Source organism: Phascolarctos cinereus, unplaced genomic scaffold (genome assembly GCF_003287225.1).
Source record: "Phascolarctos cinereus isolate Bilbo 61053 unplaced genomic scaffold, phaCin_HiC Scaffold_1;HRSCAF=81, whole genome shotgun sequence".
In the NCBI taxonomy this organism is placed as follows: domain Eukaryota; kingdom Metazoa; phylum Chordata; class Mammalia; order Diprotodontia; family Phascolarctidae; genus Phascolarctos; species Phascolarctos cinereus.
In genome coordinates, this window is record NW_027555514.1 from 188,875,565 (window position 1) to 188,947,653 (window position 72,089).

General features: G+C 39.8%; 2 protein-coding genes across 2 annotated transcripts; one reads left to right on the forward strand and one right to left on the reverse strand.

Annotated features, from left to right (window-relative positions):
* Positions 1-1,591: 1,591 nt before the first annotated feature.
* GSG1 (germ cell associated 1) lies at positions 1,592-14,049 on the forward strand. Its single transcript, XM_021001651.2, has 5 exons — positions 1,592-1,913; positions 3,178-3,225; positions 6,114-6,266; positions 11,027-11,138; positions 13,661-14,049. Exons 1-5 carry the CDS (start codon positions 1,592-1,594, stop codon positions 14,037-14,039), a joined length of 1,014 nt encoding a protein of 337 aa, XP_020857310.1. The 3' UTR covers positions 14,040-14,049.
* Positions 14,050-14,737: 688 nt separating this feature from the next.
* FAM234B (family with sequence similarity 234 member B) lies at positions 14,738-54,291 on the reverse strand. Its single transcript, XM_078155754.1, has 13 exons — positions 54,004-54,291; positions 44,724-45,148; positions 41,924-42,023; positions 40,612-40,800; positions 39,205-39,335; positions 33,084-33,231; positions 32,652-32,793; positions 31,556-31,699; positions 31,304-31,385; positions 21,162-21,317; positions 20,653-20,770; positions 18,678-18,895; positions 14,738-17,433 (listed from the first exon to the last, which is right to left on the reverse strand). Exons 1-13 carry the CDS (start codon positions 54,038-54,040, stop codon positions 17,428-17,430), a joined length of 1,896 nt encoding a protein of 631 aa, XP_078011880.1. The 5' UTR covers positions 54,041-54,291; the 3' UTR covers positions 14,738-17,427.
* Between the last annotated feature and the right edge of the window lie 17,798 nt (positions 54,292-72,089).

The window sequence follows — 72,089 nt, forward strand, 5'->3', positions numbered from 1 at the left end:
AACTGCCTTAACCTAAATAAATAAATAGATAGAATTTTAAAAAATAATAAAGGGGCAGCTAGGTGGCACAGCGAATAGAGCACCAGCTCTGAATTCAGGAGGATCTGAGTTCAAATACAGCTTCAGACACATTTCAAGCTGCTTCAGCTAACTACAAACTTTGCTATGTACTCCAGTTGCTGAACCTCTGGTGGCTCTTTTTTGGTTTGGTTTGGTTTGGTTTTTTGCTAGGCAATGGGATTAAGTGACTTGCCCAAGGTCATACAGGTAGTACGTGTCAAGTGTCTGGTCTGAGGTCAGATTTGAACCCAATTAATTCGCCACCAAATGACTAGTCTACAGGTGATGAACCTCTCCATACTCAGCTAGCATAAAGAACTCACTTCCACACCACAATTAGCATTGGAGTAAGACTTTGTGGAGAATAACACATACACAGATAAATAAATTTTAAATTCCAGGAGATGATAAATTATAGCTGGGAGATAGGTGATGACCACTTTTCTTTTCGCTATTTCCATGACAGCATTTCAGTCAGTTAATAAACGTTTATTAAGCACATACTATGTACCAGTACTGTGCCAAGCATATCCCAGGTGACCTCTCCATTCCAACAGCTTCATGTCCCTAAGAATGGTTTCAGGCTGTGCAAAGTAATTACAGGACAGAAAGGAGCTTGGAGAACTGGGAGAATTAGGAAAAGATTCCTGGAGAAGGTAGCATCTCAGGTGAGTTTCTAGAGGTTCCAAGAAGTGGAAGAAGGGAAGGAGAGCATTCCAGACATAGACAGTCCATGCAGAGACAGGGATATAAGAGATGGAAAAACATACACAAGAAATAGTAAGGAGGTCAATTTGACTAGAATATAGTATGTGAAAAAAATAATGAGTAATCAGCCTGGAAATAGAGATTAAATTTGTGAAGGGCCTTATCAATTGTGAAGGGCTTTTTCACAATAGTCATATTGTGAATGGCTTTAACCATCAAATAGAGAAGTTCATATCTTATCCTAGAGGAAATAAAAAGCCAACCAGGTTTCTTGTGCAGGAAAGTGATATAGTCATACCTATGCTTTAAGAATATCAAATGTGGCTGCGTAGAAAATGGTACAAGAGAGAATAGACTCGATGCAGGGAGACCAATTAAGAAGTTCTTGCATTGTCCAGATGAAATAGGACAGTTAGCTCTGTGAGTGGAGATAAAAGGTCAGATGTGAAAGATATTTAGAGGCAGAATTAATAAGACTTGGCAATAGATTGGATGTAGAGAATAAATGAACAAAAGGGGTTAAGGATAACTTCAACTCTAAGTTGGAAATTTATTGCCAGGAGAAATGGTGGTACCCTCAATAGAAATATAGAAGTTAGGAGAAGAGGTGACTGACTTGGGAGGGAAAATGACAAGTTCCTCTTTGGATATATTGAGTATAATAGAACTTTCATAAAAGCACTGAGAAAAGATTTTATCATGGGCTTAGTTTCCAGTAAAGGCAGAAATGTGATTTGAATTCAAGGAATAGAAGAGGAAAGTAGCCAGATCCAAAAAAAAAGGAGTTCCTTCTCCCTCCCTTGCAAATGCTTGTCTGTTGCAGATGGATTTCTTGAAGCTCCTGGCCCTCCACCATCACACTATTGTAGCAGTCATCCTCAACATGATGGCCCTCTGCCTTTCTACCACATCCTTCCTTAGCAGCTACTGGTGTGTGGGCACACAGAAAGTGCCCAAGCCCTTGTGTGGGAAGAGTATGGCCTCCAAGTGCATTGGCATGCTAGTGCCCTTGGATGGGGGTAGTGGCAATACATCAAGCCAAGAGGTGGTAAACTACAGCTGGGAGACAGGAGATGACCGCTTCTCCTTTCGCTATTTCCATGCTGGCATGTGGCTGTCTTGTGAGGAAAACATGGAAAGCCCAGGTAACATCTCCATCCCAGAAACCTTATGTTACTTTTCAAATGAGTTCAATACCCAGGAAAGGTTTTAGGTATACAACTAAGGATGAAAGCATTGGAGTAATACAGTAACAAGGGACTCCTCTGCCACACCAAACATACACATACATTGTAACCAATACCTCTTTGTATCTCTTCTACTCCACAGAGATCTCTCAGGGAACCATAGAAAGTTAGAACAGGATGCACCTTTGAAAATCTTAGTCTTTTATTTTGCAGATGAGAAAACCAAGGCCCAAAGAGTGGAGCAGTAACACACAACTTGAGCCAGGGCTAGAACCAGGCTATCCCAACAACTAAGCCAGGATTCTATCCACTACCTCCTAAAAGATCAAAAACCAGTATTCTCCATTGATTTCTCATTCCTGAGATCTTCAGTAGAGAGAATAAATGGAAAAAAATCATTACCTTTAAGAATTTCCGTTACTACTCACATTTTATGATAATTTCTGCACAGAAATCATTTGTGCTGCAGAGGGGTTGCTTGATCTTTTTTATGGCAAGGATCCCTTTGGCAGTCTGGTGAAACTTATGGGCCCCTTTTCAGGATAATTTTTTAAATGCACAAAATAAAATACATAGGATTAAAAAGGAAATTAATTATATTAAAATAGTTTTCATATGTGTACATATGTGCATAGACAGATAAATAGGTGAGAGAGAGAGAGAGAGAGAGAGAAAATGAACAAGTTTATTGATCCCAAGTTAAAAAGTCTTGCTTTCTTAGAATACAAGTAGTAAGAAGAAAGAGAGGGCAGCACTCTATAGTAAAAAGAACCATACAATGGGAAATAAGCAACCTGGTTTCTGTCCCTGTCTCCTTCCTTCAGCTTTGTGATTTAGACAGTTGATTTCTCTGGGTCTCAGTTTCTCCATCTATAAAATAAAGAACTTGGGGTAGTTCACCTTTAAAATCCTTTCCAATTCTTAACATGTGTCACTGAAAATGGTGGGGAAGCAGGCTCAATTCCAAATATGCTCCACTGGTTGCCCACCCTACCCTCAGGCCCATTTCCAAGCATACTCCATAGAGTAGGCTCCAATCCAACCTCCACTACATTAATAATAATGATAGTGATGCTAACGAACTAATTTTGTCCTCCTTATCTTTGAGGCAGCACCTTTAGAAATAAAGCAGCTTAGGTACACAAATGAAGGAGGTGTGGTTTCCTTGACCTGCCCATAATGTCATCTACCCGTTTCTATGTGTATTTATTGTCTGTTTCAGGAGAGAAGTGCCGCAGTTTCATTGAACTCACACCACCAATAGAAAGAGGTATGAATATGTCTTGATATTTCTCTGGAAGATGGGCCATAAAGGAGCCTGCCTTTCAGCGGGCAGAATATATCGTTGCCTGCTGGTACAATGTGAGAGGCAGGAAAAGAAACTCTTGTCCAAAACACGTCCTGTCTCCTCCATTTTCCCCCTTACTAGAGTATCTAAAATTCCTTAAAGCATTGAACCCAGATGAAACTAATTTCTTTAATGTGTATAACAGTGGGAGGAGTAAGATATTAAAGGATCAACACTTTCCTTTTAATTGATTCGTTAAATATTAGGAATACTGTCATCTCTCAAGGCCTTGATAGAATGAGTCAATGCAGGTGGGAAAGGTGAAAGGGATAGACTCTGGGTACTGGACCACGTTGGATACAGCATCCTTCAGTAGCAGTAAGAGAAGATGAGTGCTGGAAGAGGACAGAGAGCTATGTTAAGGGGGTTGAAAAGGGAGGTCTCTTGATGACAAACTCAGTCTCTTTCAGACTGTTCCTGAGGGTTGGACTTAAATGGGTGACTTTCTGAGCTTCCAGAGGTAACCCAACCACAAGGATCTCAGCCTCCTCTTTGTTCTTGAGAACAATTGAAGGAGAAGATATGCCGAGCAGCTGCCTTGGTTTCTCAAAAGTTGTTGTTGTTGTTGTTGTTGTTTACTTTTGGCCACCCAGATCAAAATAGAGTTGGGCAACTGGCTTCCTTTAAGTCCCAACTAAAGTCTTGTTTTCTACAGGACATCTCTTAATTCCTGTGCCTTCACTCTCTTAATTAATTATTTCCTATTTATCCTGTATATAGTTTGCTTTGTATATATTTGTTAGAATGTTGTCTGCTCCATTCAATTGTAAGCTCCTTGAGGGCAGGAACTGTCCTTTGCCTCTTTTTGTATCCCCAGCACTTAGCACAGTGCCTGGTATATAGTAGGTGCTTAATATTTATTGAATTAAATTGAACTTCCCAATTCCCAGAAGCTTCATACTTTAGAGCTGGAAAAGACCTTAGAAATTATCTAACTCAACCCTCTCAATTTGCAAGTGAGGAATTCTACAGCCCAGCTGGTGAAGTAATTTGGCTAAGGCCAATCAGTTAATCAAAAACAGTTCACACAAGAGCTTCAGCCCAACTTTATTTCTGCTGCCACATTTGAGTCATGCCAACAGCTACCTTTAGGAACTTTGAAACCCCAAATCTCTCCCTGAGACTGGCTGACTCAGTGAGTAATTAGACAGCCAAGTTTTGGACAATTCAGGACCCAAAAAGGATATTTGGAAGCCTGAATGATACAAATGTTGACTGTCAGCTTGGATCACATAACCCTGATGAATAGCTGATAACTGACTTCCCTCTCTGCAGACACAACTCATGACTCTCTGCTGTGAACTGCGTGAGGCCTAAGGATAGAATGACTCACAGAGTCACACAACTCTGTCTACTTGCACCTATTGGCTGAGGTTGAAGGCAGGGTATCTTTCAAGGAGGCTCAAAGGCCTTTTCTTTATAACACTGGCCATTGACCATGCAGGAAGCCATTCTTTTTTACCTTATAACTAGTGGTGTGCCACTGTCTGGCAAGGTCTAAAGGTCTAAGATAGAAAGTTAAAGCAAAAAGGAAAAACTTGCTTCCTTGCTCTGACTTTGTAATTGAAGAGTATGGTCTCTCTTTCCAGGCCATGTCTTCCTATTGCTTCAGAGGCAGAGGTCCTCCTCAGTCATTATCCCCTTCTACTTGGCCTACTCAAGGAAAAAACAAAAGCAGAAAGTAACTGTGGCTCACATGTACCCATCCCGTTCAGCAGATTACCATAGCTACCTAGACACCATGGTCTTAGCCTAAGGGGCAGAAAATAAACTCAACTTTGGTAAAATAATTAATAATCAAAATTTTGAAATTCTCTGTCCTAACTCATCTTAGAGCACATTAGCTTTGATCAAAATTCTAGCTATCTGAGAAAGGTTCAGACCTCTGTCTCACTCTCTGTGTAGCAAATCTCAGCCATTCCCTAGCCTGCTCTATTGTAGCTACTACTTTTACTTTTCTTCTTTCAAATGAATATGTACTTCTTTACATTTATGTGTATTATTTATATGTAAACCAAATTACTAATCTTAAAGCACTTGAAATTAAATGTTAGTCATTGTTGTTGGTAGGGCAGTTAGGCGGCATAGAGTGTGGGGCCTGGAGTGAGGAAGACTTGAGTTCAAATCTAGCCTCAGACACTTATTAGCTGTGTGACCCTGGGCAAGTCACTTAACTCTGCCTCAGTTTCCTCATCTGTAACATGAGGTGAAGAAGGAAATGGCAAACCACTCCAGCATCTTTGCCCAGTAAACCCCATGTGGAGTCACAAAGAGTTGGGCATGACTAAAACTGAACAAGTTGTTGTTGTTATTATGATTATTACTGTTAATTCACCAAGCTGCATACTCTCCCCACCATCCTCAATGGTTCTATTATTGTAACCATTTATTAAAGATGCAAACAAAGTGGGAAAGGGAGGAGGGTGTGGGAGGTGACATTTTCTCTGAGGCTGGTAATGGGAAAAGTTCCATCTATAAATTATTAGATGAGAATAGAATGACTTTCTAGGAACCTCCCTTGCATTCAATGACTAAATTCAATTAATCATCAACATTTATGAAATACCCATTGCGTGCAGAGTAGGCAAAGCTATTCTGTAAGGGAATCTCAAGGAAAAGGAAGTTGCACATATCAGATGAGATCAGACTTTCCTGATTTCCTTGGCTTCATATCACCTCTGCTATTCTGCTCACTAACCTTTGTTCATAGCAAATCTTGTATGTACATCCTATTTTTTCCCAGTTGGTGTTTTAGGTTACTGTTTTGTTCTGACATAACGAGGGTGCCTTCTTTCTCTGTTTTCTGGCAGGAATACTTTGGTTATCCCTGGGGTCAGAGATTGTCTACGTCAGTCTGTTATCCATCAGCCTCCTCCTACTGCTACTGGAATTGTTATTCCCTGGAAACCCTGGCTGTGGACTTAAGCTTAATGCCTTTGCTGCTATGTCCTCAGTCTTGTCAGGTGAGTGTCTCCCTTCAGGGCATAGAATCACAAACCCTTCAGAGCTGGAGGGAACCTCAAGGGTTACTCAGTCCCACCCACGCATGTACAAGAATCTCCTCTACAACATTATCAAGTGGCCATCTGGCCTTTGCTTGAAGGTCTCTATTGGAAATTCACTGGTCACTCACTCATTCCCCCAATAAACATTTATTAAGTGTCTACTACCTGTAAAGCATTGTGTTAGATGCTGGGGACACAAAGACAAAAACAAAACAATGCCCACCTTAAAGAACCTCATATTATATGATGGGAAATGAGTACACAGGTAAATCAATTCCAAACATATACAAAAATTGCCCAATATACAAATATAAGTGCCTCAAATTTCTAGGTTCTCAACTCACTTGAAATAGTTATGATCTCAGTGGTTAATTCAAAAGGGTCATTTTCTCTTTGGCTTACTATGACTGAACCTGAAGTTTACTCTGGGAAATCTTCAAATATAGTTTGTCTCTAGATTTTCACAGAAGTGAGTCAAAGGGATCCCCTGATCCTTTACAAGCACCCAAGTAATGAATGTATATTGTGCATAGGATGGCTTTAATACCATCCCACAGAAAACACAGAAAGGACACACCAGAGTCCCATAAACAGATGAAGAAAACATATAAAACAGTCTCCTGAGAAGGAACTGAACTCAAAGTTGCCACTGAGGCAACATTCCAACATCCTGGTGAATCCTTAGGAGTTACAATCCCTCCTAGTCTCTTAGTGCCCTTTATGGCTTGGACTCCCCAGAAGACAAGTATGTTTAACAGCTACTGGACAGGTAACCTCTTCCTTCATATCTACACCACCCAAATAACTTACTACAGTATCTCAGGATGGCAAGATAGATACCTTGTTCCCCTGTGGCACAGCTTTAACCTTGCTGCCCATTCAGTTGCAGGGACCATGTGGTTAATCTTTCTCCAAGAGATTAGGAATTCTTCTTTCTCCTGAAATCAATCCTCTTAACTCTTGAACTTGGGGTTAGTCTTATGGCACTGCCCAAGAAATATATCTTTTTTGTTAGATTCCAAGACAACAGTGCTTAGGAAATTCCCTTCCCCTACACACGAGGATGGAGGTCAGGAACAATGTCCATGATATCCCCTCTTAGGTGAGTAGGCAAGCACATATCCGTTTCTGCTATGTGTTTCTGGAGGGACTTTATCACTGCTCTAGTTAATTCTATCAATTGGGTTAGGAAAGTCTATTATCAGGCCTTAGTAAGGGAGAGAAAAAGACAGAAAGTAACCAGGAGGTACAGGATCTCCCATCACGTCACTTACACAAGTACATAGAGCCTGCCATGTTCTTTTGCCACAAATAACTACCTTCTAAAATAAGACACCACCCCCTTTTCTCTGTTCCCTTTCCTCCTTCTCTCCTTCCCTCCCTCCTATTAAGCTTCTGATTCTTTGAAACTTCCACTCTTTGCTCCTGCCCTCTGGGACCAAACAGAACCTAATTCCTTTTCTTCACAGTCCTTCAAATATTTGAAGACAGCTATCCTGTTTTCCATAAATCTTCTTGTCTTCTGGCTAAATATTGCCATAGTCCTTTAAGTGATCTTTATATGGTATTATATGGATTAATATCTCGAGATCCATTGCCACACTGACTGCTCTCCTCTTGATATTCTCCAACTTACCATTGTCCTTTCTAAAACATGGTCCTCAGAATTAAACACAGGGCAGAGTAATGAGGGATCAACATCTCCCCCAGTCCTGAAAATTATACTTCTGAATGCAATCCAAGGTTTTGTTAGCTTTTTGCCTGCCATATCACATTGCTATGAGAGATGGGTTGGTGTGGCTAGAGGACCAGTCTTGGCATCAGGAAAAGCTAGATTTAAGTCCAGCACGCAAAACCTATGTGACCATGGGTACACCACCTAACTTCTCAGTACCTCCACTCTATAAATTACAGAAGAGTAGCCCGTCTGTATCAGTGGAGTTTCCTTCACTGATGAAATCACAGGCCCTGAATTAGCTTTCCCTCCTCACCAAAAAAAGTCATCTTTTCCTTCTATTAAGGTTATAGTCCACAAGATCCCCAAATATTTTTAGATGAACTGATGTTTAGCCATGTTCTAATCTTATAGTTATAAAGCTGATTTTTAAAAACTCCAATGCAAAATTTTACATTTATTTCATCTTATTGCATTTGCTCAAATAGGTACACTTCTATCTATCAAGACCTCTTTAGATCATGGCTTGGTCATCCAATCTGATAGCTTTTTGATGCCTACAAATCTGAAAAACCACACTATCTTTGTATTTAGCCAAGTCATTAATAGAAATATTAAGCAGCATAATCAGATCTGTGTAGCTCCTCTAAAGACCTCCTCCCAAGAGGACAACTACTTTGGGGTGTTGTCATTCAACAAGTTCCAAAACTACCCAACTGTATTGCTGTTTTGTACATCTCTCACCATTTTTTCCACAAGTATAACATCCATAAGGTCTTGCCAAATGTTTTATTAAAATCCAAGTGAACTATTTTCCTAGCATTTTTCCAATCTGCCTGTCTAGCAATCCCATCAAAAATGGGAATTGTGTTAGTCTGGCATGACCTGACATTTTAAAAATCTTTGTTAATATCTTTTGTTTTTCCATTGATTTCCAAATACATCCCTTCCCCCCTTCATTATCCAGAGAGCCATCTGCTGTAACAAAGAATAAAGCTAAAGAAAAAAAGCAGTTAACCAAAAATGACCAACCTATCTAACAACACACATAATATTCCCCATTATCCAGAGAGCCATCTGCTGTAACAAAGAATAAAGCTAAAGAAAAAAAGCAGTTAACACAAAATGACCAACCTATCTAACAACACACGTAATATTCCACATCCATAGTCACCCTCCTCTGAAAAGAAGGAAGGGAAGTGTTTCTTCTCCTCTCTTCTTTGAGGCTAAGAGTGGTCAGTATAATTATACAACATACCATTTTTATTTTTGTTGTTCTTTCCATTTACATTATACTTATTGTACATATTGTTTTCCTAATATTACTTCACTTTTCATCAGTTCATAAAATTATTTCTTTGATTCTTTGAATACAAAGGTATTCTTCATATTCACTTTGTCTTATGACACAGTAAGAGTGCCATGCATGTATCACAATTATTTTAGCTATTCTCTTTCTCCCCTCCCCCCTCAATACACATAGACTGTTTCCAGTTCTTTACTGCAACAAAAAGTACTGTTGCCCTCCTTGGGTTATATGCCTAGCAGAGGCATCTCAGTGTTAAGGGATATGAACATTTTAGTGACTTTCTTAGCATAATTCCAAATTGCTTTCCAAGATGATGGTTCCACCAACAATGTATTAGCGTGCATATCATTCTACAATCCTTCCAATATTGACCGTTCCCATCTTCTGTCATTTTTCCTAGTTTTTAAGGTGCGTGGTAAAACAAACCTCAGAGTTGTTTTGGCCCTTGTTAGAAGTGATTCAGAGCAATATTTCAAAAACTTGTTAATAGTTTGCAATTCATTTGATAACTATTTATTAACATCCTTTGAATATTTATCCACTTGGAAATGACTGCTGGTGCAAACCTATTAGTAATGAATCCTAGTTTGTGATCAATATGTCAGAATGCATTAGTTGAGAGGTGAAAATGAATTACAGGTACTATCCCACACGTTATTTTAAAATAATTTTATTTATTTCAATTAACAAACAGATCTTTCCCCTTCCCCCACTACTAAAAAAGAAAAAGAAAACCTTTTTAACAAATATGCATAGACAAGAGAAACAAATTCTCAAACTGGCCACATCCAAAAAACATGTCTCATTCTGCACCCTGTGTTCATCACCTCTCTGAGGGTGGGTAGCACGTTTCATCATCAGTCTTCTGGAATTACAGTTGGTAACCGCATTGAATAAAGTTAAGTATTTCAAAGCTAGTTTTATAGTGTTATTATTATATAAATTGTTTTCCTAATTTTTCTCACTTCATTCTTCATCAGCTCATGTAAGTCCCTATATGTCTTTTTTAAAATCATATATGTGAAAGAAGTTAATTTATATTTTCTGAAACCTCTTTTCTTTTCATAAGGATTTATTTGCCACAGGGTCCTCTGAACTTAAAGTTGTTCTAGTGCTTTTAAAATAGCATTTGATGCTTCCACAACTTTTCAGGGATGTACTAAATATATTGAAAGATATACGCATATAGGTCCAGGGGAAAAAAAAATTATCCAAGAAGGAAGAGAAAGTAGGTAGAAAAACCCAGGGGAGGGAGAAAGGGAAAAACAAGGAAATAGGACTGTTGGACTAAAGATATAGCAATGAAAAAAGACACTTTAAAAGGCTTTCGACCCAAACAGTTTATAACCATTGACTATGAGCTCATTGAGAATAGACTCTGTTTTGCCTTTCTTTGTATCGCTAATGTTTAGTACAGTGCCTGGCCTATAGCATGCACTTAATAAATGTTTATTAACTTTCTGACTAATCAATGTAGAGCTCTTGACCCTTCCACCACTTTTCAGAATAGTTTTTAATTTTATGGGATGCAGTTGTTCCATCATTTGTCCTGACAAATGCCATGGAACTCCTGCATCGCTACACCTGCCCCACCCCATCCCCCAAGGATCTGTAGTTTCCTAAGTTATGATCCTTGAAACTGAGCATTTCCTTCAAAGTAGGAAGACTTGCTACCAAAAATTTAGGGAATAATAAGACATAGTAATAGACTCTGCTTTCTTATTCCCTCTGTAGGCCTTTTGGGGATGGTGGCACACATGATGTACACGCAAGTTTTCCAGGCAACTGCCAACTTGGGACCAGAAGACTGGAGGCCACATACTTGGGATTATGGCTGGGCCTTCTAGTATGTTCACCAAAAGGTTCTTGTCTCACACACACACACACACACACACACACACACACACACATACACACACACACAAAACACACACACCCTTAGTCATGTCCTCTTTAGTTTTTCTCTAGTCCAAATCTGCTAGATCACCTCCAAAAAACTTGTTGTAAGATGTTCTTCTACTATCCCTTGGCCTTCACCTTATCCCTCATCCACTGTCACTGTCAAATTTAGAGAACTGGAGCCAAAACTAAATCCCAAAAAGGATTGTAGCCAAATGAAAGGGCCTATTAGGTGACATCCAATTCACCAGTCCCCCAGCAAGTACAGATGTGCTCCCCCCAGTTTTTTTTTCCCCAAGTCCTGTGCCCAGTTCAGTGGTCCTACTAATAATGGCATGATCCTCCATACCTTCATAGAGCTACATCAACTGTATCACCATTCAAATGCCTTTCCATTTTGTGTCCAAGTTGTCCATGAGAAATGAGAGCTGTGACTAAGATAATGAGACTGATGTTTTTGTGTGGTTTACAGAAATCAGTCTTACTTATTTGAAAAAATACATCTACTTCTAGGTGTTCAGGGAAAGAGTGGATAACATCTTGTTGGTAAGAGGTGCCATAACGCAATGGAAAGGATGCTTGATTTGGAGTCAAAAGATATGGTTTCAAAGCCCAGCTTATGGCCTCTGTGACTCTTTGACAACTCGCCTCACCTCTCTGGGCCTCACTGTAAAATGAAAGGAGTTAAACTTGATAACTTCCTATCTAACTCTAAATCCACGGTTCTTTGGTATCTGGGCACAAAAGAGTGGAGTTTCATTCCTAGGTCGATGAAGGGCCCACTCTTCCACATATGGGAAGTCATATACTTCCTACAAAATCCTACAATTTACCCCACAAACCTCCTCATAATCATGGCGTCAATTTAAAAGAGATAAATGTTATTTATCTTAGATTTCCCCGGAAAATAAAATGAGGGAAGGGAAAACCAGAATCTTCTCTTCCTTCAAAATGATTTCACTTTTTTAATGAGATGTCTGAACATTTTCTACTCATCTAATTGCTAACCATTATCTAAAACAGTGGTCATTACCTTTTTTTCATGTCATGAACCCCTTTGAGAAGTCTGGCAAAGCCTCAAAACCCCTTCTCAGCATAATTTTTGTTGCATATATTCATAATTTAAAAAATGCTAGATTTCAGTTAAAGGTTAGTGAAAAGAAAAATGCAATTTTTTTCCCATCCAAGTTCACACACTCCCTGAAATCTATACACAGATCTCCACAAGGTCAATGGACACTAGGTCAAGAACCCCTTCTCTAAAGTATTGTCATTTATTAAATGTTCATAGAGTTCCAAGTATATTTCAGTTATACTATAAAAACATGATACTGGATCTCAAGGAATTACCATTCTAAGAAGATAATCATAAGTCTATAGAGTAAGAGTATTTTGGGTGGTTTTTTGTTTTTTCTATATTTGTTAAATAGCTATTATCTGACACCTGACCTGCTCCTGACACTTGCTACTTTATATAGTAGATTCAAGGGTTCATGGTCTTGGAATTTCTCCCTTGAGAAATCTTCACCAGCTACTATACAGTTATGGTCGCTGTTAGCAAACTCTCGTGGGTGCCCATAGCATTCCCTTACAATCCACAGCATTGGGGCATTTCCTAGCTTTGGTCACTAGCCCCCTAAGCAAATTAAGCAAAATAAGGCTGAGTTTGCTCTTGGACAGCAAGAGCAAACCTAGCTTCATTCTGATTGTGAAAGGCAGAGCGCATAAACCATCTTTTGATCCTGCCCCAAACTCACAAAATTTTCTGTCCTTGGGCTGTTTAGAACTCTGGAGAGCTTAGGGGGAAAAGGGAGGTATAGTTCTGAATGAATATACCTTTCATTGGAAGACTTGTCTCCCAAAGTTATGATTCTTAAGTTGTATGGATTTCAGACAGAGGAAGACATAGGAGATAGGGTTCTTCGGGTACAATGCCAGAAGATAGGTACTGGGGACCTAGGTGAAGAAACAGAAAGTTCCTGGCACTCAGAATATGGGAAGATACTAGACTTTTTCGTGTGTACTTAAAACAGTTACCAAAAGACATGAGGGAAGTGGATAAAGCTGTGATAACTCTAAACATTTGGCCATAGAAACCACATTATACTATGTCTGTGTTTAACATAATGGACAATTTTACTGTATTGGCCAACACAGTCAAGTTATAAAACAACAGCTAAATCTTCATACAGCTAGCTTGGCTAATTTTATTGCTCCATGAAGCTCTATGAACCCCCAAAATATCCATAATCTGATTTCCAAAATACTGACATAGACTATACATCTCCTTTTCCCCACCAGTCTTTGGAAAGGGAAGTTTTCTCTACCCTAATTCCCTAAAATATGCCCTCCTGTTATCACATGCAAGAAAAGAGGAAGCCCTCTTATCCTTATAGATTCAGCTTCAAATCACATGGGAGAAGAAAGTCAGGCTCTCATTGTCTAATTCTTCTGTTTCTTCATACGTAGCATGGCCTGGGTCTCTTTCACCTGTTGCATGATGTCAGGCGTCACAACCCTCAACACCTACACCAAGATGGTACTGGAATTTAAATGCAGCCATTACAAATCCTTCAAAGAGAACCTGAGCCACTCACCATCGCTACACTACCAATGCCTTCTCCTGCAGCAACAGCAGCAGCGGCGGCAGCAGCAGCAGCAGCCACTAACTCCAACCCACTCCAGGGATCAACTGAGCAGTTACTACCAGGACGAAAAACAGTCTGACCACTCGGTCTCTGGAGGGGTTGACTTTTGCTCAGAGCTACAAGAGAAGGTGCTTTCACAAGAGTCTAGGATGGAACTAAGTGAAGCGCTCGAATCATTAGTGGAGGATGAGCAATGTTAGGACTGCAATGGGAGGGGCAGGAGAGAATAGGGAGTAAGAGGAGTGAAGAGGACAAGTCCTGCCTTCCATAGCCACTGAGATTATGTGCACAACTCCAGACTTCCATTTTTTTTTTAGCATTGCTTTTGGGAACTAAGAGCAAGGCTGTCTTTCAGCACAAGTCCCCAAAGCCTCCCAAATTCTATTCCCATCTCACCATTCCCTACTATGTAACAAGGGTCTCTTTTCTACTTCATTTAGCCCATCTGGGATTGGGAGAATTATAAGTTGTCAATGTGATTGTGGTTAGCATCTGAATTTTTAGCACCCCTCTTACAGTTAAGTATGCCAGAGTCATCCTAGCTAGCATGAGATGAAAACAGAAGACGTCATTAAGTGATTTGGTGTCACCTATGACATCCCAGTTTCCTTTGTATTCTCCATGGTGTTTAGCATTGTACCTTTCCCTCATTAGGTGCTCAATAAAACAAGATTCTGGTTCAAGACTATCGGAAGGAGTCAAGGGATAGACTTTCATTCTTGTCCCATCTCTAAATCTTATTATTTTCCTTCTCCTTGCTCCTTCCAATGACTTTCCTCTTACTTATTTGTCCATAAAATAATTTCATGAATCACTTGATTGCTCTTTATCTTATATATAAGTGACCATAAACCATCATCCATAGCTAAGAAAAATGAATAGTGTCACACACAAATAATCCTGTACATGGTGTTTATTTGTTCTATCTTGTATTTCAAATGCTTTTCTGACAATCCATACAGTGGTGTTTCTTTTACACAGAAGATGTAGACAACAGTTCACATTTATGGGAATTGATGTAACAATACCACAGGATAATAAAATTAAAGAAGGATCCCTCATAGATTGATTAAAGAGGGAAGCAAAGACAGGACAGAGTACAGATGGGTCAGTTTCATTTGCAGAAGATGCAGAAGGTATTATTACTGCTTCTAGAAGTTGTTTGAGCTATAACAGGGACACAATGTGAGGAACAGAGAAAAGAAAGGAATGCTTACAGTACAGACTAATGCTCATTCATCCAGTTAATGGTTCCCTGAGAGAAGAGGGAGGTTTAAATACATTTGAACATGGGTTAGTACCCAAACTGTCCAGATGTCAACCTTCCATCACAACTCATTATCTATTAAGTGGTTTAGGGGAAAGAGTCCTATCAAGTATAGCCAAAACTGAACTCCTAAGGTGGTAGGCAAGCACATCACCTTGAATTCACACAAAACATTCTTTCCAGCTCTTACATTTTATATTTCTGTGACTTAATCAAAAAAGAAGCCTGGCTCTCTGCTAAAAATGATCTCCACAACACACATGTTATGAACAAATGTACCACATATTTCTGCCTAAATATGGGTAACCAGTCTGAAAGTCTGGGTATACTGGAGAAATATGAAATGCTCAGATCTCAGTGGTATATGGCAGGGAACACCCCAGGCCATGGGGACCACTGTAGAGCATGACATCAGTTTGGCCCAGATTAGACTTTGGAACCCCCTCCAACAATTGGGTCTATTTAAAGCAGAGAAGGATCCTCAATCAAAACATGGCCTAGCACACCACATCCTTCCAAACTGATCCAAATTCCAGATGACCTGGCACCATCTTTTCCTACTGGGATATTCCTAGATCCAACTTGATTTTTTTTTATTCCTTCATCTGTGCCAAACTGGGATTCAGACAGTAGCTATGCTAGAACTGACTGTCTTCACAGGTATGGGTCAGGTACCTAGACCAGCTGCATTTCAAGCAGCACCTGCTGAACGTTGACAGTGATTAACCCTTTAATATTATGTCATATGACTTTCATTGGGAAAATGGCAACAGATGCCCTTTCAAATTTAGCAATATTATCAGTGAAATCTCTAAAACTAGCATTAAATAAGTTAAGGGAGAACTACTGAAAGTTTCAGTGAAGACACATCACAAAGCAGCTCAAGGGAGAGAACAATCCTCCTACCAGCTCCTGACTGTGATTTCCTATGACATATCATCAACTGAGAGGCTTAGCCCAATAAATAATCACTATTAGAAGATAGCTTACAAGAATCTATTCCTATTAAGAAAAGAATAGAGGAAGGGGACTAAAAACTGGAGGCTACACCAATGAACTTACTATTTACAAAGTTACAGTATTTACACAAGAACACCATGAAATATATACAAGCTGTTCCATGGCTCTATAAGGAATAGGGTCAGTGAGACAGATTAACTACATATCAAGGCTCAGGGTTTTAAAGGAAGGGCTCAGGAATAGCTTTTCCTCCATAAGAATTCTGTACAATGAAGCAAAAACATTCTTCAACAATAGAAAATGCAAGAACCAGTTTTAGGAAGAGGGCTCCATGAGAGAAGTGTACCAATCGTTATGAAGAGTCAGTTTAAAGTGAGAAAAAGAATATGAACCTCAACTCTTCCTGAATTTCAGTGTTTTTGTGAGCAGTAAGAATGTTCTGCTTAATCCTGACATCACAGCAGAAACAGTGGATCATCCCTGACACACTGAAAACCAAAATAATATGGGGCTTGAGATAATTCATTTGAACTTATTTCTCTTACTATACTTGTGATAGTAATGTAGCTCTTCCCATAGCCTCTGGGCATCTGGATGGGAGGTTAGAAACAAAGGATGGAAGGGATAAGAATAGCCAGTCTTCTCACATTGTTTTAAATCAGTGCCAATGATTGACAAATAAGATAGTTCAAGATTGACCTGGATGAGAAGGAAGTGAAAAGTCAAAAAATGGTGACCCTAAGATAAGAGGTAGGAAATTTGGAGGAGTAGAGATGACCAAATGGCCCAGATATGTTTCACATGTGCAAGGAAATGGGTCTGAAATATATCTAGTAAACACTCCACACTTCAAAACTCATAAAGTAACACAAAGCAAAAAAACATTTCCTGGACTTAAGTACTTCTTTGACACTTCTCAGCATTTGCTTATAAATTACACATTCTCTCTCTCTCTCTCTCTCTCTCTCTCTCTCTCTCTCTCTCTCTCTCACACACACACACACACACACACACACACACACACACACACACACACACACACACACACACACACACACACACACACACACACACACACCCTTTTTAAACAACCCACAGAAAGCTTGTGGATGGTCTCAATACGAAAGTCAAGAAGGGAAGTTAAACATACCATTACCAGACAGGTGGGACTGTTATGAAGTAGTAACAGCCTGCTTTCCAAAGTGCTTTGTGTTAATTATACAGAGGTGGCAAGACAGTGTGGGGAAAGAAGCTTCCTTTTGCTTTCTCCATATACCTGATTTTACAGACTTGACTGAGAAGATTCTAGGTTAAAGAGAGGGTTCACATTAGTTCCATCTGAAATCCGAGGTACCTTCAGACTAGACCTGGGGGAAAACATGAACATATGTTTTATTTGGGTTTTATTTTAAGATGGAAACTTTCAGAGTTATTAAAGTAATAATAACAATAGCTCACATTTTTATAGACCTTTAAGGTTTCCAAAGTATTTTACATGCATTATCTCATTTGGTCCTTGACAACACTGTTATAAGGTAGAAACTATTATTATCCTCATTTTACAGATGAGGAAACTGAGGCTCAGAGAGATAAATGATTTGTCCAAGATCACACAGCTGGTGTGTGAAGAAGTATCTGAACATAAGTCTTCCTGACTCTAAGCCCAATACTCTACCTATCCACTAGACCTCTAAATAGCAATCCTTTCTTCCCAGGTATTCAACATTTACAATTTTCTTCCTTTTACATACTCTTCTATTGGACTTTCTTTTTTCCCTACTAATCTGCTACTGAGCCTTTTCAGGGGTCACAGAATCTTCTAGGAAACCAGTCTGACCACAAAGAACTTCACTCTAAGCATCTAGATATTCAATGATAATAATATCAAGAATTTCCCTAGCACAGTAAATTTTGCAAAGTGCTAGCTAGAGTCCGGCAAAAGGACACTAGGCCTTAGGTGTAGCCTTTTGACCAAGTCCAAGTTTTACAGTATTTTTATTAAGGGGCTTTGTTCTGTAAAGTTTGGATTCAGTCAAAGGGTTGCATTTGAGGACCTTGAGGGCCATATGTGGCCTCAAGGCCACAGGTTTCCCACCCCTGTGCTAGACATCATTGGTAAAGCTCATCTCATCCTCACAACAATTCTATAAGGCAAGTATTATAGGCATCATTATCCCCATATAATAGATAAGAAAATGGAGTTTCAGAGAGGTAAAGTGATGGCCCATAGTCACACAGTTGGTAAGCAATAGGGGGAGAATCTGAACCCAGTGCTCTCCTGACTCCAAATCCAGCACTTTTGCTACTACCTCAATAAAGTTCTCTTCCAACATTCTTTTTCTCTTATAAAAGAGCTGTCCTAAAGCAAAATGGATTGCTTCAGGGCATAATGAGTTCCTCATCACTGGATATCCTCAAGGCGGGGCGCTAGATGATTACTTGTTGGGGAAGGTTCCTATTCAGGTATAGTTTGGGCGAGATAACTTCCCAGGTCCTTTCCAAGGTCCTCTGAGATTCTATGATTTTATGGTTCCGATGATGAAGTCTGGAGTTGAAACTATACCAAACTCCAAAATTTATCAAACACTTCTTTAACAAGGGATCCACTTACCTTCTGAGAAGAAACAAACTTTAGCCTAGAAAGGAATCTTCTAAGTTCTCCCCGGCCAATTTTTGGGGTTGTCTCCTTTAGCACAACAACCTGGCTCTCCATCAGGGCCCACCTCAAGTTCACCTTACTGACAACTAGAGGTCTCGGATGGTTTTCAGACCCAGGCCCTGTTTTCCTGGTAACATAGAAAGCATCTTTCCAGACATCATTAATTCCAACTGTGGAAAAACAAAGGAAATAACAGTTAACATAAGGAAATATGCTCCTTCTTTTATAAGGAGAGTCATCTTGTATAGCAATTGTTAATGTAGAAAGCAGAATGCAAGTTTTCGAGGGGCCTTATAAAGTACAATATGGGAGTTAGTGAGGTAACTACAGTTTAGTAGGAAAAGATCACTGGATAGAAAGTAAGAAGTCCTGGTTTAAATCCTGAGTTGACCACTTATTAGTTGCATCATCTTGGGAAAGTCTCTACCTCTCTGAGACTCAATTTCCTCATAGGTAAAATGGAAATAATAAAACCTTCACTACCAACCTCATAGGGTTGTTGTGAGAATCAAATGAGACAATGTGTATTAAGTTTGTTGTAAACCTTGAGGTGATATATAAACATGTGCTATTACTGTTTTATTATCATTATTATTATTATTATTATTATTATTATTATTATTATTATGATTATTATTTGTGCCAACAATTAGAAGAAGGAACTGGTAGAGAAATGAACCAAGAAATAGATTGTTGTAATGTTGTATTGTAATGTTGGGTTGGCAACCTAACACTTATCTAGTTATTATTTAATTTGCCTCACCTTTAAAACAAGTATTGTAATATAAATGTGATTTTTAAATATCATTATTACTACTTTTAGTACTTTTAATATGCTTGATGGTGATATGTTGAAAATTAGTTCATTTATACTATATAAAAGAATTTTACCAACATGAGGCACTTAAAAAATATTGAGAGACAACATAAAACAATAGACATGTCCTCTATGAACAACATATTGCCTCCTCCTTAGTGGAATGAAGCATTTGCCTATGTCAGAAGATCTGAAGAGTAGTAACAGACGTCAGGACATTCCAACAGAGCCACAGTCACTAGCATTGGCTTCAACCTCAGAGGAAACACTTAAATCTGTAAATGGAAAGTCTGATTTCCAGATGGCAGGAAGGTATAGACAAGGATAGGGAAGGGAACTTGGACAATCTGGTTACATCCCAGGTAGGAAGATTCCTCAGAGCTAATGCCATGAAAAAGTACAGGATGAGGAAGAATCACAATCCAACAGATGACAGTGGCTAGCTTTCCAGGACTTTAGTGAACTGAATTCCCACTCATCCTGAGATGATGAAGACTAGAACAATTTGCCCAACATCCAGTTAACATATCTTTTTCCTCTATAAATCCCTTCTTCTTTAAAAAATTCTCTGAGTCACTTATCCCGTGATGTTTATCCTGAAGAATCCTCAATTTATTTGTCCTGACTTCTGTGAATACAGATACTTTAACTGAGAATTTAAGATTAAAGGCATATGCTAAAGAGGTCAACACTGCAAGCATTTTTTGCACCTCTCTATGCTGCTGTTCACAACAGGAGTCAAGCAAATAATTGCGTGAGGTTCAATGTTGTTAGTGGAAAAAAAATAACAAAACTCAAAGGGATATGTCCTAAGGATGATGGTTCAATGGAATAGTTTTTATATGTAACCAGACAATGTATTTTTATACATTGTTTTGTTATATGTAGTGAGTTATAAATCCAGGATTCAGGCCCAGTCCTTTGACTCTAAATCCTGTCCTCTCTCTGCTAATCCATTACTCTCTTACATGAATCTTCCACTACCTATCCTTCTCCAAACTTTCTGCTGATCTCCAGTCTCACATATCTGATTGCTGCTTCTCAGAAGAACTATTCTCTGAACAGTTCTCAAACCCTGTGTATGCAGACTCCCACCATGAGAAAACTCACTTGCTGAAGCATTCACATTGCCTGTGTCATTAGCCAGATCCAGGAGGATTGTGGGGAAGGTTGGATGTAAAAGGTAAAGATGGTAGAGCACAGATGGCTCAGTTCCTGAGTTGAGATCCTAAAGGGAAAAGAAAAAAATAGAAATATTAACTGTCCCATTTAATGCTCATCTAATGCAGAGGGCAGAGGAGAAATCCGGCAAGATATAATTCCTTTCACGGTTAAAAGCTTGATTTCTTCCTTTGAGAAGGGTCTCAGATTATGAGAGAAACCCCTACATGTCCAGAAGAAACAAAAGGCTCCACTTTCTCAACATATGAAAATCTTCTGACTGACCACTAACTTCCCATTATTGCTTTTTATAGCTGAAAAGTATTCTCTTCTCACCAAAAAAAAAAAAAAGCAAGGCCAAGCAATTTCTTAAGTCAATAGTCAGTTCTGAAGAGTAGCTAGCTGCCTTTTGACAGAGGAAAAAGGAATAAAATAACCTCTTTCACAGATTTACTCACTGAATTGGATGGTGCTGCTGACTGGTTTTCAGCCCAAAAGAGAAAAACTGATTTTTGGTCTGATGTCATCACTGAAGTGGCAGCTGATTCTTTCATGTGACATGAGAGACTGGAATTCCAAATGACAGTACCTGAATTACCATCTATCACCATCACCTGAAAAGCAGGAAACACAGAGTAAGTATCTTAGGTACTTAGAAAAATATGAGGAATCAGAAAAAGGAAGAGTGACATTGAAAAATATACAACATGGCAACAAGTGTCGATACTTAGATGGCATGAACTAAGAGGAACATTAACAAAGCAAGAGCTTTTTGAAGCCTGCCTCTGACCTTGGCAGATACCAGGAAGAGAAATGTCTTTCTGCAACTCACAAGAAATGCAAAAGAAACTCCTATTTAGCAGCCCTGCAGGCCTGGAACAGTGCAAGTTCCAGGTGCCACAAATGGGTCAATCAATCAATAAGCATTAAGTGCCTGCCTCCTAAGTTCCAGGAATGTGTTAAGAACTGGGAATACAAAAAGGGTCAAACAAGAGTCCCTGCCCTTAGGGAGCTTACAGTTTAATAGGGGAGACAATATGCAAACAAATATATGCAAAGCAAGACATGTGCAAAATAAACAGGAAATAATTAAAAAAGGGAAAGCACTGGAATTAAGAGGGGGTAGCAAAGGCCTCTTGTAGAATGCAGGATTTTAGTTGGGACTTAAAGGAAGCCGGGGAGGTCAGTAATCAGAGCACCCCAGGCATGGGGGACAGCCGGAGAGAATGCCCATCCACCAGACTGGATGTCTTGCTCATGAAACAATGAGGAGCCAGTGTGACTGGACTGAAGAGTACGAACTGGGGAGTAAGGTGTAAGAAGACTAAAAAAGGTAGGAGTGGGCTAGGTTATAAAGGGCTTTGAATGCCAAACAGAACATTTTGTATTTGCTTTTGGAGGTAAAAGGAAGCCACTGGAGTTTATTGAATAGGAAGGTGACACGATCAGACTTTAGGAAAATCACATTGACATAACAAAACAGGAAAATGATAAATGTTGGAGAGGATGTGGGAAAATTGGAACACTAATGCATTGTTGGTGGAATTGTTAAATGATCCAATCATTTTGGAGAGCAATTTTGGAACTATGCCCAAAGAGCTATAAAAATATGTATACCCTTTGACCCGGCAATAGCACTTCTAGGGCTATGTCCTAAAGAGATCATACAAATGGGAAAAGGACTCACTTGTACAAAAATATTCATAGCAGCTCTTTTTGTCATGGCAAAGAATTGGAAATTGAGAGGATGCCCATCAACTGGAGAATGACTGAGCAAGTTGTGGTAAATGAATATAATGGAATACTATTGTGCTATAAGAAATGATGAACAGGCTGACTTCACAAAGACTTGTATGGCCTGATGCTGAGTGAAGTGAGCAGAACCAAGAGAACGTTGTACACAATAACAGCCATGTTGTACGATGACTAATACTGATAAACTTAACCCTTCCCAGCAATATAAGGATCTAAGACATCTCCAGAGGCCTCGTGAAGGAAAATGCTATTCAGATCCAAAGAAAGAACTATGGAAGTTCAATTGCTATTTTTTTTCTCTTCTGTTGTTTCCTCTTTCTGATGGTTCCTCCTATTTTAATTTTTACTTGCAACATCACTAATGTGAAAATATGTTTAATAGGAATATAACTGTATGGTCTATTTAAAAAAATCACTTTGGTGGCTGAATGGAGAAAGGGTTGGAGTGGGGAGAGACTAGAAGCAGGCAGACCTATCAGCAGGCTATTGCAATAGTGCAGGTGATACTGGCCTGCACTTAAGTGGTGGCAGTGTCAGAAAAGAAAAGGAGGCATATTCAAAAGATGTTGAAAAGGTGAAATCAATAGGCCTTGGCAACAGCTTGGTTTGGGGGAAGGGGTTCTTTTGATGAGAAATGGTGAGAAATCCAGGATGACTTCTAGGTTGTGAACCTGAGAGACTGGAAGGATGTTGTTACCTTCTACAGTAATAGGGAGGGTAGGAGGGAGAACAATGAGTTCTATTTTGGACATGCTGAGTTTAAGATGTCTACTGGACATCCAGTTACAGATATCTGAAAAGCAATCAGAAAGTGGGGGTCAGCAGAAAGGTTGGAGCAGGATAAGTAGCAGAAGATTCACGTAAGGCCACAGGGGATTAGTAGAGAGAGCATAGGATTTAGAGACAAAGGACCTGGACCTGAATACTGGATTTATGACTCACTACCTATAACCATGGCCACTTCACATCTCTGGGTCTCACTTTTCCTCATCTGTCAGATGAAGGACCAATATTAGATGATCTCCAAGGCATCTTCTAGACCTAAAAAATTTTTCCTGATTATAAGATCTACCTGTAAAATTGGCAAGGGCTGGGGAGCAGGTATGTGTAGCATAGTATTGAGCACTGAAAAAGGGAAGATCATATAGTAAAGCTACTTGTGAAAATATTACTGTTAAATATTCAAGAAGAGGAAAATGGCCAACATTAATCCTGAAGGGATAGCTATCCTTGACTTTAAACTAAAAACCAGAAAACATCTGACTGAAAGCTAGCCACACAGGCAGCATATTGTGGTAGAAAAAACTATAAGCAGGGAGTTAGGTGGCATAGGTTCTAGTCCTGGTTCTGACTCTAACAAGCTGTGCAAGCTTGAACAAGTGATTATACTTCTTAGGCCTCAATTTCATCACCTGTAAAACAATGATCTGAAAGGTTTCTTTCAGCAGTACCCCACATTTCCATGATCAAGAACTCTAAACTCTAACCTTCCTTTATCTGATCATAATTTCCTATCACTACAAGTGTCTCTACACCTTGCCCCTCCTAACCCTATCCTTATCCTCACTAAGGCTCATAATCTCTCCAAACCTCAGGGCTTCTCCAGGCCATCAGCCTATTCCACCATTCTCCTCCCCGGACTAGACTATTTACTGAATCAATTCAACCCTGCCCTACTCTCTAATCTTCTGTTCTCTTGTCCTACCTCTACTCTGTGCCTTACAAAGCCACAATCCTGAATACTCCCATCACCCACCTCTCTGCTCCTACAGATGTACTGGTAATTGGAGCTAGAGAAATCACACAACCACCACCTGGGTAAACCATAAATTTATGTTATCCAGTCTCAACTAGGTCCTCATTCAGCAAGGCAGTCCTTTAACTCCTTCCTAATCTATGCTGTAGTCCAGGGGTGGGTGACTTCACTTTTCTGTGAAGTTTGGATTCAGTCAGAGGGCTGTACTTGAAGACCTAGAGGACCACATGTGGCCTCGAGGCCTCAGGTTCCCCACCCCTGAATCTAATGGCCTTTTTTCTATCTTCATATTTCTTGATCTCTATAATATTTTAGGCTGTTGACTCTCTCCTCCTGGAAACTCTCTTCTCTGGGTTTTCAAGACTCTCTCCTGCATTTCAGTTGCACATCTTCAACCACCCAGTAGACATTTCAAACTAGATGTCCAAAACAAATCTCAAATTTAACATGTCCAAAATGGAGTTCAGTATCTTTCCCTCAAAACTCACCCCTCTTCCAAACTTTCCTATTACTCTCATGGGTACCACCAGTCACCCAAGCTCATAGCCTCAGTGTGATCCTCTAGTCTCCATTCTCAAACACCCCACCTAGCGAATCAGTTACCAGATCTTATTGCTTCCAGCTCCTTAACATCGCTCAGATATGCCCCCCTTCTCTACTCACATGGTCATCATTGTAGCTCATCACCCTCCACCTGGACTATTGCAATAGCATCCTATTCTGTTTTCCTCTCTAAAATCCCTCCTCAATCTATCCTCCACATACCCACCAAAGTGATTTTCCCAAAGTGGACATATAACCATGTCATGCCCCAACTCAGTAAGCTCCAGTGGTTCCCTATTACCTCTATAATTAAATATAAACACTTCTGCTTTGGCATTTAAAGCTCTTCACAATCTGACCCTTTTATAGCTTCCCATTCTTCTTGGATATTAATCCCCTCCACACTTTTGAACCATAGGGTCCTGCTTGCTGTTTCTTACGCATGAACCTCCAGCTCCTTTCCTCATGCCTTCGCACTAGACATCCCCTATGCCTGGAATGCTCTCTCTCCATATTTCTGCCTTCTAGTAACTTTGGTTTCCTTTGAGATTCAGCTCAAGCAATACCTACTTTGGGAGGTCTTTCCTGGCTCCCCCAAGGACTATTTCACTTTTTGTATCTCGAGCATTCAGCATAGTCCTTGGAACATAGCAGGCTCTTAAAAATAAATGCTTGTTGACTGAAGGATTGATTGCTTTGCCTTCTATTTATTTCACTATTCCTTCTCTTTTCCTGAATCATCATTCCTTTTTTCATTCTGAACTTAAGACATAAAACAAGCATTTCCATAACATAGTAGAATAGAAAAAAAAATATTGTAGATGAAACTGTAAATTTACCATGTATAACTTGCTAGTCCTTTTAAATATATAATAAAGTTATAATATAGCTTTCTTTTTTTTCTTCCCTCTTCCTATCCCCACCCTAGAGATGGCTACCATTAGATATAAATATTACACACACACACACACACACACACACACATACACACAAAACCATTCTACACATACTTCTACTTATCAGTTCTTTCTCTGGATGCAAATAATGTCTTTCTTCATATGTCCTTTGTAGTTAATTTGGGCATTTATAATAGTCAAAATGACTTAGTTGCTCAAAGTTGTTCTTAACACAATACTGCTGTTGCATCATTCATTTCCTACCCTCCTTTCTGTAGGGTTTCATAGTACTTTGTCCTAGGTCTTCTTTCCATACATCTATGGTTCCTTGTAGATCTTATCAGTTCCCATAGGTTCAAGTATCTTCTCTCCTTAGGGAACACCCATCTCTATAAGTACAGCCCTAATATCTTGCTAAACTCTAGGTCCACTTTACAAACTGCTAACTAAACATCTCAGGAATCTCAAATTCAATATGTCCAAAGCAGAACTCATTTTCTCCTCCCTAAAACTTGCTATTTCTATTGAAGGCACCACTACCCTTTCAGTGACCTTTACTTTTCCTTCTCTTTCACCTCCCCCCACCCTCTGCCACCAGAACCAATAAGTGGTGGTGGTGGGAGCAATATCCTAAACCCCTGACCTCCATGTACATTAGGCTAGTTGGTTTTTTGCTTTTTGTTTTTTCCTTAAAAAGTAATGAAATTGGCAGAGCCAAGATGGCAGAGTGAAAGCAGTGACTTGCTTGAGCTCTCCCCCAAACCCCTCCAAGTACCCGTAAAAAATTTGTTTTAAACAAATTCTGAAGCAGCAGAACCCAAAAAAAGACAGAGTAAAACAAATTTCCAGCCCAAGACAACCTGGATGGTTGATTAGAAAGGTATATCATGCTGGGGAGGGAGCGGAGTGCAGTTCAGAGTGGATGCACAGGCTGCAGGGAACCTGGGACAGGCCTCAGAGGACTGAATCAGGGGCAGCTGTGGAGGTTTCCAGACTTCTCAACCCCCAAACACCAAAGACAACTTAGAAGGTCAGTGGGAAAAGTCTGTTTCTGCTGGGAGAAGCTCAGGGTTTCAGCCCCATTCCCCGAGGAGTTCGGCCCCGAGACTGTGGCTGCCTCCTGAGCTTCCAGCCCATAGACTGAAGGGGAATCCAGTGGCTGATCAGAGGGGGATTGCAGGGCTCTCTCTGCTGGTGCAGGCTTCTCTTGCTTTGCCCATGCTTGGATCTGGGTCACAGTTCTGGGCGGTGGTCCTGGGGTGAGGAGGAGTGCTGGCACGGTGGAGTTTGTAGTGGCTATGAAGAGAAAACCCTCCACACAGTTCTAAGACAGAAAAGAGTGCTTGTGGTCACTTATAGACCACAGCACAGGCCAGGAAAGGAGTAAACACCTCACCCCTTATCATACCACCTTGAAAGAACTGAAAATTTACAGGTCCCTAGAAGTATCTCTGAAAATAGCTGCACAAAACCCCTGAAGCTTGGGACAGTACATTCTCCACAATGGAAGCAGACTTTTACCTTAACAAAGAGTTTAAAACTCAAGTAGTTGGCTGGGATCATGAGCAAACCTCGCAAAAAGAGTCAGACTACATTATCTTACTTTGGTGACAAAGAAGATCAAAACATACAACCAAAAGAATATAACAAAGTCAAAGCTCCTATATCCAAAGCCTACAAGAAAAATATGAATCAGCCCCAGGCCTTGGAAGAGCTCAAAAGGGACTTTGAAAAGCAAATAAGAGAAGTAGAGGAAAAACTGAGAGTGATGCATGAAAATCATGAAAAACAAGTCAACAGCTTACTAAAGGAGACCCAAAAAAATACTGAAGAAAATAACACCTTAAAAAATAGCCTAACCCAAATGGCAAAAGAGGTCCAAAAAGCCAATGAGGAGAAGAATGCCTTAAAAAGCAAAATTGGCCAAATGGAAAAGGAAGTCCAAAAGATTACTGAAGAAAATACTTCCATAAAAATTAGAATAGAGCAATTGGAAGCTAGTGACTTATGAGAAATCAAGACACTGTAAAACAAATCCAAAAGAATGAAAAATTAGAAAACAATGTGAAATATCTCATTGGAAAAACAACTGACCTGGAAAATAGATCCAGGAGAGAAATTTAAAAATTATTGGACTATCTGAAAGCCATGATCAAAAAAAGAGCCTAGACATCATCTTTCAAGAAATTATCAAGGAAAACTGCCCTGATATTTTAGAACCAGAGGGCAAAGAAATGAAAGAATCCACAATCTCCTCCTGAAAGAGATCCCCAAAGGAAAACTCCTAGGAATATTTAGCCAAATTCCAGAGTTCCCAGGTCAAGGAAAATATTACAAGCAGCCAGAAAGAAACAATTCAAGTATTATGGAAACACAATCAGGATAACACAAGATTTAGCAGCTTCTACCTTAAGGGACCGCAGGGCATGGAATATAATATTCTGGAGGGCAAAAGAGATAGGATTACAACCAAGAATCACCTACCCAGCAAAGCTGAGTATAATCCTTCAGGGGAAAAAATGGTCATTCAGTGAAATAGAGGACTTTCGAGCAGTCTTGATGAAAAGACCAGAGCTGAATAGAAAATTTGACTTTCAAATACAAGACTTAAGTGGAATTTGAAGAGGTAAACAGGAAAGAGAAATCATAAGAGACTTATTAAGGTTGAACTGTTTACATTCCTGCATGGAAAGATGATATTTGTAACTCATGAGACCTTTGTCAGTATTAGGATAGTTGGAAGGAAAAAATTATATGTATGTAGATAGATAGATAGATAGAGGGCACAGAGTGAGTTGAAGACGAAGGGGTGTTATCTGGAGTATAAAATTAAGGGGTGAGAGAGGATTACACTAGGAGAAGGAGAAAGGGAGAGGTAGAATGGGGTACATTATCTCACACAAAACAGACAAGAAAAGGCTCTTACAGTAGAGCGGAAACGGGGGAAGGTGAGAGGGAATGAAGGAATCTTGTTCTCACAGGATCTGGCTTAAGAAGGGAATAACATATACAATGGAGTATGGAAATCTATCTTACCCTACAGGAAAATAAGGTGGGGAAGGGGACAAGAGAGCAGGGAGATGATAGAGAGAAGGGCAGATTGGGAAAGTGGCAATCAGAAGCAAATACTTTTGAGGAGGGACAGGGTCAAAAGAAAGAATAGAATAAAGGGGGGGCAGGATAGGATTAAGGGAAATAGAGTTATTTTTTCACAACATGTCTACTGTGAAAGCGTTTTGCATAACTGCACATGTATGGCCTATATTGACTTGCTTGCCTTTTCAATGAGGGAGGGAGGAAGGGAGAAAATTTGGAACCCAAAGTTTTAAAAACACATGTTTAAAAAAAATGTTTTCACATGCAACTGGGAAGTAAGAAATACAGGAAATGGAGTACAGAAATCTATCCTGCCCTACAAGAAAATAGAAGGAGAAGGGAATAAGATAAGGAGGGGACAGACAGAACAGAGGGCAGTCTAGGGGAAGAGGTATTCAGAATGCATGCCATCTTGGGGTAGGGGGAGGGGCAAGATGGGGTGAAATTTTGGAATTCAAAATCTTGGGGAAGTAAATGTTGAAAACTAAAAATAAATAAATTTATATTTTTCAAAAAAGCAAAAGAAAAGTAATGAAATCATCCTATCAACTTGATCATCTCAGGGGACCAAAGGGTCAAACTACTAACATCCCTTCCTGGTCACCTGAGTATAACACATCCATGAGGAGCCCCAGGTACCCTCTAATATTTGGCCAGTAGAACTCAGAGTCTTTCCCCAAAAAACTACTTTTTTTCCCTTTTTTTGAATTCTGAACTTCATAAACATCAAACATGAACATCTCCATATATAAAGAAGAAAAAATATTTTGTATGGAATTTGAATCTGCATTACAAGCAAATAAAGTCTATATTAAATTTAACATGGTAGTACCAAAGCTACCCTACTGTTCTCTGTCCCCTTCTGAACTTCCTTCTGTTATGAGTATTTTTTAAATGTTTCATTGGTGCTCTTTTCTTTCTTTTCTTCCTTTTTTTGGCATCTCCATCATTACCACTGCACTCTCACATAACTCTCTCCCTACCCCAGAAATAAATTGTAATAAATAAATGTATTTAAGCAAAATAATTCCACATAAAGGGCATATGCGATAATATGCCTCATTCTACACCTCCATTACTGTCAAGGGCAAAGCTATCTTTCCATTCACCCAGAGTCCCATCTTTGGTGTCATCCTTGACTCTTAGCTCTTCACTCTTCCTCATCTCACATCTCCTATCAGTTGTCAAATCTTGTCATTTCTACCTCCACAATATCTCTCCTCTTTTGCCTTCTCTCCACTCCCACAGCCCCCACCCTAGTTGTAGGGCACATCACCTCTTGCCTAGACTACTGTAACAGCCTCCCAAATTGGGCTCCCTGCTTCAACTTTCTCCCCATTCTACTCCATCTGCCCCATTGCTACTGTAGTGATTTTCCTAAAGCCCAGACCTGTTCATATCACTCCTCTACTTAATACGTTCCAATGGCTCCCAATTACCTCTAGGATCAAATATGTACTCCACTTCACATTTAAAGTCTTTCACAACCTGGACCCAACCTACCTTTCCACACTTATTACATACTGTTTTTCATGTGTTCTGTAATCTAGCCAAACCTGCCTTCTCATGGAACTCATGAGGGTGGTGCTCATACGTGGTACTCAATCACTGCACTTCTGCCCTTTTAGCCCATCCTGTCTGGAATGCACTCCCTCCTCACTTCTCAGAATCCATAGTTTAATTCAAGGCAAAGCTCAAGTGTACCTGAAACTTTCTTGATCCCCACAGCTCTAGTGCCCACCCTCCTCTAAGTTATCATTTATCAATTCTATATTTTTCTGTAGAGGTCCAGGACATCTCCTAAAGCTACATTAGAAACTCCTTTTTAGGGCAAGAACTGTTTCATTTTTGTCCCCAGCACATCATACATAGCATGCCCTTAATATAGTAAACAGCCATGGACTGACTGATTGATTTCCCATGATTGGAAGGCACTCCCCATCTGTCCCCTCATCTCTCCCTCTCAGAATTCTTCTCCTTATTCAAAGTTCAACTCAGATGCCTTCTCATTCCTCAATTTTTCTTACACTACAAACTATAGTACAAAATACACTTGTACTATATATTCTTTGTATATGTGTAGTATCTCCCCAAAAGATTACAAGCTCCTTGAAGAAAAGGTACTGTTTAGTTTTTATTATTTATTATTATATTTTTTTATTACTTAGATATTTATTTTGTATGTGTATATATTATACATTTATATGTAATTTATATTATATTTTATTTATATATTATTATTATTGTATCTTCAGCACCTAAGATAGTGCCTTAGTGCCTGACCAAGTGATTAACAAATATTTGTTGAAATGAACTGCCAAATTTACTCTTCAAAGCTCAGTTCGAGTGTTACATCTCCGTGAAGCTTTCCCAGGTGGTTGTACTCAAATGGGATCATATATTTATTTGTTTTATAGCTGAATTACAAATTCCTGAAGAATAGAGACCGTGTCTTATCCTTTTCCCCCCACACACTGTGATTTGAACAATGCTGGGCATGTATTAAGCGTTTCATAAGCATTGCTGACTGACAAATTGATTTCTTGAATTTTACCTTTTTCATCCCATCTCCGTACTGTGCCTCCAGCAGGAAATCCAAGGTCTGGTCATTTGTGAAATACCCAGGAGTAGGTTGGCTAAGAGCATAAACAAAACAGACAGTCAGGGAGATAAGAACTCCCATCCTTTTTCTCATATACAGGTCCTAGGCACCAAACTGGGCAATTACTCTAAGCAATTCTGAGATATAGAGAAGGAAACTGGAATTCTAAGAAATAAGAGACACTACAGTAGGTATATTACAAACCTGTGTAGGCCTTGGAGATTCAGCATCCAATGACGTGCAAGGTCTTGACCCCGAAGAAAGACAAGGCCCTGTCTGGTTGTGATGAGGAGGTTGCTGTAGTTGCTATCCGGTGCTTTTACCAACTGGAGGAATTCAACCTCATCACTAAGGGAAGTAAAACATAAGCAATTTATGTTCTGTGGCCCCTCTGGTTGGCTTTTTGTGTACACCTTATATTTCTCACCTTCATTTAAAGAGCAGGCATGCTGCCAATCTCTGTTCAACCTGATTTTCTTGATCTTTAGGACACCCCTAGCTGGTCCTCATAGAAACACCAAGAGAGGCACATAAAAGAGCGTTACTTGGACACACCTCTCCACTAAGTATTCTGGGAGTGTAAGAAAGATAATCAGGCCAAAATTACAGAACAATGGAAGAAACCATATGCCTGAAAAACTAGATGCCTGAATCCTGCATTAAAATCTGCCAATGACTCGGCCAAATTATTTAGCTTCTCTGTAAAATTGAGACCATTATATTTATTACCTATGTACCTATGTACCTATGTACTTCCCAGAGATACAAAGGGAGTTAGTAACAAAATGCTGAAAAAGCCCTTTACAATTCCAAAGAGAAAAGCACAAATTACGATGAGATAATAAACAGGAAAGGAAAATGGGATTCCCATTATGCTATTGTAATTCATGCTAAACAGTAAAAAAAAATGCTCAAATTGAGGAAAGTATGTGGATAAACTATGAAGTAAGAACTTAATCACAGCCTTGTTACAGGTTAAAAACAGGTTTCAAAAGCTTAAAAGATTCCTGGATCTCACATACCCAATAAATAAATACTATAGATGTACTGTCACCTCTCCCTGCAGGAGTTGAGGTACATATGCCATGAAGATGACCATTACATGCTTTTCTGCATAAATATGGCATTACTGACAAACCAATACACAGCAAAAGGTACAGATGGAGGCGTATTATAATTCACACAGTTTCTTCTCTAATCCTGTGGCCCAGACAACACTGCAGGTTCCTGTAGCACATGGGCATTTGTTGATTTACCTAAGGGCTTTACCATAACCAAAGTTAGAAGACAACAGCCCTACCTATAAACGTCAATAAGCTCAGACAGGTTGACGGATCTTCTCTTCTCCCAATCTGGTTCTTCTATCTGCAACGAAGGCGGTGAGCTGTCCCGGTTTAGGGCCTGGACAAAAATATCCCTCAGGGCAATGGCCTGAATGTTACCTAGCATTACAAGAAGAAACCAATACTGAGCCAATCACAGGATCCAAGTTGAAAGGGAAGTTCCAACCCAGCCTGACAAGATGGGTCTGACTCAGAAAAAAATGGGAAAGTGACTAAAACAACCTCTTAGGAGGTGTGATAGGGAAGAATAGGACCAACACAAGCAAATGGACAGGGGAGAATCCTAGGCTTCTGCTAGTAGGAGATACTGTAGAGTACAGTTCCAAAGTCTCCCCTGCTTTCACTGTGTCCCACAAGAGAGACCTAACCATATCCTTGGGCACTCTTACCAAAGCCAAACAGTATATAGATCGCCCCATGTGTGGTGATGTAAACCTGAGGACCAACCAGATTGCCCTCTTTCACGATGTTGTACTTCACAGGCCGGCCCAGAGGAATTCCTGTCTTGCCTGAAACTAGCAGGAAACAGAGCTCTCCCTGTAGAGATGAGAAGAAAAGGTGGGCAGCAGTAGAAGAAAATAAGTTAATGGTGGACCCGACATTTCCTATTTTCGAATATCATACTGGAATGGATGTCAAAGATCATCTGGTCTATCTCCCTCAGTTGAAATCCTCTTGTTAATTAAAAGACTAAGAACATATCCCAGAATCAGAACATGTGTAACCAAAATTGTGTTGCTCATCCTCTACTAGTATGAAGGTGAGAAGAATCCCTTACTTTAAGGGAACTAAAAATGCACAAAGGTAAATGCCCAGGAAGAGGTTAGGGCATCTTTCCATCCTCAGTAACCAGCCCAGTTAAGGATGTGAATACAGATCAGGGGAAGGCAAAGAGGTCTTCCTCGCCAATACACGATGATATCAGGAAATCTGGCCTGAATCATCACTATAGTAATCTGCCTTGTTTTGATAGGATTACTGTGAATGGAATATCATATCTTGATTTCAGCATGGCATCTGATATAATCTCTATAACATAGACAAGATACAGACAAGATGGAGGAATTTAGTCTGGGTCATAGCGCAGTTAGGTGGATTAAGAACTGTTCAAACAACTTCATCCAAAGAATGCTGGTTAAGGAATACATAGCAATCTAGCTAGCAGGAGAAGGGGAGCCTCTCTTAATGGCCTGATGTAAGTCAGACGTCAATCCAGTGTTATGTAAACCAACTATAGAAAACTAACTATTCTAAGAATTGAGAAAAGAGTACATTCCAGGCATAAGGAACAGCCTGTTCAAGTCAAATCAAGTCAAATTAACAAGCACTTATTAAGCCTCTACTATGTGTTGAGCACTGTACTAAATGCTAGGAATACAAAGAAAAGTAAAAAAGAATCCCTACTTTTGATGAATTCACTGAACTCACTAATAGGAAACACAACATGCAAATGACTACGTACAGACAAGTTATACATAAGATAAATTTGAAATAATCAGTGAGGGAAGACCACAGAATTAAGAGGGGTTGTCTAATCTTTTTCAACAATTTAGTCATTACTCAGCACAGTGCTTGGCACAGTAAGTGCTCAATAAATGCTTTTTCATTCATTCATGAAGACATAGGAAGCTTGCTTATTAAAGCCACATATAACACAAAAGTAGAAGAGATAGCTAAAACACTGAATGTCAGAATAAAGATTCAGAAATTCTCAAAAGGCTAAAAAGATAGGACAAAACTAACAAAATGAAAATTACCACATAAACTTGAAGTCTTGAATCTAAGTTTAAAAAAACAATAGGGCAGATAAAGGATGAAGGAGACATAACAGTAGTTCTCATTTTTTAAAAATGAGGGATTTTAATTAGCTGTGCACTCAATATGAGCTAAGTGTAATGTAATACCATCTTAGACTGCATCGACAGCAGTACTGTACAATGCTCACCATCAAGGCAGTCCCTAATAGTCCCATTTAACTCTGCATGAGTCAGAACACATTTAGGCACAATATTTTATGAGGGATATTGACAAACTGAAGAATTTCCAGAGAGAACAATCAATATTGTGAAGGGTCTGGAAACTACTTAATCTAAGGAGGAGACAGCTGAGAGAAAGAGTATTCGATTCAGTTGAATTGAAAGAGAAGACCTGGAGGGGCATTATCACTGTCTTCAAATATCTGAAGGTTGTCATATGGAAGAAGGATTAGATTTATCATACAGATCAGAACTTCAATGGAAAGATAAAAGTTATAGGGAATCATATTTTTGCTAAATATACTTGACTTTCATGGCTTTCCTTCTATCCTCTGTGATTCCTTTTCTGTTTTTCATTAGTGCCTCATCCTCCTTCCAAGTCTTAAATGTGGGTATCCCCCAATACTGCAAGGTTCAGTTCCTGGCCTATTCTCTTCTCAATTTCATTTACTTAGTATTTATTAAGTGCCTACCAGGTACAAGGATACAAAGACAAAAGCAAAATATTGCCTGCCCACGAGAAATTTTCAAGCTTCTGTACCTCAAGGTATGTCTAAGGTACATATAAATACAGAGCAATTTCAGGAATGGTGCACTAAGGACTGAGGGCATCAGGCAAGGTCTCAAATAGAAGGTGGCACCCATGCCTTAAAAGAAGTGAAAGATTCCAAGAGGCAAAGATGAGAAGAGAGGCCATGGGGTGTGAGAGCCTGTGCAAAAAGTGCCAAGGTAGCAGAAGGAATGGCATGTATGAGAAACAGTTTGGCTGGAATGAAGAATGTTTGAGGAAAGGTAATAGGAAATAAGAGAAGATGGAGATAGTTTCTCTCTCTATCTGATTTGATCCACTTCTATGGCTTCAATGATCACCTCTATAGGGATGACTCCCAAATCTATATTCCCTTCCAATCCCTCCCCTGAGTCTCATTCCTTATTTTCAGTTGCCTGTTGGATATCTTCACCTGAATCACAGAATCATAGATAATGCTGGGAGGACCTTTAGAGGCCATCAAATCCAACGCCTTCATTTTACAAATGAGTAAAATGAGGCCTAGGGGGTAAGTGACTTTTTATAGGTCACACAGATAATAAGACCTATTACTGGTGTGATCTTGGGCAAGTCACTTAACTTTGGGCCTCAGTTTGGATGCCTTTTGAGGCCCCTTCCAGCTCTCAACCTATGATCTTATAATGTGAGGGAGCAGGTTCTAGCTTGAGAACCAAGACTGCTGACTTCAAATCCATTGCATTATGTGTTTCATCACCCTGCCTCCTACTGGCACTTCTAATTCAATGTGTCTAAAATTGAACTCCTAACACTTTCTGCCAAATCTGCTCTTCCTCCTTGTTTCTCTAGCTCTAAATTCTTACCCCCAACTCCCCACCAATTCTCAATCTCTATTGCTGGCACTACCATTCTATTTGTCATCCAAGTGCAAAACTTTGGAGTCATCTTGGCCCTCAGTTTCCATATCTAAGTGATTGCCATATGATGCCAATTCTACCTTGGCAACATCTCTTGAGTTTTTCTCCATCTTCTCATTACCACAGCAACTCTAGTGTACACCCTCATCTCTTTTCACCTAAGACAATCATAAGATCCTACTAACATGTATTCCTGACTTTAGTCTATTTTCTTTCCAATTTTTTTGTACTGCTACCCTAGCAATCTTACAAATGCACTGATCTAATCATATTATTCCATTCAAAATCCTTCAGTGTAACACTTGTGGTTGTTCTTGTCAATCATTTCAGTCATGTCTGACTCTTCATTACTCCATTCAGGGTTTTCTTGGCAAAGATACTAGAGTGGTTTGCCATTTCCTTCTCTAGCTCATTTTACAGATGAGGAAACTGAGACAAACAGGATTAAGTGACTTGCCCAGGGTCATATAGCTAGTGTCTAAGGCCAGCATTTACACATAATGCTTTACAGTTTGCAAGACATTTTACATGCCTACATGTTGTCCTCACAACCCTAGCAGATAGGTGCTACTGTTACCCCTTTTTAACATATAAGGAAAAGTTAAGGCACAGAAAAGTGAAGTGACTTGCCCAGGCTCACATAGCTAGAAAGACAGGATTCAAACTCAGGTCTTCTTAGGCACAAGTCCAGCATTCTATGCGCTGGTCAAAGAGTGCTGAGAGTCACAGTTTAGGCCACCCATCAACATTAACTTCGTTGTTTTGTCTCCTAAATGTAATATCCTTGCCCAGTAGCCAATCAGTGCAGCCCAGTAATGTTGTCGTCCCTATCTGGGGTTTTCTTGGCAAAGATGCTGGGGTGGTTAATCTTTTCTTTCCCCAGTTCATTTTACAAATGAAGAAACTGAGGCAAACAGTTATGTGACTTGCCCAGGGTCACGAAGTTAGTAGGAGTCTGAGGCCAGATTGGAACTCAGGAAGATGACTTTTCTTGACTCCAGGCCTGGTCTACTGCACCACCTAGCTGCCCTAAGTGTATCCCTACTACATAACAAATAAGATATAATTTTAAATTGCAAACCATCTGTTTCTAACCTATATTTCCAGCAATACCCCAGCAATTCCCACACACTTGACACTCCAGCCGAATTAAACAACTCTGTCTCCTACACTCATCTAAACTACTGTCTCTAATGCCTTTGCTCCTACCATTTCCCCATTCTCCAAATGGACTCCCCTTACCTTCCTCCCCTGTATCTGTTCCTATACTTTTTTTCCTTCCAGGTCTAACTTGGGTGATTCTCTGACCCCACCTTACCAAGTCAAAGTGATCTCTATTGCATCAAATTTCTCATTGCACACAGTAGGCAATTAATTAATAAAAATATATTTTATTGAATTAGAGCAATACAAAAATGAAATGGGCTATCTTGAAAAGTAGAGTGTTCTCTATCTCTTGAACTATTCAAGCAGATTCTGGATGACCACCTACCAAAGGTATAATAAAGGGCACCCGTGCAGTTAGTGGGATGATAGATTAAATGACTTCGATTCTAAGGCAGGCTACCTCCTTTGAGCTAACCAGGCCCACCTTAATCAGGACTGAGATGTAGACCCCACAAACTAACCTCCAGAGATGAGAGAGTACCATAAACTTGGGTGTTAAATTGTATCTTACATATAATCCAAGTCATCTCTTTGTCATATACATATCCTGAATTGACTGGGACACTTTTACAGACACTGTATCGTTAGTGCAAGGGTCAAAAGAAGTTAACAAAAGGCTGAAATCCATTTCTCTACTCCCTTTAATTTCGCCATTATTATCTTTATCATTTCCCAATGAAAATTACTCCCTTTACATCATCTCTCAACGTATCCCACATAGAACTATAATTAAGATGAAGTAAGCAAGGCAATGTCCTGGGTATAACATAGAAAGAAAGAAAAAAAAAAGGCACAGAGCTTCTGCTGGATCTGGAGCAGGCAAGAAACCAAAGCCCCTGTAAAGTCTTATCCTGATAAAGGCCTGAACCCTAGTTCTGTCCACCATATTGAAAGAAGCCCTACCCCAGAAATAAGCCATATAGAGTGGGAAGAAACCTGTCCTGGGCACCAACGCTTTGTTTCCTTTTCCACGCAACCATAATCTTGTCAAAGAAACTTCCTCTCCAAAAAGTTGAAAACAATCCCTTAGCCCCTAGGGTCTCTAGAACAGAATTACTGATAATGATCAGGAAACTTGCATCCAATTGAACAGATTCTTAGACAAAATTAATGTTGTGGCTGATTCTGGTATTATTGGCTTAAAGTTTTAGTTCATTGAGCACGGAAAGTAAGAAGAAAAGTCCCAAAACATTAGTGGACCACTGAAAAGGAATCAATTTTTCTTCTGCCTTAAAGAAGGTGGAGTATGATTTGGGATACTAGAGAAGAAATACATACTATCCTTGATTGTGCTATATTTGTTTTGACTTTTACCTCCAAGGCTGGTAAATTCTAGAACTTCTGTAAACTCTAATAAAATACTTTTAAAAAACATAACATGAGAAAAATATGCATTGAAAACCAGAGCGGAGTGGTCAGACATAAAACAATGGCTATCATAGTAAATTAGTTGTTTTGTTTCATTTTTTTGAATAGAACCGTAAGTCCAACTGCTTAGCTGAAAGCTTCAATTAATCAATTAATTAATAATAAATAAATGCTGGGAAAACAGACAAAAGTGAAGCAGTCACTGAGCTTACATTCTACCAGGTGAAAAAACATATCCCTTATAGGTAGGTACTGAATAAGTACAAAATAAATAAAAAGTAGTCTGGGATGGGAGGGCACCAGCAGCTTGAGGGAGAGGGTAGAATAGGAAAGGCTATAATAGGAATAATTACAATACCTTATATGTGTAGAGTCCTTTACAAGTTTAAAAAAAAAAGAATAATTACAATACCTTATATGTGTAGAGTCCTTTACAGGTTTAAAAAAAAAAACAGACATTCCTATTTATTATTTCCCCAGGATAGTAAGAAAACTAGGAAATGACTAAACCTGGATAGAGGTACTCCTACTCTCATATTCTTTCAAAATGAGGGTCATCTAATTGAGGCCATACCTGTAAGTGCTTAGTGGTCAGAACCAGGAGATCTCTAACTCCATCATCTTCCAAATCTGGCAGCACCACAGCTGAGGAGACCAAAGTCCCATTGGACAAGTGGCTTGGGTTTAGAGTCCAAATGGCTTTGCCTATGGGAGAACAAGCAGACTAACTGCTGATGTGACTTTGTATTAGCAAACCTTTCACCTCACAGAGAAGAAAAAAACAGAGCTGGAGAAAAAAAAAAGTCACCTTCTTCTCCCTTGTCCCCTCCTCATTTCACAGGTGGCATGTGGAAGTGGGGAATTTGTTTAGCAAAATAAAGCAATGTATTAAATTCACATATGATTCAAAAGATGTTGCTGAAATTAGCCTGGGAAAGAGCAAATGATAATTTTTGGAGGGGAGGGAGACGTTGCAGGTGGTTTGTTGTATGGCTTGTCATATGGACAAGGATTAGAGGGAATTATTCAGAAAACCTACTCTCTATCTCTACCCCAAGACACTTAAGCAAATATCAGAAAAAGCATGGGAGAGCCTTCAAAGATAGTTTATGAGTCATGTACAATAACACCAATGTTACCACCTCTTTTTGACCAACACTTGCATTTCCTGGATTGATCACCCACTTTACTCACTAGATTTGGTTTCTAATGACTTTAAGTTGTTTCTAAAAAATCTACTATACACTCAAAGAACAAAAATCTGAGGGCATTCAAAAGACTGCATTACAGGCTCAGAAGGCAATTCCAAAAGTGGAATTCTAATAATTATACACATACAGCTCCCTGAAGTGACTACTTTATAAAGGAAATAACACCCACCTGAATGTACAAATTGTACATTTGCTAAAAATCTAGATATGTCACTTCATTAATTGCACATAATAGGTGTTTATTGTTTTTACTCCAAAACTTTACCTGGGAAGAAAATTCAGTGACAGATGTGCCTCAACCGTGCATTTTACAAATAGCACATAAGTAAGTCTAGTAGCATATACCATTATTTAATTATTTTCAGTGCAATTCAGGTTTCCTAGCTAAATAACCAAATTAGCATTGCTTAACAAACCATGATTTCTTCATGAATTTTTAAGTAGCTAAATTATGTGTTTAAACATCAACTCCTGTGAGTCAATTCTGACATTCCAAACTTGGATGTCTTTGGGGAAAATATAATGGAGAAAGGAGGTTGGGGCATTTTTTGTTTGAAGAATAACACATTTTTGTCCAAACTTAACAAAACAGATAAATCTGAATTTTTTTTGTTCAATGTTCTCTAATTTCTTCCCTGATATCCTATAAAATATGTCTTTCATACTAAGAAATTAAACTTCCCATCATGGAGGAGGCAAGGGTCCTATTGGGAATGATCTAACTGATTTTCATAACTCATAATTATTTCTCTGTGACATGTCATCCTTACCTGAAGTGGCATTGAGGGCACTGAGCAGCTTGGATATCCCAGTCACAAGACAGATGGCTTCTGCTGAGTCTACTGGAGTTAGCCCAGAGCATTGTAAACTTTGTGCCTCCTCTGAGAGAGGAGTGGTCCAAAGAGTGCTACCATTTACCCCTGAAAGAGCTAGCAGGGTGGCCCGGGGCTTCGGGACACCTGAAGGCACATAAGAAAAAGGAAGAGAAAAGAGTTACTTGCTAGTATTGCATAGGCACCAAAAAGTACAAGAAAATCATTCTCTCCCCTCAAGGAGTTTACAATCATTTGGAGGTCAAAATAAAAAAGCACGAGAAGTTAAACAATAAGATTTGAACAGTTGACAGCTGTTTCTCCTGTAAAATGAAGAGAGTGATACTTTTTAATCTAGCTATGAATAACAAAATATGTTGCTCTTCATGGATACCAACAATGCTGTTGATCACTTGTGAGTGCTCTGAGCTGTTTGTCTAAGGGTAGTGATGAATTGGCATTTATCCATCTATGTGCTCTCACCTATCCCTCTTGTGACCAATGAATGGTGCATATTTATAAGGCAGCTGGCCAAGGGTATGCGTGTGATGGATCCATGGCCATGGATCAGAGTAAATCTAGCTGTATCTAATGGGCCTTAAACCCATGATTTTACTCATGGGCTTAAGTAATCATCACTGTGATTCCAACAGTAGGGAATCTCGAAAGGCTGGAAGCCACCCTGTTTTATGAGCTAGAAAAAGCTAGTAAAGAAAATATTTTTTTTATGCTGACAGCTACTAAAGCAAAGAAAAAATAAGTAAGAACCATATATAAGTTCTTTTAAAAAACTTAATCGTGTGTTTTTAAATAAATAAAATATTTCATTGATCCACTTTCTAAATTAAAAACAAAGAACAGAACTATGCAATAAATATAATAAATAAGTGTGATGCCTCCTAATTGAAGGCTGGACTTTTTTCATACTCTATTTATGCCCAAATGGTTTATGTGCATTGTAAAAAAAAATCATATAAGAAATTTCTAGCTGCAAAAGTAAAGTTCAAAGTTTGATACTTTTGATGAACACCTAGATTTTCATAATGGGGACCCCAAATAAATGTCTTGGGACAAGAAATTTGAATGGATTACTTTCATCCTCAAGCAAAAATAAAAGTTATACAGTTTCACAAACTAGCTCTAATAACAATAATAATAATAATAATAATAGCTCCAGTCCTCTTTAATGAATGTTGCAGCCATGTGAGGAGAGACATAAAGTTTCCCAAAAAGTCTCCCAATCAAATAGATTCAGCATTGTGTCTCTTACCTATTAAACTCTCATTTCTTAGGTTCACAAAGGAAAGCAGGACATCAGGCAACCCATCACCATTCACATCAACCAGTTCCAGTGGAGACAAGCCCCCCACCTATTATGTTGACAGAGGAAAAGAAGATATTTAGCAAATCCATCAACAAGCAAATGCCTACTATGTACCAAACACTCTTCTAGGACCTTGGGACACAAACACAAAAATGAAACAGACTTCATAAAGGAGCTTACATTCTATCAGAGAAACAACATGTACACAAATAGATACAAAGTAATGGGGAGAGAGAGGTCAGCAACATCTGAGAGAATAAGGAAAGACTTCAAGTAGAATGGGATACTTGAACCAAGTCTTGGGGAAAAAAAATAAGGGTTTCTAAGACGCAGCAGTAAGGAGGGAGTGCATGCCTTGTATGAGAAAGGATTAAAGCCATGACACAAAGAAAGGAGATTGTGCATCATGTGTTATGAACAACAGGAAGGTCAGTTTGGCTGAACTGTAAAGTGAAAGAAGGGGAGTGACGTATAATAAAGTTGGAAAGGAAAATTGGAGCCAGGTTACCAAGAGTTTTCAGTGACAGAGGAGTTTACATTTGATCATAGAGGGAACAGCAAACCAACAGAGTTTATTGAGTAGGGAAGAAACACAGACTTGTGCTTTAGAAAAATCACCGAAGTTGTTGTGTGGAGGATAGACTGGAGGGGAGAACCATGAGGCAAGGAGATCAATTAAGAGACTGTTTCAATAGTCCAGGTAAGAGATGATAAGGGCCTCAAACTAGGGTGGTGGTCATTTGAGGAGAGAGAAGACAGTTTTGTCAACAGTTTGGATATGTAGGGTGAGGAAGAGAAAAGAATCAAGGGTAATATCAAGGTTGCAAACCTGGGTGCCTGAAAGGATGGTGTTACCCTAGGCAGAAAAAGAGAATTCTGGAAGGGTGAGTTTGGTGGGGGGCACTTAAGTTCTGTTTTAGATGGGTAATGTTTCAAATATTTATGGGACATCCAGTTTGAAATGGAGCTCAGAAGAGAGACTAGGGCTAAGTATTTAGGTCTGAGAATCATCTGCACAGAGATGGTAATTAAACAAAGGAGGGCTGTTGAGGTTACCAAATGAGAGAGTATAGAAAGAGAAAAGGGGCCAGGGCAGAACTTTGGGGCATACTCACAGTTAGGGGACATTACATGGTTGACTGGCCAGCAAAGGAGACAGAAGAAGCAGACAGAAAGGTTGGAAGGAACCAAGAGAGAATAATGTCATGAAAACCCAGAGGAGAGAATATTCAGAAGAAAAGGGTAGCAAACAGCATCAAATACTGCAGAGAGGTCAAGAATGATAAGAAATGAGAAGAAGCCTTCAGATGTGACAACTAACAGGTCATAGGTATCTTTCAAAAAAGCAGTTTCAATTCAATGATTAAGTCAATAGGACACAAAGGACTTCTATCTTACGATCAGGACAAGACACCAGTTATATAAGACCCGATCTACAGTAGAAACCACTGAAATTTGTCACCCCATTCCCTAAGTCTGAGGAGGAAGCAATAGTTAATGGTCTAAGATAAGATATAGAATCTTTTCCCTGCCATTTCAACTCAGTCTACAAAGAGATCCCCAGGTCCCCTACTACTCATTAGTTGGGCCAACTTGCTGGTCAGGATGCACAAGGAACATGAAGGGGTAAGGTTCCCATTTGTAGGAAGGTATCCCAGACCACAGATACTCTCTTATGCCTTAGGATGACTGAGGATGGATACAAAGGACTCACTTTGAAGGGAGCAATTCAGCAGTTTCTGTACTAAAATAATTCAAGGAACCGGGGTGCATCTCAACCTTTCTCATTAGGAAACATGTAACTTTTTTTAAATCTACAGCCTTCTATCTATCCATCTATCTATCTATAAGCTTGTTTGAAATACAGCCACTTCTGGAGTGACTCTAGGAAGCACAGCAAGTACCATATTAACCACTCCCTCTGTACTACCCTCGCCATTTAATACAGAAAGCAAAGAAGAATAAATACATTTTTATAGAGGAAATGAAACTTGGCTAAGTGCCTTATACATGGGATAGCATCTTATCCCTGGATGATCAGACTCTGGGCTTTACTTATCACCTTTGTATGGCATTTCACTGCACTGGTGAAGAGGCAAGGAGTGCCCCACTTACACATGCTTCTTCCTCTCTGAGTCTACTCCAGATCTGTCAACTGGACAAAGATACTGGAGGGCAATGCTTCCCCAGCTGGCAGCAGAAAAAAGCACCAGACTTGGCATCAGAGACCCTGAGTTCAAGTCCTACCTACACTTGTGCTTTGGGAAAGTCAAAATTTATCTTTCTGAGCACCAGTTTCTTCTATCTACTTCACATGAAGATTAAATGAAATAATGCATGTTAAATGCTTCATAATTATAAAGTTACTATATTAATGCAGTTATTATTACTATTACATTATGCTATGCTGTTATAATGAGATATATGCTATACTATCATAATCTTAGACTACATGATTCAGAAACAATGCTAAGCTGCATTGGTGAAGGAAGCCTTCTGACCATGAGCTCCATGGAATCTCAGATCCAGTCCCATCTCCTCTAATCAACAGTAAACCTTATTCCAATGAGGTCACAGGTCTGGCACAAAAACAGAAAAGCATTAGGTTAATTTTACCTACCCCCCAAGTCCCTCCCCTTATTACCAACAAATTTCTTTAAGAGCTTTTGTAACGATTAGAATAAATGTAAATTAATTTTGACTGAAGAATCATGAGATAATCAGGACCCCATGAAGTTTCAGAAACCCAGAGCTGGAAATAGTGCCACTCACCTCCTTCTGGGCCTAAATTGCGGCTCCACATATTCTGCAGATCTCTGGGAGGGCAAGGGATCAGAAAGGCACACACTAACACCAGTATCATCGAAATCAGGACGGTGAACAAGAAGATCAGCGTGCGCACGTGAGACACAAGTGAAGATGGCGTCTTTTGCTCCAGACTGCCAAGAGGCGGTGAAGGGTAGCCCTCTGTGGTGACTTCTGACAAATGCTGCTTGGCAGGTCCCACTCCTTCTGCATCGGAATCAGGCTCTGGCCCTTCTCCCTGGGGGCTCTTCCCATTTTTGACACCCCCATTTTTCTGCTTTAGATTGAGAACAAGATCATCTTCACTTTCATCACTGTCAGCCTGGGTGAGAGGGTCATATTCCCCTAAATCTGGACTCTTCTTCCCTAAAGACAGAGAGAGCTGTCACCGTGGATGAAAAGGAAAAAAGATAAACCCCAGATGAACTCTGAGCTCTGACTTCACTGGTATACCAACTGGATGAGAAAACCCCTTCCACAATACATAGTAACAATTACTCTGCAATTTAGAATCCTAGAGAAAAGCCTAGAGCACTGAGAGCATGCATGATTTACTCAAAGTCAGGGGTGGGGAACTTGCGGCCTCAAGGCCACATGTGGCCCTCTAGGGCCTCAAGTGTGGCCCTTTGGCTGAATCCAAACTTCACAGAACAAATCCCCTTAATAGAAGTATTCATTCTGTGATGTTTGGATTTAGTCTAAGGGCCAAATTTGAGGACCTAGAGGACCGCTTGAGGCAGAAGTTTCCCCGCTCCAGCCCAAGGTCATGCCATCACTATTTGTCAGGGACGACACTTGAACACAAGTTTTCCTAACTCTAAGGCCAGCTCTCTTGTCAATCAATGCCTCTTGTATATCAATCAATCAACAAGCATTTATTAAGCACCCACTATTCACCAAGTACTAAGCTACCAGGGGCTGCTATCCACTAGGAGTAGATAGAGTGCTGGGCCTGAAGCTAGGAAGATTCACCTTCCTGAGTTCAAATCCAGCCTTGGATACTTACCAGCTGGGCACTCATCTGTAAAATGAGCTGGAGAAGGAAAAGGCAAACCACTCCAGTATCTTTGCCAAGAAAACTCCAAATGGAGTCACGAAGAGCCAGACATGACTAAAATAACTGAACCAAAGCAAATGGTAGGTAAATAGAAGAGGCAAATAGAAAGAATGAAACAATCCCTGTTCTCATTCTAATAGGAGATACAACAAGAACATAAAACTAGGTAAATACAAGGAAAATATATATGAGATAGTTAAATACAAAGTAACTAAGGAGAGAAAGCACTAGTAGCTCATAACATTAGAAAAGGCTCCATGCATAAGGTGGTGCTTGAGCTGAATCATGAAAGAAAACAGGGATGCTGTGAAGTAAAGGTGAGAAGAACATGTTTCCCATGTATGGGAGACAGCCAGTGCTAGGGCACAGAGATGAGAGGTGTTGTGATGTGTGGGGTGAAAAGCAAGGTTAGTCTGGCTGTACCATAAAGTGAATGAAGAGGAGTAACTTAAAATGAAACCAGAAACGTGTACAATGCTACTCTAATCCTTTGCTTTGACTTAGAAGTCGCTCTGCTTCCCTGAACACTATGCCAAAAGAGTATAAGCTCAGGCAGGTCCTGCCAAGCTGGCAAGGCATTTACTATAAGGCCTAGCAAGGATGATTATCTGAGCACCAGCCTAGCTAATTGCAGAGAGGATCAAGTATAAAGAGGATCAATCACTAAGTGATTGATATTTGAAGTGGTTTCCTAAAGCATGAAGAAACAGGACCATGGGAAGCTAGGCACCATAGGCAATGAGTCATCTGTGGAAAGAGAGACAAGCAGTGACCCCAACACCTGCTGAAAAAAAATGATGGCAGCAGCAGAGCAAGGTAGTTATTCTTCTGGAAGCTGATATGGCAAAAATCAAGTTGCAGGAAGCAGCAGCAGAGTCCATGAGAGAGGGGGGCAGAGGGAGGGGAGTAAAAGAAATCAGCGACTAGGGGCCATGCTGGCAAGGAGAAATGAGGCACAGGGTCCCAGCCCATACATACAATATAAAGTAACTACAAAATGAGGGAGTAGGGAGGTGAAGGAAGGAAGGGAAAAAAAGCATTTATTAACTATCTATATGCCAGCCACCGCACTAAACACTTTACAAATATCTCACTTGACCCTCACAACAACCCTAGGAAGAAGGTGCTACCCCAATTTTACAGTTGAGGAAACTGAGCAAACAGAAGTTAGGCATTCCAAGCATGAGGGACAGTCTCTGCAGAGGCAGAAGACGGAATGTGGTTGGTATACAGGGAACAATAAGTGCAATAATTTCCTGGTAGGTAGAATATATGTACAGGGGAATAATGGGAAATGATCCTGGAAAGACAAGATGGAACCAGATTATTAAGCTTTTAAATGCCAGATAAAGGAGTTTGTGTTTTATCCTAAAAGCAATGTAAAGGGCTGGAAAAGGGAAAGACTGGAAGCAAGATCCAGGACAAACCTACTTCAATAGTCCAGGCAAGAGCTAATGAGTGCCTGAACTAGCGTGTTGCCTGTGGGAGTGATGGGGAGACAGATTTAAGAGAAGTTGTAGAGGTAGAATTGACAAAATCTGGCAATTGATTGGAAATGGGAGAGTGAGGTGGAGCATATGACTCTAAGGTTATAAACCTAGGTGCCCAGAAGGATGGTAGACCCCTAAACAGAAAGTGACAGGGATACTTGTTTAGGATAATAATGAGTTCTGTTTTAGATATATTAAGTATGAGATGCCTAAAATTCATTTAGGTGGACATATAAGATTCAGCTGGGATGAGCTCATAGGATCACAGATTTAGAGCTGGAAAGGATCTCAAAGGTCATCTATATCAACTCCTTCATTTTACAAATGAAGAGACTGAGGTCCAAGGAGTCCAAAGAAATGATTTGCCAAAGCTATGGAATTCATAAGCTTCAGAGCTGGAATTTGAACCCAGGTCCTCTAACTTCAGACTTAAAACTGTGCCATGGCACCTCAAATGAGGGATGGATATATAGATTGGAAAGTCATCCAAATAGAAATGATTACTGGACACATGGTAGCTAAGAAAATCACTGAGCCTGTAGAGAGAGGAGACAACCCAAGACAGATCCCTGGGGTATGAGGATGCTTAGTGGTCAGGACATGGGTGATGATCCTGCAAAGGCAGACTGCAAAGAAGTGTCATAGTTATGAGAATCAGGAGAGAACAGCATCATAAAAATCAGGGCAGAGAGTGTGTTCAGGTCAATGGTTTTAAAAAGTAAAGAGGTTTGTTATTTGTAAATAAAGAGAACTGAAAAAAGGCCATTGGATTCTGAATTTTTTTTTAAGGGAGAGAGCATAGACTGCTTTGCCTGTTTGTCTTTCTGTACCCAGCATATGACACAGAAAAGGCACTTTAAGATGACTGCCGAATTAAAATGGATATCCAGTGCAGTTTTAGCATTAAAGTATTTTACTACTAATTGGTGATAACTGAGAATATAGTAGCTGAAAGGCAGAGTGATGTAAAATATAAAGAAATGGCTTTAAAGTAAGGAAGACCTGGGTGCAGATCTCTGATACCATAATGGCTTTTTTAGTTTAGGCAAGTCATTTAAACTCTCAGTGCTGGAGGCAACTCTCCAAGTTCATAAATTGTAGAAGAATTATTGGTCTTCATAGGGAGAAGCAGTTTCCTCACTTTCAGCTCAAGATCTTGATAAAACAATACTATAGCTATTAATCTATACACTCATCTATATCTGCATTTTAAATATCATATATGTGTTGTATATAAGGTATAAATGTGTGCATATATATACACATACACACACACACACATATATATATACACGTGTGTATACTTGCTCAAGATTCATGCTTGATAACTGAGTTATTATATAAATTAATGTATCAGTGACCTTCTAGAAAATAAGATTAGTATGTTAGACCGTATGTGCCTTTTGTAACAAGGAGCATTTTTTTTAATTAAAAAGCTTTATTTTAAGCAGTATTCAGAAGAGAATTTCTCACACTTTAAACTCAACCTAAAATAGTACTTGGGTCAAAATAATATCACTTTGATATCACTGATTAGAGGCAGTGTCATATTGGAAGGAGCACTGGATTTTAGACCCAGAAATATGGATTCTGATTCCTACTCTTTCACCGACTAGCTATTCCAGTCAAGCTAACTTTGGGCTCAATTCTCTCAACTTAAGACTTCATCATCTCGAAGGTCCCTTTGAACTCTCTGAAACACAGTAAAATCTCACCAATTCACTCTAAGTTAAAGAAAAATCATTCCAGTTTACTGAGCGGCCTAAGTTGCAGAATATTTAAGAAATATAGCTGGTTGTTTTCTTAAGCTTTTACACAATGTAACTGATAACTTGCCATATGATTTATAAAAACTAATAGAAGCTTTAACAGATAAGGAATATTTGTGTTGTTTACAAACATTCTTACAAACAACACAAACATTCTTTTAAAAACAAGGCTCTCACAAAAGTGGTCCTTAAAAACAATTCTTAGCTTCATTATAAACTAAGTTAAACATGTCTTCTTTTTTATGTCTTTTTTTTTGGGGGGGGGGGGGTTAGGCAGGGGTTAAGTGACTTGCCCAGGGTCACACAGCTAGTGTCAAGTGTCTGAGTCCACATTTGAACTCAAGTCCTCCTGACTACAGAGAAGGTGCTCTACCCACTGTACCACCTAGCTGCCCCTAAACATGTCTTCTTTACACTGTTAAAAGCTACTTACCAATTCTTTTCCCCAGATAGTATGAAGGTAAACTTCTGCCCAATCAACAAAATGCAAATTCTAAATTAGCAAAGCCATAAATTAATAAGAACTTCCTGAAGGTTCACAGAATGACACCAAGAGTAAAACACTCCTTTACCACCAAGTTTCAGCTGTGTTCTCCTTCCCCCAATATGGCTCCCTTGTCCCATTGCTCCAGAAAGCTCTATCTTGAGGAAAGGCCCAGCCCAGCCAATTTTAATTCCCAAGGGTTCATCATTATGGCCAATACAAGTACCTTCTCCTGGGTCCATCCCCTCCCTCCAACTGCTTTTCAGCTTCCTTTTAATATGTTAACTTCCACCATTAGAATAAAAGCTCCTCGAGGGCAGGAACTGCTACACACACACACACACATACATACACACACACACACACACACACACACACACCACACACACACACACACCACACTTTTTTTTTTTGCTTCTACTTGCATACCCAGTGCTTAGTATAGTGTTTGGCACAAAGTAAGTGCTTAATAGGACAGTTAAGTGGATAGAGCACCAGGCCTGGAGTCAGAAAGAGCTGAGTTCAAATCTGGCCTCAGACACATACTACCCATGTGACCCTGGGCATGTCACTTAACCCTGTTTGCCTCAGGTTCCTCATCTATAAAATCAGCTGGAGAAGGAAATGGCAAACCATTTCAGTATCTTTGCCAAGAAAAATAAAAACCTAGATGGGGTCACAAAGAGTTGGACACTACTGAAAAAAACAAACAACATAATGCTTGCAGACTTGACTTAAAGATACTAAGATAGACAATGATTTGCTCAAGATTGTTCTTAACTAACAATGCTGAATTCAAACTTCGTGCTCTAATACTTAAGTCATTTAGTGATTCTATTCTGCCAAACTTAACTATGAGTTATAGTTATAGCTTTATTTCCCCAAGATATAGCTTGATTTTCCTTGCTAAAATAAGAGAGACTCAGGAAAAGATATAAATAATCTAGTGACCTATTCAAATATATCACAGCATAGATAAAAATGAGCTTTCCACTGTGATTCATTCTTTTTCCTAAGAAAAGCAACTGAAAGGTATTGTTTATTGAGTATGCCCAAGAGGACAAATAGAAAGAGACATAAATAGGTCAGAAAGATCGGGAAGTATAAGCACAAAACTTCCCTAAATATTTCTGGGGAAACAAATCAGAGTGTGACAAATACACCTAAAGGGTGATAGGTTTAGGGGACCATGGGACACAGATTCAGCCTAAGAATATATATTTTTAAATGTCCTTAGTCCCTGGACTAAGGTCATGCTTAATTCTCAATTAAAAACCACTCATCCAAGCTTAAAACAGCCCCGAAAATCTGGAACTGATGATTAATCATCCCAATAGTACATTTTCATTGTTACTAATTAAACTCATTATATGACAATAAATCAAATGCCTTCCTCTTTCCTTCGTTTTTAATAAAAGTTTAATGGATGAAATATTCTTCAGTAGAATTTTTTTATCCTTATGCTTTGGGGTCTGACATTAACTCATTATTACCTCGGGCCCCTGTGGCCTAACTAAAGGCATTAACTGAGGAAATGATGAGATACACAGAATGACAGCTCACAGCCCCTAAGTTTCTAAACTACCACCATGCTGACTACCCCCAAAGTGTGGGACAATGAATAATCATATAAAAATTAATTTATATGAAATATAATGAAGAATAATATATATGAAATATCAAGACACCAAGAAAAAAAAATAAAGGAAAAACTGACAAAAATAGCTCTGTACTTCAGAATATAAAACAACTGGTTTCTAGATTTAGAAGGGAAAAAAGTAAGACACACCTGACTGCTTTAAACCATGTGCCTCCACACAGGAGCCTAAAGAATAAGTTGACTTTGGCAAAGTTCCACACCTTGCCAGAAGGCCAAGTTTCAGAAACTAAATACCTTGCTGAGTCTCCTAGCCCCAGGCTTAAGGGTGAGAATTGAGAACTCAATAGTTTCTGAAACAATATCCTTCCTACATCCACATCTTCCAAGGATAACTAATGACCTATGCTGACATAGAAAAAGGAATTTAAAGAAGAAATTCCAAATATTTTTGACACAGCCTTTCCCCTGTTCTGGAAGAGTTAAGTCACTTAATTTTGGAACTCCTGGTGACTGTGCTGTTCTCATCGCTGACAGTCCAATATATCTAGCCCTCCCAAGGTCTCTGACCACGCTTCTCTCTGTCATCTTGCAATGCAGCCCTGAGCACACCATCCTGCCCTGGCTTTCTAAATCATTCCCTGGGATCAGTATTCAAATTAACACTACCACTACTTCTGGAAAGAGCCATTCAACCCTTAGCCCTATGATTCCAATTCACTCACCATTCCAGTAACTTTTTTAACTAAAATACTCTTCCCTAGTCATAACTCCCCCAACTAGAATTCAAACTCATAGTAGGCAGGGATTGTCTCTCTTTTATAGCTATATCCCCAACACTTAGCACAGTGCCTTCATAGTATGAGCTTAATTCATGCATTCACTCCTGATCTCCAAACCTTGAGAGATACCAGACCAGAATGCAGTAGGTTTTCATTCATATAGAGTCAATCAGTCTCAACACATAAAGGTATGTGCAACTTGCTAAATTTAAATCTCCCTGTATATTTAGTCCCTCATAAGAGAAGCAGTGTGGTGTAGATAAAGTTGTTGTTCAGTCCTGTAAGATTGTGACCCCAATGGAGATTAAACTTGGCAAAGATACTGAAGTGGTTTGCTATTTCCTTCTTCAATTCATTTTGCAGATGAGGAAACTGAGGTAAATAGGATTAAGTGACTTGCCCAAGGCCACCCAGCTAGTATTTGAGGCCAGATTTGAACTCAGGTCTTCCTGATTCCAGGCCCTGTGCTCTTTCCACAGCACCAGTAGATAGAGAGCCAATCTCAAAAGCCAGGACCATGTGGGTTCAGGTCCTACCTCTGGTTATGTGACCCTGGGCAATTCATTTAACCTCTCAGTGGCCTAGGCAACTCACTAAAATATATATGTAGCAGAGAAAGTGCTGACCTGTGTTGGTACAGGGAATTCTTTATATAAATGAAATTACAGGTCTATTCCTTGTTTCTACATAGACTCTCTGAGATATCACATTAATAATTATCCCAATGTCCTTGTGACCTGGAATGCAAGTACCAATAAAAAGATTGGCTTTAGGTGAAAGGGAAAGTTTGGATACAAAACAGACTCTCACTTCCAATGCTAAGACTACAACACCTGGTTGCATAAATTAGGCTGCCAACTTCAGAATAGTAAGGGCCCAAGTCAGAGTGTTATGTTAAGGAACAAACGATTTTTGATGAAGCCAGTGAAGGGATTAACTTTTCCCATTATCAGTTTAACGTCAATGTTAAGGATATATATATATATATATATATATATGTATGTATGTATGTATGTATGTATGTATGTATGTATGTACATGTATATATGTATATAGCTGGATTACTTTTCTTAAAGAGAAGCGTTTCGATCAGACAAAACAAATGCCTGGGTTGTTATTTGAGTGTACATCTGTATTTCTGTTAGAGGAAAACTAAAGCATAGTCTCATCCTGGTGATGACAGGGGACTCATTCTGTAAATCCAGCAGTTCCGGGGACACCATCATCACTATCAACTCCTGAGATACCTTCTTCAGGATTGCAAAACCTCAGCTGACAAAGGGAACAGAAATGAACGCCTCCACGCTCACTTTCAGGTCGTCACCTTCCTCCCCCTCCCCCATTCTCCACCTCCTACGTCTGACAAGAAAAAAAAAGAAAAGAAAAAAGCCTGGCGCTCTGGTTTGAGCCCTGCACCCCATCCCCCATTCGGCTCCGCAGAAAGTGCTGGGGAAGAGGAAACCTTGAGTCTTGGGGTTCAGACCTTGCCTGGCTCCTGCGTCCCGGCCGAGCACCGGTCACCAGCTGGTTGGGGCGGCAGCCGCGGCGGCCCCTGACGCTGGTGCTGACCCTGGTGCTGGGGCGGGTGCTGAGGCTGATGCTGGTGCTGAGGCTGATGCTGATGCTGATGCTGAGGATGCTGGGGCTGATGCAGGCGCCACGCCTGGGCCCCTCACACCGTTTCCTCCAGCCGCAGCCGCTCGCCCCATCCCGCTCCCGGGCACGCACATCCACCCAGGACTCTCTCAAACATGAACCCTATTTCCTGGGGTCCCTTTCCCCGAACCTGGTCAACGAGAGGACCCCGCGAGAGGCGCGGGGAGGTGCCCGTGTCCCCAGGACACGCCGGCCGCCGGCGACCCCCAGGACCCGGCTTCTGCTGCCTCTACTTTCCTCAGCCCGGATCTCCGCTCCTCCTCCCCACTGAGGCGGGGCACTACACCCTGGGGTCTGCCCGGCTTCCTCCTCCTCTTTCCCCGCCCCCCGCCTGAAGGTGATGTGAGGGGCGGGGGCGGGGTGGTCCAGGAGACCTGTCGCCTTACCTGGGAGCTTGAGCGCACGGGACAGCACGGTCGCCATAGCTGAGGGTACTAACGCGCGTGCGCAGAGCCCCGCAACCCGACGGGAAATGAAGTTCCCCGGAGGCCGAGGCTTAGGGGGAGCGTGGGGCTGGGCTCTGCGGAGAAGAGCTCAATTGCAGTCTAAGAGCTTGTAAGCCGCTGCATCTCAGGGTCCCTCCGAAGGGATCTCTGAGCACAGCCTTTTACAGCGAAACAGGCTCTGACTGTAAAAGGCACGGTACTTAAGCATGCTATTAAATGTGGGCCCAGCAGCGGTCTACCCCCGCTTCCCCCTTCCTCCTCCCCTCTTTTTTCTCCTCCCATCCTCCTGCCTTTTTCCCCTCCTCTTTCTCTCCTCCTCCTCCTGTCCTCCCACCCTCCTCCCCTCCTTCCTACCTTTCCTCTCCCTCCCCTTTCCCCTCCTCCCTCCCCCGTATCCTCCTTCTCCCCTCCCTTCCCAGGTGGATCTGGCAGTGGTTCACCTCCACCTCCCTCTTCCTCCCCTACACTCCCCTCTCTCCCCTCTCTCCCCTCTATCTCCTTCCTCCTTTCCTTTTGTTCATCCTTGCCTCTTCCTCTTCCTTCCCTTTTCTCCTCTTCCTGCCCTTTTCCCCTCTTCCTGCTCTTCCCCTTCTTTCTCTTCCTTCTCCCTTCTGCTCTTTCTCATTTTTCGCCTCCTCCACCCTCTCCCCCCCTTCCTCCTACACCCGATTCTTCGCCACTCCTCTTTCCCTTCCTCCTCATCTTCCAATTTATACACACATACACACACACACCTCTATAGATACATGGGTCTGAACTATCCTCTCTCCAAGCTGACTAGACAATTTCCCTGGTCCTGGGCCAAGACAGAGCAAGTGGCAGCTGGGCATACACAGAAAAGGCCTGGTATTTTCTAGGCTGCAGGTTCTTTGGGTGTAATCTCCCTCTCTCCCTCCCCCATGACATCACACACTTACCACTTTGTTTCTCTTACACGGCAGCCTGGACATTTTTCCAGAGGGAAACAGATATGGGAGAGTCTAACACCAGCTTTGTGTTCCCTACTTCCATTCAGTTAACCTGGAGGTTGAGATCACCCTAACCTAACTTCACCCTATGAGCCTGAGTAGCATTAGGTTTTATTTGGAAAGTTATAGACCCACTGCAAAAAAAAGAAAAAAGAAAAGAAAAGAAAAAGAAAATCAGTCTCACAAGACAAAATGGTCTTCAATCTTGTGCTTCTTCAATGATGGAAGAATGTTAGAAATAGCCAGCATTTACATAATGCTTTAAGGTTTGCAAAACATTTTACATGTCTACATGCTGTCCTCACAACCTTAGCAGATACGTGCTATTATTATCCGTTTTTAACATATAAGGAAACTGAGGCATAGAAAGGGTTAACCGACTTGCCCAGGCAAACTCAGGTCTTCTTAAGTCCAAGTCCAGCATTCTATGCACTGGTCAAATAGTGCTAAAGGCACAATTTAGGCCACCCATCAACATTAACTTTGTTGCTTGTATTCTAAATGTAATATCCTCGGCAGCAGCCAATCAGTGCATATACTAATGTTGTTGTCTCTGTTTGGGGTTTTCTTGGCAAAAATACTGGAGTGGTTTGTCATTTCCTTCCCTAGCTCATTTTACAGATGAAGGAACTGAGGCAAACAGTTATGTGACTTGCCCAGGGTCACGGACCTAGTGTCTGAGGCCATGTTCAAAAAAGTCTTTCTGATTCCAAGGCCAGTGCTCTATCTACTGGGCCACCCAGATATCCCAAACCAAATCGTATTAATCATGACATTCTTGCTATAAACCAGAGGGAAGTGGCAACTAAATTGGAAAATCATTAAGAGTCTTCTTGGAGAGGCAATAAAGGAGTTGATAGTGTTGCTTCCATTCTGCACCCAAAAGCAATTATGAAACTTCATTTCATTTCATGGCCAACTCATGTCGTAGCAGTCACGATTTAAGGGAGGTAAATCCTCAAGCAGAGGGTCAGCCCGTTGAAGGGATGTATGTAGATAAATAAGATCTAGAACACCCAATTTTACCACCTCCAAGAATGACTGCCATTTCCACCTTTGGGCAGAGCAGGAGGAGGGCTTTGACTGGGCATTGACTCCTCCACTCTCTAATCTCCAAGAAGAGTATTGGGCTGGAATTACATCCATCTATTACACATCAAATATTTGCAGTCTATGGGTACAATGATCTTTTAGGGGTTTAGAATAAAAGCCACTTCCCCTGGTTGCTCTAAAAGGAAGGCTGGTAGCTTACTCTCAGCCAGTTTACTCACTCCCACCAAATGCTTGTTACACAACAATTGTGGATAGTGAATAAACACAACCATGGACTTTCTACTGAGCTATGATCATTCTTCTCCAATTATCTCACATTTAGCATGTCCAAAACAGAACTCATTATCTTCCCCTCCAAACCTTCCTCCCTTCCAAACCTCCTATTGCTATAGAATGTGCCCTTTCTCCCAGTAACACCCAGCCCCATAACCTCAATATCATCCTGGAATCCTCACTCTCTAATACACATCCCACATATTCAATATATTGCCAAATAACTCTTTTAGCTGGTCTCTCTACCTCAAGGCTCTATCCACTCCAGTCTATCTTCCATCAAGCTGCCAAGGTGATTTTTCTAAACCATATGTCTGATAATACCTCATGTGCCTCACTGTTGGAAAGTTAGTCATTGTTCATGATAATATGATACTTATGACTATATTATATAATAAAAATTATGATACTCCCTAAATCAATTTGTAGCTTTGATGTTATACTCATCAAATTATCAAAGAGTTATTTCTTAGAGCTAGATAAAATAATGAAATGAATTTGTAAAACTGAATGGTCTAGATTAGAATATCAATGGAAATGATGTAAAGAAGTAGAATTAAAGAAGAAATAGCCCTCCCTGGACCCTAATTACATTATTAAATAATAATGATCAATTTGGTACTAGTTTTTAAAAATTGAGAAGTAGATCAATGGAACAGACTAGATAAATAAGAATCAAAGAGTCAACTCAGTAGCCCTGTGTTCCTAAACCAAAGAATATAAATTACTTGTGAAATAATTCTTTTTGACAAGAATTTCTGGGGAAACTTAAAAACTAGTTGACAGAAATTACATTTAGACCCACATCTTATACCCTATGCCACAATTACAAAAGGATATGGCAAATATGAAAGGGCACATCATTGAAAAATTAGAGGAAAATAGAGGGAGGCAATTCTCATAGCTATGACTTGGGGGGAAATTTTTAACCAAACAAGAGGTCAAGTATATCACAGAAGATAAAACACACAATTCTGATTGCATGAAATTAAAAATATATATATTTCATGAACAAAATCAATGCGCCTAGGATTGGAAGGCAAACTGATGATTTAGGGGGAAAAATCATTGCATAAAATATCTCAGATAATGGTTTTATAACAAAGTATCTAGAGAATTAATACAAATATATAAGATAATAGAGTCATTTCTCAGTAAATAAGTGGGCAAAGTTTGGACAAACAGTTCTTAAAAGAATTGCAAATTTTTTTTAATACTAAATTTATTTATTTATTTATTTATTTGTAGTTTTACAACATTCACTTCCATAAGATTTTGAGTTCCAAATTTTCCCCCCATCTCTCCCCTCACCCCACCCCAAGACAACATATAAATTGATATAGGCTCAACATGTGCATTCATATTAAACCTATTTTCACATTAGTTATGTTGAAAAGAAGCATTAGAACCAATGGGGGAAACCATGAAAAAGAGGAAACAAAAATGAGAGAGAGCAAATAATATGCTTCAATCTGCATTCAGACTTCATAGTTCTATTTCTGGATGTGGACAGCATTTTCCACCATGGGTCTTTTGGAGTTGTCTTAGATCTTTGCATTGCTAAGAAGAGATAAGTCTATCAAAGTTAGTCATCACACAATATGGCTGTTACTATGTATGATGCTCTCCTGGTTCTGCTCACTTCACTCAGCATCAGTTTATATAAGTCTTTCCAGGTTTTTCTGAAGTCTACCTGCTCATCATTTCTTATAGGACAATAGTATTCCATTACATTCATATACCACAGTGTTCAGCCTTTCCCCAATAGATGAGCATCCCCTCAATTTCTGATTCTTTGCCACCACAAAAAGAGCTACTATAAATATTTTTGTACATGTGGGTCCTTTTCCCATTTGTATGATCTCTTTGGGATACAGACCTAGAAGTGGTATTGCTGGGTCAAAGGGTATGCATAATTTTATAGCCCTTTGGGCATAGTTCCAAATTGCTCTCCAGAATGGTTGAATCAATTTACAACTCCATCAACAATGCATTAGTGTTCCAATTTTCCCACATCTTCTCCAACATTTATCATTTTCCTGTTTTGTCATGTTAGCCAATCTGATAGGTGTGTTATAGTACCTCAGAGTCGTTTTGATTTGCATTTCTCTAATCGATACTAATTTAGAGCATTTTTTATATGACTATAGATAGCTTTAATTTCTTCCTCTGAAAACTGCCTGTTCATATCCTTTGACCATTTATCAATTGGGGAATGACTCATATTCTTATGAATTTGACTCATTTCTCTACATATTTTAGAAATGAGGCCCTTATCAGAGACACTGGTTGTGAAAATTCTTCCCCAGCTTTCTGCTTCCTTCTAATCTTGGTTGCATTGGCTCTGTTTGTGCAGAAACTTTCAAATTTAATGTAATTGAAGTTATCCATTTTGCATTTCATAATGTTCTTTATATCTTGTTTGGTCATAAATCCTTCCCTTTTCCATACATCTGACAGGTAAACTATTCCTTGCTCTCCTAATTTGCTTATAATTTCATCCTTTATGTCTAAATCGTGTACCCATTTTGACCTTATCTTGGTATACAGTGTAAGATGTTGGTCTATGCCTAGTTTCTGCTCTGTTGTTTTCCAGTTATCCCAGCACTTTTTGTCAGATAGTGAGTTCCCATCCTAAAAGCTGGAGTCTTTGGATTTATCAAACAGTAGGTTACTATAGTAATTGACTACTGTGTCTTGTATACCTAACCTATTGCACTAATTTGCCACTCTATTTCTTAGCCGGTTCCAAGTAGTTTTGATGATTGCTGCTTTATAACACAATTTAAAATCTGGTATGGCTAGGGCACTTTCCCTTGCATTTCTTTTCATTAATTCTCTTGATATTCCGGACCTTTGTTCTTCCAGATGAATTTTGTTATTATTTTTCTAGCTCTATAAAATAATTTTGGTAGTTTGGTATAGCACTGAATAAGTAAATTAATTTAGGTAGAATTGTCATTTTTATTATAATAGCTAGGTTTACCCACGAGCAACTAATGTTTTTCCAATTATTTAGATCTACTTTATTGTGTGAAAAGTGTTCTGTAACTGTGTTCATACAGTTCCTGAGTTTGTTTTGGCAGGTGGACTCCCAAATATTTTATAATGTCTACAGTAACAGAATTTCTCTGTCTATCTCTTGCTGTTGGGCTTTGTTAATAATATGTAGAAACGCTGATGATTTATATGAAGAATTGTGAATTATTAACCATATGAAAAATTATTTAAAGTTAATAAGAAAGACAAATTGAAATAACTCTGAGATTTTATCTCACACTAAGCAAATTGGCAAAGATAACAAAAGATGAAAAGAATCACTATGGGGAAACAGACACATTTGTTGGTGGAGCTCTGAATTGATCCCACCGCTTTGTAAAACAATTTGGAATTATAGAGAAAAGGTGACTAAAAGGCCCATATCCTTTAAACTAGAGATCCCACTGTGAGGTACATATCCCAAGAAGGACAGAAACACATGAGAAGAGTATATATATCACAATATTCATAGCAGCCCTTTTTGTGGTAGCAAAGAACTAAAAATAAAATGGGTGTCCATTGATTGAGGAATTATTAAACAAACTGAGGTATATTAATATAATGGAATTTTATTAAATCATAAGAAATTATAGAACATATAGGCTTCTGGGCTTACTCTAAATCATTAGTTCCTAACCTTTTTTGTTTCATAGATTCCTTTTGCAAACTGGTGAAATCTATGGACTCCTTAGAATAATATTTGTAGCTTAAATTTATAATTGAAGGAAATGCCAAATTTCAAATGAGCTAACCTATGTAAAATGCTTTGCAAACCCTAAAGCACTATATAAGTGCTAGCTATTGTTATTATTTCAGTTAGAGGTTAATGAAAGTAAGGATGTAAAATTTTTTCCCAGTCAGGTTGACAGATTCACCCTAAATTCACCCACAGATCCTTTGAGAGACCAGGTTAAAAAACCCTCTCTAAGGACTAGGCCCTCATAGCAATTTTCTACTCCATTATGCTCTTCCTACCTCAGCTCTGTGTAAAAATGTGTTGCACTTGGCAAATCAGAATGCATTTTGAATCCATTGTCCACCCAACACAGAAAAATTCTCTGGGATCCCAGAAAAGCATTCCATTATAATGCTTATATTTCCTTTCACCTGTTTCTCAAGTGCTATAGGGGAAAAGTCTCAAAGCAGTCAATGTGTCACAGGTGTTAGGGTCCCATGTATACAGGAAATTACAATTTTCCCCTAAATAAAGTTAAACAGATTCAACAAACAAAGAATATTTCTTATCAGATTGCTGCTTACTTAGAACTTAACAAAAGTTTATCTAGGTACTTTAAATGGCCTTCCCCAAACCAAAGGCAATAAAAATAAGAAAAAGACAAAGAAAACCAAGTTTCCTATCTCAGAAGGCAGCCTACTTACAGAGCTTTCTTTCCACCCCAAGAAGCTTTCCTTGTAAGGATTTAAGACCTGGAGTCAACCAAAAGTCACACTTGCACCTTCAGGTAAAAACGACACCAAACTGGCATGTGTTTATGCAGCAACACTGACCAGGTGTTTAAACAAAGTGGCACTGTTGAAGTGGGGAGGGGAATTAGAGAACTTCACTGCTCCCCTAAAGGTACCCACACTTGATGGGTATAAACTATTAAAATTCTTTGGATTAAAAATCTTCTTCAGGGATTCTTGAAACACATAGAGAATCCAACAGGGAATGTACAAAGTCTCTAGGTGTTCCTTTCTATGCAAGACAATCAAATCCTCTTGGTCCCTGAAATAACATAGCCCTCAAATTTTCTCCTTGGAAAAGGAATTTTATTCTAAACCCAAGCAACGATGAGACAAGCAGTCTCTATTTGAGAGGAAAGAAAATAAGATCAAATAAGGCCTAAACACATGTTGAGTTCCCAAAGAGATTAAGTACTTGGGCTTAATTTCTCAGGGTTTCTAGGCTCTCAGTCAAACTTTGTCCTATGAACCCACAGTCCATAGGAATCTCACAGGTAAGCAAGGAGTTTATATCAGTTTAAAAGGGCAGGGAAACAACCTTTATGAGCTAAGGTCCAATATTTTATAGATCCAAAATCCATAATTTTCATATTAGCTGACGTGCTAATACTGAGCACAATAATACAACAGAAATCATTATATAGGTGTTCAAATAAGCAAGTTATCACAGAGCAATTGTCACAAGGAAATATCCAGAAAACTGACTTTGCAATTTACAGCTTAGTGTAAAAGACGGGGAAAATTTTTTAATTTTTCTCTAGTGGATCCCTCAAACTAGGGATTTTAATAAAGACTCCAGGTAGAGAATACTCCAAGCTGGTTCTTACAAATGCAAAGGCACCAAAATGCTTCCAGGTAAAGCCTGACATATAGCACAGTGAGGCTCTAGATTTATCCCCCAAACCCACAATCACACTGGCAGATCAAAGCTCCTGTTCCCCTCGAAAGTCATTATCCTACACCCATTATATTCCTGCCAATGTCAAGTTAAGATCTCCTCAATATTACCTAAGCGGTAATTAATGCTCCCATATCATTTTGGCCAATTGACCTTTCAATATCAAATCAAAGGACTGTTTGCTGAAAAGGTATAGTAATAAACAAAGTTTAAAAAGAAACCTCTGATGGGAGCCCATTCTCCTTTACCAACATTCCCCCCACCACTCCCAAATTCATTTCTAGATGTAGCATAATCAGTGGACAAGCTGTTCCCTTGCTTGAAGGCCATAGCTTCTGGGTTGATTAATTGCTGGACTGAATCAAGCACATTGCTCCTCGCTAACATTAATAGCTAGCATTTATATAGCACCTACTATGTGCCGAACATTTTACAGTTATTACCTTCTTTGATCCTCACAACAACCCTATGAGACAAGTGATATTATTATCCCTATCTCCATTTGAAGAAACTAAGGCAGACAAAAGTTAAGTGACTTGCCCAAGGTCACACAGTTAGTAAGTGTCAGAGGACGAATTTGAAGCTACGTCTGCCTGACGCCAAGCCCGTTACTCTATCTATATGGCACTATCTGGCTCATGCTTCAATGAGGCCAGTGGCTAAGGCTACTAATAAACTTTGTTTTGGGACACTCTGGTGGCTGTTCCAACCTTTTCAAGCTCACAAGGTTATAACCTAGTGCATTTTGTTTCTGATATTCATTTAAGTATATTTAAGTACTCATTTAAGTTTCTGATACTCCCTTAAGATCAGGAAGACTAAACAAGATGGAATCATATAGACAAAAGTCTATATTCACAATCACATGGTATCCAGGTGGGGAGAAGAAGCAGCCAGCAGCAGGCAGAAGGCCACTTCCACTTTTGCCATTGCTACCTCTCTCCTCAACTGCAGGATCACGGAAGTTCTTATATTCCTTAGTACCAGAAAAGAGAGGGCTCTTCTGCTCATCTGAGCCTTTTTTGTATACATGTGCAGTTCTGTCTCAATACAGAGTTAGAACACTTTTCATTACCACACAGTAAGCTGACCAAAACAAATGAATAAACAAAAAACAAGTCATAGGGAGCCTGGGTACATCCTGAAGTGGAAAGGAGAAGAGCTCTCCATTACACATTTCTGAAAGTGGACTTCTCGAGCCTCCAAATGGGTAGACACCAGGGAGAGAATATTGCACAGGCTTTACTGGACCTTCATTGGCTGGTCCCCATCCCCCCACTTCCCTGCATTTACAAAATGATGAATAGGAGAAATTTAAAAGAACATAGGAAGAAATAGGGTAATAGATTTAGAGCTAGAAGGGACCTTAGAAGTCATCAAAATGGGTCTCCCTCATTTTTCAGATAAGGACTTTAAGGCCCCCCAAGAGATAAAGTGATTTGCCCCGGGTCACATTGCTAGGAAATATCTGAGGCAAAATTTGAACATAGGTCTTTTTGACCACAAGAACAACTAGATGGCAAAATGGGTAGAGTACCAGGCCTGGAGTCAGAAAGACTTGCGTTCAAATCTGGCTTCAGATACTTACTAGCTATATGACCCTGGGCAAGTCACTTAATCCTGTTTGCCTCAGTTTCCTCATCTGTAGAATGAGCTAGAGAAGGAAATGGCAAACCCTTCCAGTTGATCTTTGCCAAGTAAACCCCAAATGGGGTCAGGAAGAGTTGGAAACAACTAAAATGAACAACGACAATAGAGACTGTGATCAGCCCAAGATCCTTCAGATCATGAGGAGCAAGGCCAGCATAACAGTAGTCTTCCCATTCCAAAGTCAATACATTTCACCGTACCATGCTACCTTTCTACTGGAAGGCCACAGATTTTCATTTCCAGATACACTTTCTAATAGAGCAGGAGCGCATTGATTCTAGTCCACAAACCAATGTTTACATCCTGCAACCCTTCTTAAGGGTATAATATATTGTCTCGCCTCTAAGCTTTTAAACCTAAAGCTTCTTCCTAATAAATCCCTCACTGGAACAGATTATGTTTGAAAGTAATACAACAAACACAAGGCAGACATATGGAGGTCATCAAAGAATTTGGTCTGTGTTTACCATATACCATATATTAACACTTTGGATTACATTTATTGATTTTTTTTTTGAGTCTCAAAGGGGAATTTAATTAAAATACCAAAATTATTATACCACTCACATAGCATATGTAGTATACTGACTTCATTTGGGGCAGGCCTAATACCAGCACCCATTAGTTCAGGTTTGTTTTGGGTACAAAATGAATCATTCATAAGTCACTGAAGTTAGCAAAAGGAGGCCTACTTAATCTTAATATAGCAAGGATGTGGAAGAAAGACACAGAGGTGCTTAGCTTCTATGGACAGGGTTCCTCTTATTTACCTATGGAAAGGTGTTTCACATAATCTTCTGACTTCTACCAAATCCAAAGGGCTTCAGTTCCACATAGATGGAATTTTTTATTCCTTTAAATGAACAAGAATCTGAGTCAAGGGAAGTAAGGCATAGTCAGGTAGATCCTGGGATCAGCTAGTGGTTCAGTGAATTGAGTGCCAAGCCTAGAATCATGAAGATATGTCTTCGTGAATTCAAATCTGGCCTCAGACATTTATTAGCTGTGTGACCCTAGGCAAGTCATTTAACCCTGTTTGTCTCATCTGTAAAATGAACTAGAGAAGGAAATGGCAAACAACTTCAGTATTGTTGCCAAGAAAACCCTAGATGGGGTCATGAAGACTAGGACATAACTGAAATGACTAAACAAGGGAAATATTTTCTCTGTTGTAAGGATAGGGAGAAGCTCTGGTAGATATTGCTCCTATCACATACTATCCCCATAGTGACAAGGTCTTAAGGATCTCCTAGAGGACTTTTCATGATTTAAATGCTTTCAGGGGTTTTACTGGACAATCCTCCTGGCAGAGACAGCACCAGGGGGAAAAGAAAAAGAAAATGAAAACTCACAGCCCCACCTCAGCACAAAAATTACCATAAAGAAAAAGAATAAAGCAAAAAGAAATGTGGACAACAAAAGCCAGAAAGCCTAGACTTTTTCTTTCCCACTTGGAGGGACCAAATCTCGATGATATAACTCATATGATAGATAATGTCAGATCTTTGAAGTTCACAATGGACTTCCCCATGTAGGAAAGTGAAGGTGAGCCAATGAGCCAATAAACAAATGAGGCAGAACAGTACCAGGAACAGATGACGACACCTCTAATATGCTACAGATTCTTCTCCTGAAGACAAAGCAGAGTGGTAACAGTGAGCAGGAACAGCTCCAAAAACATCAGAGCACTGATAATGACCATTCTGGCACAGTGGTAAAGTGGCAAAAAGGTCGTAAGCCTCTTGCACCCTACCTGTTGTAGGATCTAAGCTGATGGACCAAGATTCTCCCAATAAATACCACCACCCACTCAGCATTCTCCGGCTCACACACAAAAACTTCCCCCTCCCTAAGAGCCACAATAATGGAATGATATGAAATCTTTGCCCCCTTACAAGCCTCTGTGGAGGGGCTGTCCCCTTTTTCCATGAGGGCTAAATAAAGACTCTCCTTCACCCTTATCCAGTGGCTAAGAATTACTACCAACTAAGGTATTTACTTTCTTCCAAGTAAATACTCGTTCACCATAGTTATGTAGTGACAATTTCATCTCACCTACACTACTAGAAAGCAAGGCACACCCCAACAATATTACCCTTTCTTCCACAAAATCTTTTCTGGGAAGGGGTTTTCCAAACCATCCTAAAGTAAAGAAAGTCTATTGAGGAGGACTTGATATATTTCTTCAAGATATATGGAGACCTTTGAGGGGATAAGGACTTTGAAGCCAAGACAGTTCTGAGCTGGGAAGAAATAAGGAAGGGCTAGGGAGCATCAGACAAAACAGTCCAATCCTATTAGGTAAGCCTCCCTGGAGACAGGATTCCTGAACACACTGGACTGGAGAGCCTTTCATCTTCCTAGGCTGGCACTGATTCATCATAGACACAGCTTCTGAGAGGCTAGGTGTGTCACCTGAGCAGTCAGGTTCATGATGATACCATTGTTGATGAGCAGAAGCGAACTTCTTATTGAAATAGAAGAATGCCATCTTGCCAACTGGGGACATACTGAGGATCACTTATTTGGGTTAGAGGCACCAGCTGGTCCAAGGAACCCCAATCAGCAGGAATAACTACATTGCCCTGAGTGAGATGGCTTATACTGTCCTGTGTCCAGGACAATATATTACCCTCATCCAGTGTCCATTACTCCCCATTACACAATTACTGCTGCTTTTGTAATGCCTGCAACTTAGTTGTTTAGTATATATCTCTGGTGGGTGCTACTATGCCCCCAAACAGCTATAAAGAGTGGAAAAGAAGACATCAGCAAAATTCCTCCATCAGTCTTGACTCAAAAAGAAAGAACTTTTGACTGTCTAGTCCTATTCTCTCCAGCTACCAGATCACTTTGCCAGACCTATGGCCACTATCTAGGAACTGGTATAAATGAAAATCTTTTTTTCACCCCTCAAGTGCCTCTCACATGCCAGCCATACAGCTCAACAAGCCCTATTCCAGTTAAGTGGCAGGGACAGCTAGGTGGTGTAGACTCATCCTCCTGAGTTCAAATCCGGCCTTATCCATTTACTAGCTGTGTGAACCTAGGCAAGTCACTTAAAGCTGTTTGCTTCAGTTTCCTCTTCTATAAAATGAGCTGAAGATGGAAATGGCAAACTGCTCTAGTATTTTTGCCGAGAAAACCCTAAACGGGGTCACAAATAGTCAGACATGACTTAAATGACTGAACACATTACCCTATTACCAGATTAGTAACTGCTGAAGTATAGTTGCATATGTCTCTCTAATGGTGAATGGAGCCATTGGTAAACCAGGAAAAAAATGGCATTCTGCAAGAGCCAAATTCTTACTAGTAGGGACCTACTGGGCCGGTGAAGGAGTTAGAGTTGCTGGATTATAGCATAGTCACCACCTGTTTGAGAAGGACACCAATGGGACCCAGATAAATAGCTTTGAATGGACCATTGCTATTTAGTAATAAAAGCCTATTGTATCCATCTTCTTGGGGAGGGTGGCATTTTGCATTACCCAATCCATTATAGGCAACTCTGGATAAGGGGTGATATATGACCGTGTATCATCTGTTCTAACACCCTCAGTCCAATTACAAGCAAATAACTATTTTTTAAAAGCAGTATAACAAACACTTTGGGAAACCTGCACCTCCTAAAGCCTAAGAATCACTTCTTCAGGCCACTCCTTGGGGTCAGTCAAAGTTTTCACTCCCCCAATCGTTATGGACAAAGACCATCTGAAAAAAGGGCCTTGCAGGATCATAAGGACCCAAGGGGAGATTCTGCTGGACAGTCTGCTTTAGATCTTCTATGCTATTAGCCTGTTCTGGGCCTCACTTGAAAGAAGCAGACTTGCTAGAGCTTGGAAAATGGAAGCCATATTGCGTATGGAGTTATATGGATTCTCAAAAACCTGAAAAGTCCAATAAGTTTCTGGACTTTTTTTCTTTAGATATTGTAAAAGTCATTAATTTATCCCAGGCTGTCCCTGAAATCTTCGTGTTTTCTCTATCCACTGTATTCTCCAAAACTTTACTAAGTAGGTTGGACACTGCATTTTCTTAGAGTTGGTTTTCCATTCCATATCCCTTACACAGACCACTATTCTATCTAGGGTCTCTGCCACCCTGGCCTCAGCTGGTCCAGTCAGTTTCATGTCATAAGCATAGTGTGTATATATATCTATATCTATATCTATATCTATATCTATATCTATATCTATATATACACATATATACATACATACATGTATGTGTGTATGTGTGTATGTATGTATATATGTGTGTATGTATGTATGTATGTATGTATGTATGTATGTATGTATATATGTATATATAATTGTCCAAAGGATGAAAGACCTCTTTCAAGTCTCTGCCTATCATAATGTGGCAGTATAAAGGAGTGCTCAGGTAGCCCTAGGGAAGGACAGTGAAAGTATATTAGACTCCTCGGGTAAAACAAAATTGTTTCTGACTCTTCTCAGCCATCAGAATGGATAAAGAGAACATTAACCCCAGATGACTCACCCTAGGACTTGGCTACCCAGCCTATGACATTGATGAGGTCAGGAACAATACTAGTGATGGACATGATGACGTGAAATCCATCATAAGCTGCCACAAAGCCATCTGCCTTCCTCATGGGCAACACAGAGTTGTAAGGGAATTTGCCATAATGAAATACTCCAGCTTCCTTCATCACTACCACTAGAGAAGAAATATCTTTCACTCCTGGGAACTCAATGTTGTTTGGGTCCACTACTACATGATATGGTTCAGGCAATTCCATTTGATCCTACCAACAATTATCTGAAAGGGCCCATATAGATTCCGATTCCCAAGAGCTCATGGTACTCCTTCTCTTTGTGATCTGCTCTCTATACCTTCCCTTGAGTAATCTGAGTGTGGCAGGAACTGTAGAGGATGCCTTAGGCTTATATGGACCTCAAAGGCCATAACTACCCTATTGCTAAATTTACCTGTATAGTTTTACTAGCGCTCCTGTGGGCTGGCCATCAATTGCTTTCCTATAACCCCTTGTTTCAGGATCCAACAACCAAAGCTCTCTCCAGGAGAGGGTGTCATTGCCCTATGATGCCCTAGCATTGTATCATGCCTTCTGCCCACTCCTCCACCCCCATTCTCAGAGAGCCTATTCATCCTAATATCAATATTTGCCCAAGCTACAAATGTAACAAAGTCCTGCTCAGATTTCACCAGTTCATCAGCTGATCTGTTGCTAAATCTTGAAGCCATTCTGGTGGAGCTCCACCAAGCTATCAAATCCAATTATCCCAGAGACAGGTTGGTCATTGAGTGTGGCCATAGAAAGAGGGGAACATAAATGCAAACTATGAAATTCATTTATTTCAAGAATTTCAGCCTTTCTCTTTCAGATAGCTATTTGGGAGTCAACTGCAAAGAGAATTCATCTTTATGGGGCCAGGTGCATATAAATCCCAATCTTGGCCTCGTAAAAAAGGAACCAAGGATATCCCTGTCTGAAACTTTAATAGATTTAGCTGACTATAACAATCAATCCTAAGATAGCACACCAAACGGATGGAAGTCAGCTGCATGGAGCATCTCAGCATTGGCTCCATTTAGATCACTTCAAGAAGCTGTACCTCCATTGACTCATCAGGTTTCTATTTGAACATGAAACATGAAACACACTCAGTTCCTTGGTAGAAGGCCTACCCACCCTCTGCTCTCTAACAGTAGGGAATCATTCTCTTCCAGGGAGTAGTAATAAGATAATTCTAGGATTTTAAATCACTAGTGGTGCTTCCCACATCTCTTCCCCGTAACTGGCTTCATTTCTCTGTCTCATGCCTCCAATCTCAGTGAAATACAGCTGACCCAGAGCTTCTGGAAATAGAGCATCTGGGCTGGTGCCCGTATGTTCCTCTCTGCCCATCTGGAAAGGAAAGTGATCCTTTCACTCTCAAGGCTACCAATTCTATTGGTTTCCCCTAGGCCTTCATTGCACAGTCCCTAAAGATCAAGAGCTCTGTCTTTAGCTCCTGAGTCAGTTCACTTTCAGATTTATTATGCCAACAATCCAACTTGTGCAAGATGGTTAATAGCAACCAGAGAATGCTGGGCTTCGTACTTTCTTTACCCTCTCGGGCAGCCTCCTCCAATAATCATTGAGCTAATTATTCTGGGTGAGCTAAAGATGACTCTTGTCTCATTGAGAGGACTCCTCAAACAGGACTAGCAGGGCACATGTTACAGATACTACTGCATGGTGTCTAATTGCCCCACCCTCCACATCTGCAATGCCCTTCCCCCAACTCAATCACAATCTGAGCCACAAGGCCATCTCACCTTGCTCTCAATTACCAACTACACCAAATATTAGGGGCAGGTCTGATGCCAGCACCCACTTAGTTTAGGTGCAATTTTGGGACAAAATGAGACACAATTCATTAAATAGTTGACAAAAAGAGGTTTATATAAGGCTAACATAGCAAGGATATACCACAAAGATAGAGCAGCATTTAAATACTTTAGACACAGCTCCCTTTATCCCTATATGGAAACATGTCTGGTTAGCAAAGCAAGATGTGATGATTCATGTAGTCTTTACACATTCACCAAGTCCAAGAGGCCCCAATTCCATGTGGGTGGGACTTTTTAAGGGGTAGCTAGGTGGTACAGTGGACAGAGTGCTGGGAGTGGAATCAGGAAAACCTGAGTTCAAATCTGGCCTCAGACTCTTACTAGCTGTATGATCGTGGGCAAGTCACTTAACCTCTGTTTGCCTCTGTTTCCTCAACTGCAAAATGGAAATGATAATAGCACCTTCCAGTGTTGTTGTGAGGATCAAATGAGATTTTTGTAAACCCCTTGGCAGAGTGCCTGGCATATAGTGGGTGTGATATAAATGCTAGCTATCATTATCATTATTATAATTTTGTGCCATAAGGTGATCAGGAAGCTGTATCAAAAGAGGCAGGGGTTAATTGGATCCTGGAGACAGCTCTGTTGCCAGGCATTAAGGCTTAAAGCTACACTAAGACTTTTGAGACACTCTGGATAGCACTTTTTTAAGGTTTACAAAGTGTTTTACATACATTATCTCATTTGATCCTCACAACAATCTGTAAAGTAGGTACTATCATTATTCTTTATAAATAAAGAAATTGAGGCTGAGAGAGGTCAAATGACTTTCCCAAGGTTACTTAGCTAGTAAGTAAACTCAAGGAACATTTGGGATTGGTCAAAATAATAGAATTGAGAGGGAGTTGAGGGAAAGAGAACAGAATCACATTAAGGCAAGAAAAACAAACTGCAAATGCTAAGTGATATCTTAAAAGAGCAGGGAGACAGAGATGGAGACACAGAGAGAGACAGAGACAGAGAGACAAAGAGATAGAGACAGACATAAAAAGGCAGAGAGATACATAGATATATAAGATAAATGTAGGAAGACTATCTAAATATATAGACAGTGCTTGTGGGTGGTATGGCTATAAAGGATTTGCGATCCAATCTGGCTCAACCTGTTTCTAAGGAGCCTGCCTTTTCTCCTTTGTGGGATGTAGGAGAAAGTCTGCACCAACACCACCAGAAGCCTAGCTGGGAGAGGAAAAGGCAGAATCCAGGTCTGTTGAGACTAAGGGATCTCTCCTCAGTCTCTAAAATGGCTTAGATTAGATTTGTCTCTGCTGTCCCTCAAATATCTCTAACATAAGGGTGCTAGTCCAGGTTCAAAAGGAAAACCACTTACCTTATTATCTTTCAAGGAGAATGATAGTCCTTATCTAAATTTTCTAATTTAGCCACTTTCCACCAAATACAAAAGATCGCCATGAATAAAAAAATAGCAAGTAAACTCATTTATCCAAGCAAAACAGCAAACAGAAATCAGAGAATTTCTACAGATTAGGATATACTAAAGAATACACAAGAGTAAGTGAGTTCTTCCTTTGGAAATAAGGTAAGGTCTCCACCCAAACCAGAAGATTGAGAAAGATCTCAAGTAGGAGAGTCTACTAGTCAAGTAGTGTCTAGAGTTGTGAGACCCGGAGTTGTAGCCACATGATGGGGTTACTTTTCCATACATATAGGAGGCTCTGCAGGTTCCAGTCTACCATTCAAACATCCATGCCTCTCTTTCTCTCTGAATCACCTTCCACAAGGTCATTGAAGTGTCTTCCCCTAACTGAAGTCCTTTACATGGTTAGGAAGCACTGTACTCAGCATTCTCTCAAGTAATCAGAAGTCACATCTCCCTCCAGAAAGGCAGTGCAGGAGTCACAGGACTATCTGCCCAAGGAGGTATTACAAGTAGATAAATAGATAGAGAAATGGATACATACATTCACAAGTATTTTTTGTTGCTGGTGGTGGTGGTGGTGTTTTGTTATATGTAAGTAAAATACAAAATTAACATTGCTAATTCTAAATCACAAGTATAGCCCTAATTTTGAATGGAGTGGCAGCTAAATGGCTTAATAGTTAGAATGCAGGGCCTGAAGTCAAAAAGATTCATTTTTCTAAATTCAAATGTGGCTTCAGACAATAGCTGTGTGATCCTGGGCAAGTCACTTGACTCTGTTTGCCTCAGTTTCTTCATCTATAAAATGAGCTGAAGAAGAAAAGGGCAAAACACTTTAGTATCTTTGCCAAGAAAACCCCAAATGGAGTCATGAAGAATTAGCTATGGCTAAAAACGACTAAACAACAAGTTT

What these genes read in the sequence shown, in the direction of transcription:
- GSG1 (XM_021001651.2), top strand. Translation starts at nt 1,592, where the DNA reads ATGGATTTCTTGAAGCTCCTGGCCCTCCACCATCACACTATTGTAGCA. An exon ending in GGAAAACATGGAAAGCCCAG is followed by an intron (nt 1,914 to 3,177) that starts GTAACATCTCCA and finishes TGTCTGTTTCAG; the next exon opens with GAGAGAAGTGCCGCAGTTTC. An exon ending in CACACCACCAATAGAAAGAG is followed by an intron (nt 3,226 to 6,113) that starts GTATGAATATGT and finishes GTTTTCTGGCAG; the next exon opens with GAATACTTTGGTTATCCCTG.
- FAM234B (XM_078155754.1), bottom strand. Translation starts at nt 54,040, where the DNA reads ATGGCGACCGTGCTGTCCCGTGCGCTCAAGCTCCCAG. An exon ending in CCGTGCGCTCAAGCTCCCAG is followed by an intron (nt 45,149 to 54,003) that starts GTAAGGCGACAG and finishes CTCTGTCTTTAG; the next exon opens with GGAAGAAGAGTCCAGATTTA. An exon ending in CAGCAGCACCATCCAATTCA is followed by an intron (nt 20,771 to 21,161) that starts GTGAGTAAATCT and finishes TTTTCCCTTTAG; the next exon opens with GATCTCAACTCAGGAACTGA.